Source organism: Bidens hawaiensis, unplaced genomic scaffold (genome assembly GCF_021521415.1).
Source record: "Bidens hawaiensis isolate Kalapana, Puna unplaced genomic scaffold, B.hawaiensis_p1.1 tig00039467_1, whole genome shotgun sequence".
NCBI classification, from domain to species: Eukaryota; Viridiplantae; Streptophyta; class Magnoliopsida; order Asterales; family Asteraceae; genus Bidens; species Bidens hawaiensis.
The window spans coordinates 993-73,081 of NW_027496934.1; positions in this window are offsets into that span (position 1 = coordinate 993).

Genomic DNA, 72,089 nt, shown 5'->3' on the forward strand with positions numbered 1-72,089 from the left:
CGTATCCTCCTTTCGATCAAAAGCCCTAAAACATTAGTTTGAAAAAAAGTATAACGCCGTTAAGTCATTTTTTACGGCAAACCATTGGGGGCAAACTTTATTAAATTTGGGACCGCCAGTGGTGATAAAATGAATAGGGATTATTATCGGCCAATACCAATGAATAGGAATTATTAAAAGGGATTACTCCATAGAATAGTAACCAGGTTTCTAAATTGTTCCAATCAAGTCACTCATAAAATTTTTTGTTCCAATCAAGTCACTAAAGTTTCATTTTTGTTCCAATCCTACATATTTTACCTGCAGCATGGTAGGTAATTTAGGTTTTTTTTCATTTTTAAATTAATTAAATAAATATAATATAGAAAAACTACTGTACATCAAGAATACTTACATCGTCGTCTTCAATACACGATTACAACTTCCCCTTCAAATCCTAACAAAACTGTAGCCATCGTCTTCTTCAAGCTACCATCTTCACATACATCAAGAATGTCGAATGAAGAACCAGATTTAACAACTAGTGTTGAGGAGGAAGTCGACATATCCATCAACGATCACAACATGGCTTCAGTAGCAATCGGTCAACAGGTGGGTTTATTTTACCTTTACTTCTTAATATGTGCACGCCAACTGCTCGATAAAATGCCTATTTGAGAATTGTGTGAAAAAAACAAGTATATTGGAAATTTATTTTAGTTGCTAAACTATATGCTGTTATGTTTTATGAAATTGAAAGGAGACTTTCTTAATATGTGATCATGTAACGTATACAGGTATGACTCGGACTGTCCTGGACCGGAACCGGAACCGGAACCGTTTACATGGAATTCTGAAACCAGGAACCGAACCATTTACAAATGGGCCGGCCCGGGTTTGAAACGGGTTCTACGAGACGAGTTGGCGGTTTTCACAGGTTTTACAAATCACAAAAAACCAGGTTTTAAATGGGATTTCTAGAATCGATTTACACCACAACCCATGTTGCATGCATTAATGGTTTATTACATAACAAAGGTATTATTAATAACAAAATGCAAACTGTATATACAATATGTTGGAAATTTTGGACTACATGATCCAAGCAAGTCAACAAAGTTGACAACAAGTAGTTTCGGGATCGGTACTTGCAGTTTTGAAATAATTAGTATTAGATCTTAATTACTTGCAGTTTTTGAAATAATTAGTATTAATGCAGTGCCATTTACACTCTATCAATATATATACATATATATGGCTTATAATATATGAAGAATTATTGTAAGTTACTGTGGTGGCTGACCAATCATTGCAGTGATGTTACAGTATTCTGGTGGTTATATTAGATAACATTAGGTATGATATTCAACCATTTCAAATCAGTGTGTAAACCACCATTTTGTAGGTAGTGGACTGCAGTTGACCCTGTTAACTCATATAATAGAGTGTAAATAGCACTACACTAATAACAGCCATTTTTTGGTTCAAACTTTGGAGAAAAAGGAACAAACTGAAAATAAGGATGAACCTCATGTACAAACAATCAAAACTGCAAGTGACTTTCTAACTTTAAATTTATTATTAGACTAGTGACAATGATGGTTATGAAATAATATTATTAGCTTTTCAGTGAATAATTCAGTCAACGTCTTCAATCATATTTTAATTTTCTTTGTGATTCAATTTTTGAATTTTGTTTAATGGTTATAGTTTAAAAAATCAATTAATTGATTTTTAATCTAAAGATAACAATTTTATATTAGTTGTTGAGATATTTAGGGAATATGATATTTTAAAAACTTGTTTCATTCTTTTAATAACCGTAAATTTACTTCGACAGGTGAACTTAGAAGATACTATATGTGATAATGATGATGATGTTGATGTTGATGTTGATGTTCATGATCCTTTCTTGGATTTACTTTGTGTTTGCCAACGATGATGGGGATGAAGTTGACCTTAGTTCTGTTGAAGATTGGAGTGGAAGTGAACAAGACTATGAAAAGGATGTTGAGGATGAAGATTATGAGGATGTAGATGTTGTGTATCCTTGTTATGTTCCTAATCTGGATTGGAAATTGGCAAAGCCTGTAGTGTCAATGAAATTTGAGAGTCCCATGCAACTGAAAGACATGCTAATTGATTATGGTGTTGCAAATGGTCACCAATTAGTGTTCACGCTAAAGGACCACAATAGGTTGTTAGTAAGACGCGGGACCAAAGAAATTGAAGACGATGTGAATGGGAGGAAAAAGAATGTGTGGAAGTGTCCATTTAGGCTTTGACCCATTTGGGCTTATCAGAATCGTTTGGATTTATTTTAGTTTATTTTGACATGCTAAGATTTTTGGTGTATTTTGATCGTTTGAGCATTTAAGATGTTTTTGTATACTTTGGTTTATTTTGACATGGTAAAGTTGAAATTTTATCATTGTTTAGTCATGTTCTTGGATAACAATATAATTAAAAGGTTCGTAATTATTCATATTTTTGTTAAAAATGTAGTATTGTTTATAAAAGGTTGTAATATTTATAGAGAAAGTGTTTTTTTTTTGCCATTAAAAAAATATTTTTTGAACATTTTCGCAATTTTTAAAAAATTTCTCAATCTATTGCAATATTTCGAAATATGTTTTGCAAAATTTCAGAATTTTAAAATTATTTTTCATAATTTTTACTAATTTTCGCAACCTTTAAAAGTTATTATGCAGGTCAAATTAATTTAAAAATGAAAAAAAAACCTAGATTACCTACTATGAAGGTAAAATATCTAGGATTGAAACAAAAATGAAACTTTAGTGACCTGATTGGAACAAAAGATTTTATGAGTGACTTGATTGAAACAATTTAGAAACCTGGTTACTATTCTATGAAGTAATCTATTATTAAAATCCAATAAACCTAATAATTTTTAACTAGCATTATCATTAATAAAATGTTGTGTAGAATAGGATGAAGAATCATCAGTATGATTGTTCGGAATCCACTCAAGAAATAGTTGGCTATGGTAGTTTGTAATTTAATCTAGAATTGCAATCAAAGCCTTATTTAGAATGTCTCGGTACATTTACACTGCATTCTTGAGTTTTTTATTTAAGGGTTTGGATAAGGGGAGAAAGGAAAAAAAATTATACACTTAAAAGGCATTTTCGAGTTAAAATAAAAGAAAAGAAAAAAAAGTGTTAATTACATTTTTGAGTTAGATAGGAAGGAAGAGATAGGAAAAAAAAATTGTAACTTTACAATTATACCCTCATTCTTGAGTTAGATAAGAAAGAAAAGATGGGTAAATTAGTAATATATAATCTTTTCTTCACAATCCGGCCATATTTGGCAGGAAAGTTTTGGAGAAAAAAAAGCCTAATTTTTCTTTCCATTCTCTTTCTTTTCTTTTAATAAAAAAAACTCAAGAATGAAACAAGAAAATTTTTTCTATCTTTTCTTTTCCAAACCCTTAAATAAAAAACTCAAGAATACAGTGTAAATGTACCGAGACATTCTAAAGAAGGCTTTGATTGCAATTCTAGATTAAATTACAAACTACCATAGCCAACTATTTCTTGAGTAGATTCCGAACAATCATACTGATGCGCCATTACAATCTACTCTAATTCACAGTAGTGAAGGGTCTACTTGTGAATTAGAGTAGATTGTAATGGATACCTAATGCGCCAATGAACAAAGCAAACGAAGTTAAGTAAACGACCATAAATGAACTAATATGACGTGTTCAAATTTGTCCATTTAACTAAATGAACATAGTTTTGTCCATTTTCGCTCGCTTATTAAGTAAACAAAGGTAAACAAGCTTCTTACGGACAGTTCATCAAAACTTTTGATTCATTTACAGGCTCTATACCATGTTAGTTCTGAAGACCACATTACATGTTCAAAATAGGGCGTCAGTGTCACCCCCTATAGATACAAGTTCATACTTCTTTTAAGTTTTTTTTTCTTCTAAGGACTCCATTTAAATTCAATAAAATTCGAAATTCTTTATTGGTACATGAAAGATTGTAAAACTAGGGTGAGCAAAAAACCTAAAAAATACTGTAATAACCTTGAATCCTTGATAATTACATTGATTGAGAAAGCGAAGGATTACATCAAAATAGAGTTGAGAACGCGAAGGTACATGAAAGAATGTAAAACTAGGGTGAGCAAAAGGCCTAAAAAAAATACTGAAATAACTTTGAAAATTACATCAAAATAGATGTATTGGTTGAGAAAGCGAAGGATGGTTATCATTTTAAAACAGTTTTTTTAGTTTTTAATTTTACAAATGCAACTATGTGGGCGGGTTTGTACTTCATGGATATAGCTCCTTGCCACTATCCCATGTATTTGTAAACAGTCTCTCTAAAACTTTTGGTATGAAATATTTTCTTGTGATTATGTCAAGAATGATACAGCCAATAAATACAAAGAATTACGACAATCACTCCACTAAAATAGCTCTATACAAGGAAGGAAGTAACTATCAATTAAAAGAGAATATTGACTAAATAATTGGTTCAAAAATGATGAGGTAAATTAGACGTTAATTTAGAGTCTCAACCAACACCAAAGACCGTAAAAGAAAATTTAACTACCGTAAAATTGTTTGATAAGCTTAGACCAGTACGGTGAAAGTTCTAATGCTCTTAAAATTGTCAAAAACATAGAACCATAAACACATTACAAACGATTATACAGTTGCGGAATCATGCATGCCATCATTGCAGATGGTGTAAGTCTTAATCAAACTCAATACATTTAATAAACCACGACTTAAGCGATGATCAAATTTAATGGCCTTGTTCAGACAATGTAATCATTTTAGAATAAACGGCCAACAATAAAACGTCCGGGGTGGACAAAAAAAGATAATCAAAGAGGCTCATATATGAAATTCAGGGGGGGGGGGGGACAAAAACCGGTTACGCCATGGCTGCACATACGTACGGTTGCGTATTAATATTATGCCATCCGGGGCTTGCCCCGCTAAGATATGACTAGGATCTTAAATGTCCCGGTCGGAATGAATACACCGATCGTCATAGCCTATGTAGAAACTACAGATAATATTAATCACCATCATCACCACCACCACCATCACCACCTTAGTATTATATGGCTGTTTAAAAAGCTCGCGGCTGTAAGCTCGGGCTTGTAGCTTGCTCGATAAAGCTTGAAAAAAACTAGATTAAAAGAAACTTGATTTGAAACGACCTGAGCTAAGTTGGCTTATTTTTGTAACCGAGCGGAGACCCAAGCTCAGCTCGTTGGCTCAATCCTAGGCTCGTTTAACTTCAAGAGTTGCCTCGTTTATTTTTCAGCTTGAGCTCGAACCCATCTGGCTCGACTCGTTAAGGCATTAAGTATGAAGAATAAGAGGAAGAAAAAGGGTTGTTAGGTTGATTATGGGTGAAATCATTGGCTCATATTGTGGCAAAGGAGGGCAACCACCCTTTTTGAAACTCCCAATTCTCTTTCGCTGGAGCCTCCTTCATTGTCATCTCCCCAATTTTGGTGTTTCTATACTTTATTGTAGGGGTGTTCAAAGTCGGATATCCGAACTTTGGATGTTGCTACGTTTCTGAAAAGAGTTCAGCAGGTCATGCACAGTAACTTATCGATGTCAAAGAACGATAACTTTGTATTTAGTAGGATCGGTTTTCTCATTCAAAAGGGGGGTGGCGGCGCAGCTTGTTGCCCGCTTACCTATCTCTCTATTATAATTGGATCATTTCATTATAAATGTGGGTTGTTTATTAAAAAAAAAACTTCAGATAACGGAACCTTTCGGATAGTGGATTTCATCGTCCGAATCAGTTCGAATATCTGAAATTGACATCCATTCGGACGGTAAACCAGATATCCGAATTTCAAATATCTAAAAAAGAAAAAACAAATAAATATAACTCTTTAATATCTTAAATTTAACAAAGAAATGTGCGATACACTACACAAATGATTTCATCTTCCATGCTGTAACATTTAATTAAAGTTCATTCATCCAACATCTTATCTCTTCACCATTGTCATTAACCACCACCAGCTACCAGACATCACCGCCATGAACTACCATTTCCACAACTCCTTCATCTTCCTCTCCTTAATATATGAGTTTCAATTGCAGATGGTTCATTTTTGGAAATCGTAACATGGATCTAGGTTGCGGTGGTGACCAGAGGTGCCAAGTGGTGCGACGGTGGCCGTAAGGGATCCGCAAGGGAGGTGGTGCGATGGTGGCCGGAAGGGGTGGAGAGGGAAATATAGAGAGCGACTAGGAGTGGATGGATGTAATTGTAGGGTTTCAAAAACATGAATTGCAGATTTTTTTTAATAGCATAACTACTACACTGCCAGTGCCGAGCCAGTATAGTCAGACACGTTCGTGCAGTTTCTGAGCATGATCGTGCACTTCCGAGAAAATGGAGTCAGTGCCGCCAGTGCACCAGCTAGTGCCGAGAGTTGACCCGGCATGACCGTGCACATTGCTGGGCACGACCGTGCTAGTTCCCCAAGACGAGCAGACCATGCATGATGGTGCATCAGACAGTGCCGACCTTGCACGACCGTGCACTTTAAGTGCATGACTGTGCCAAACATTCAGAGCAACTGCAAATCTGGTGAGGCGAAAATGAAACATTGACTTACTAAATCGGTGAACGACCGTGCACTTTGTCCGGACAGCTTACAAACATTAATTTCTCTTCATTTTCAGTGTGTGGAGCCTTGGTGATTCTCTTTCAATCTCTCCAAAATTTTTAGTGTGTTTTCAAGAGAGTTTAAAGGCTTCCACCATCCTTAAGATCCTTCATTCAAATCTTCAATCCTTGTTTGATTCTAGTTTGCATTCCTTTGTTCTTGAACATGTTTAGTAGGCTTACTTCTAGTTTCATTGTAGTTGTATCAAGCCTTATAGGCTAAATACTCTTGTTACTTAGATCTTGTTGAAGCTTTTACTTATGTGATAATTATCTATGCATGATTTTGACAATTTTGGTGTTCTAGTTTTTGATGAGTTCTTGAGTAGAGATTAATGGTTGAAATACTTATTATCTTTCAAAGTCTTGTTAATCTTATGGATACCTGACCATATTATGTTGGAAACCATGAGTTGAGTGCTTGTTTATAAACTTTTTTTTTTTTTTGGTATGCGTGCCTAGTTTATATCACTTTGTTAGGAATATCATTTTGTTAGGAATGACTAGTGGAAATTAACTTGGTTATGAGATTTTGCCAAGTATGAAAACCTAGCAAAGACCAACATATAACTCTGTTTAACCGACCATTCGGTTATGCTACCAATCTTCTATAACCAAAACTCGGCTATGGTTAAACCCCGTAACCGAATCGTATTGACTTTACACACCCCTGTGTCAAATATAACCCACTTTTATAGTAAATAACAACTCACTTCTCTCAATTATAGATATGTGTTCCTAACAACATATAATCAATACCCAGAAAACTTTTTTCATACAATAAATAAATACAAAAACCCATCAAAATAATCAAGATCATAAAAACATCCACGAAAATATTAAAAAAAAAACTCATCATTTAAAACAAAATCATATAACGTTGAAGGAACAGAGGCTCAGATCTGTTGTAATCGGGTCTGATAAACCAACTTTGACTTTCCTGTTGACCGTAACCAAACACTGGTTTAGGCCAAATAAAAAAACCGGTTTGTGCACCTCTACGTTAAAGTTAGTTTATTTATGATGCCCAGATCCGCCATGGCTGCAATGACAGTTGCAATAATAATAATAATTTAAAATTGCCATCTGGATTGCCCAGCCAAGATACAGATCGGGTCTTCATACTCCGATTTTGCTCAAAAACTAATTTCATCATCACAGCCTCATTCGAAAACATAGAACAAGATCAAGATCAAGATCAAGATCAAGATCAAGCAAATGCATATGTTTTGACTTTTGAGTGTGTATGCGTGTGTGTATGAATATAAAGAGACAGTCATACAGAAGCAGAGTAACCATGGTCATGTTAGAGCGTATCGGCATCGAAATCATCGACTCGTACTTGATCGGAAGGATCAACCGGCAATAGGCACTCGCACTCACCCTTGCCTGAGCCTCATTCGCTTGAGCAAATACCAACAACATTAATGCCTCATCTGCCTATATTCACCTAGGTTTTTGTCTACTTATAATATTTTACACCTTTTTTCTATTATTTATTTTTTAAGTTTTTAAGTGAGTTTTGAAACGGGCCAAACTATGGACTTGTGTTTTCATAAAAGGAGAAAAGTTTGTATGAAAAATTGTTGCTATATATCGCCAACTAGAGGTGCACAAAAAACTCGAATCCGGACCAGAAAAAAACACTCGAAACCGGTTTTTTGATACCCGAACCCGTACCCGTACCCGACTCTACCCGTAGGGTACGGATAGGGTATGCATTTCAGTACCAAAACTCGTACCCGGAGCCGGACCCAATTTATACCCGGTAATACCCGAAAACCGGAACTGGTTCCATACCCGGAATCGGGTTTCTCCAATACGCGAAACCGAGTTTTTCAAATACCCGATTTATATCCGAAATTATCCGAAAATACCTGAAAAATACCTAAAAATACCAAAAAAACCCTAAAAAGTGCAACCTCTTAAAAATCCAATCGATACCCGAAAAATATCCGGGAAAAACCCCGAAAAAACCCAAAAAAAAACCTGAAAATAGGGGTTATTCAATACCCGGAAATAGGGTATTCAAATACCTGGTTTTAGAATACCCGGTTCTATACCCGACTCGAACCCGATGCAGGGTATGGTTTTTAGATACAATACCCTGACCCGAACCCGACCCGGGTATTGCTAATACCCGATTTTCAATACACAGTCTTACCCAAACCCGGTTCCATACCTGAACCCGGGTATTTGAAAAACCCGATTTGTGCACCTATATCGCCAACTAGAGGCGCACAAAAAACCAGAACCGGACCTGAAAGAAAACCCGAAACTGATTTTTTACACCTGGGTTTTTAATACCCGAACTCGTACCTGACCCTACCCGTAGGGTACTGATAGGTTATGCATTTCAATACCAAAACCCGTACCCAAACCGGACCCGATTTGTACCCGGTAATACCCAAAAACCGGGTACAAATCCAATCTATACCCGAAAACAATTTTTCAAAAATACCCGAAAAAACCTGAAAAATTCCCAAAAAAGACCCCATAAATAGTGCAACCCCTTAAAAAATCCAATCTATATCCGTAAAAAAACCTGAAAAAACCCAAAAATAGGGTTTTTCAATACCCGTATATAGGGTATTTAGATACCCTGTTTTAAAATGCCAGGTTCTATACCCGACCCGGACCCGATACATAGAGTATGATTTTTAGAGAGGCAAATTCTCAAAATAGGCCAAATGAAGAGAGAGAAACTTATTTTAGTCCAAAATTCTAAAACTTTCAATAATGATCAATTGAAAACTCACGGAGTCGTGACATTTGGTTCGTGCCGTGAGTTTTCGCTAGCCACTAATATTATGCCACGTGTTATATGTTTGACCTCACCCGTGGGATTTCAAGTCAAATCCGTCTGGCCTGTGAGTTTTGATGCCAAAACAGTTTCCTTGCAAACCATTTCCTCCGTAATGTTTCACCATGCTTTTGTCTCCTCCGTGAGATTTGGAAAAAATTTGAATTCACCTCATTCCACCATTGATTCATCACCACCGCCACCTCTTGCCGGAAACCGGAGAAGACGACGAAGTTGATGCAGATATTAAGAGAATTAATAGCCTCGGTATCAAGAGCCCGAAAGGAAATCAAAGCGGGATATGGATCAAATCTCCCCCCTAAAAATGTATCAGACTCTGTTTGCACCCCTGAGTGGACGAGAAAGGAAGGATTTATCGAAGCAACCCCCCATGTTCAAAACCCAGGAGTCAACTTTCCCGTAGGTCGCCGGAAAATCGGTAGGAGACAAGGGGTGAAAACGAGTGGATCGGAACAAAGATGATTAACGCAAGTGAAACGAGTGAATATGAACAAAGAAGATGATGGTGGTTGGCAGGAAATGGAGGCTAGCACGAAGACAAAGGTGGCCGGATATGGTGATGTTGGATGGTGAAGGCGACGGTGGCTGGATATGGCGAATGCGACTGTGGTCGGAGATAGTGTAGCGGACGGTGGCCGAAGATGGTGACGAAGATTAATCAGGATTATTTCAAAGAAATGAGGTGGTGGTGGTGGTGAATCAATGGTGGAATAAGGTGGATTCAAACTTTTTCCAAATCTCGCGGAGGAGATAAAAGCATGGTGAAACATCACGGAAGAGATGGTTTAGTTTTAGCATCAAAACTCACGGGTCAGACGGATTTGGCTTGAAATATCATGGGTGGGGTCAAACATATAACACGTGGCATAATATTAGTGGCTAGCGAAAACTCATGGCACGAATCCAAATGTCACGGCTCCGTGAGTTTTCAATGGATCATTATTGGAAAGTTTTAGAAATTTGGAATAAAATAGGTTTCTCTCTCATCATTTGGCTTATTTTAGGAATTTTCCCTTTTTAGAGGCAATATCTGGAACCTAACCCGACCCGGGTATTGCCAATACCCGATTTTCCAATACTAGTCATACCCGAACCCGATTTCATACCCGGAACTGGGTATTTGGAAAACCCGATTTATGTACCTTTATCGCTAAGTGTAATTGTAAAAAGATTGATAGGGTCTAGGGCCGGCCTGTATGTATATGAAGTTAAAACTAGGGCTTTAGGTAAGAAAATTTTAAGGCCAAAATTTATAAAAGTACAAAAATGACAAAGTGATATATAATATGTATATAAGTTTTAAGTTGTTTTTGATAACAATGAAGGATGCTATGGTCTAGTGGTTGGGCCGTCACTGTTACGTCACTGTTAGGGTCATATTTTTTTATATATCAATTAGATAATTAAATGTGTTTATTTCTAATAATGTTGTTTGTTTTGTGTTTAGTGTTAATTAATGTTTTAGTAAGTTTTCCGGATTTGTCTTGAGTGTTAAACAAGGGTTAGAATGTGATATTCGTCATTTTCATTTTAATAAATGTATTTGCTTTATTACCCGTCTTGTAATCGGATCTTATTTATTACGTCAAAGTATTAATTATGTCACACGATTTTGTCTTTATTATGGTTTATGCGTTAACGTTTTCATATATCGTTAGAGTATCAAATAAATGCATTTTTGACCCTAAACTAAGGTTTAATCAGTTCCTGGACCCAACCCAAACCACAAGGACTAATTTTCAATTATTATTTTTTCCTTCCTCGTCAATCTCGCTGCCGGCTCCCCCTCCCTTACGTTTAGATTCCATAATCCTGTAAAACTTGATAAATTGATTAACCCGTAAGTTATGCAAATCGCAATCTCAATTTACATCGTGTAATAGTCTGTCAATTGAGTTATAATAATAAAAAATCGCAAGAACATAGGCCGCTGACGTTTTGATCGTGTTAGCCTATATATACCAATCAATAATCCAATTAAGGAACACCACACTGTCGCCTCATCATCTCGAAACTAAGCCCTATCAGTTGCATCTTTTTATCAGTTCTTGGACCTGTTTGAATTCTTCATCTAGCCGAAACCCTACTCTCTCAATCTCGTTCAATTCGTCATCATCAAAGGTAATAGTTATATGGTTTAGGATCGGTTTTTGATGCTCAATGAAAACCCTCTGTCAATTTTAATCGACAGAGGGTAAAGGGTCTTTGATTTGGGATTTGTATGAATTACGGTTTATGTTAATTGGGGAAAACTATGTACCATACTCAATATAAACAAACGAAATCAAACTTATAACAAATATCTGATTAGTTCAATTGGCCAGTGCATCGTGTTAAAACTCAACCGGGACAGGGGCGCTGGTTCGAACCTCCCCATGGTCCGGTTTGTCAGGACTGTGAGTCGGGTGAAACCTTCTAGAGGTTGACAAGAACACACCGACTCGATTACCCAAAAGGCCTGTTGAATATCCCGGCGGAATCAGGATATCCAACAAGTGGGAACGAAGGAGTGAAAGAATAACAAACACAAAACAGTAAAAAATGGTCAATAAACGCTCATTCAATAGACAAAGATTCACCGTAATAAATACATCATTAATGGAACAGTGAAAGGAATGTCTAAGGTTTTGTGTGACAGCGGCGGCGATTGTACGAGAAAACAAAGAGAATATTCTTTGGAATGTTTTTCGTATTTAGTGCGTGCCAGCCTGTATTCCGTCTGGAAATCCGTGTCTAAAAGGTATCCTAGGATCCCTATTTATAGACCCTGACATTCCTTCTAGAAGTTCCTAATCATTACATAATGAAATACAAAATAATACAAGTGTTGAGTCATCGAGCAAGATAACAATATTGCTCGAGCAAGCTCACTATGCTGGGTATGCTCGATGAGTATCCTCGAGCATACTTTACTTAGAATATATTCTCTTTCGGAGAATCTATTCTCTTCCAGTAGTCTTCATCCTTCTTGACTAGTCCAAGCTTTGCTCGAACTAATCCATTGAGCAAGCTCATTCTTCTTGATGTCTTCAGTTTTTCTTATTCAGCAATCTTTATCATGCTCGGATGTAAATCTTGCTCGGGAACTAAACTGTGCTCGAAGTCCTTGCTTTGATCACTTGACATCTTCTTATTGCATCCATGCTTTTCCCCATGTGCTCGATCATCCTGTGCTCATAACACTTGGTTAAAACTTGTATGATCAAGCTGTTTGCTCGATTGGCAATCCATGCTCGATAGAAGAATACTCTTGCTCGTTGAAGTGTAGCTTGCTCGAAGCCTTAACACTTAGAAGAATCAACCATTTAAGGTTCAGAAGACCTTGCTCGAAGTAGTAAAACCATGCTCGATCGTCTAGGCTTGCTTGAAGTCCATACTTAGCCGTTTTCTAAGGAGGTTGAGAAGATTCCAATCTTCCTTATCAAAAATCCGACCCAACAATCTCCCCCTAGATTGGAACAAGCTCAGATGCACCAAAACATACCTGCATAGAGTTACACATGTATCATACATATAATATATATCAATCAAGAACATGTCATTTCATTACATAATTAGGAATTCTGCCACTTGGGCATTACAAATTAAAGTTTTTACAAATTTAAACAAAAATACAAAGATAAACAAAAATAAAATCTATCATCCATTCGCTCCTTTCTGTTATCTTCTTCCTTTGCTTCTTGCATCAGATCTTTCTTTCAGTTTCTTGACATAAGCCCTTTGTTTTAGCATATCAAGCTCTGAGGAATCGGATGCATCACTTGGAAATCTTGCATCAATTAGATCTTGTAAGTCTTGGGGATGCATGAACTTGAGGTCTTCATCATATCGTATTACGGCAGTAGGAATTCCAGACATATTTCTCAGAGTAGTGAAATCATTAAGCTGATTGTACGTTATGTATGTGATTCTTCCAAGTTGTTGCACATCTGAGTTTGGTTCCTGCATGACTTCTCTCATTGCCAAGAACTCTTTCAAAATCTTCCTTTTGTGGTGAGAGCTGCTCGCTTGAGTTCTTTGTTTCTTCAATTCAAAGAGGGAAAGCTCAGATGTGTGTACCTCATTTATCCTCTTATTCCTCTTTTCCCTCTCAGTTTGACTCTTAATTTCTCTTTTCTTCTGCATCAGAAATGGGAATCCTCTTTCAGCTTGTTCTTTTAAGAATTTAGAGAGATCATTCCTTTGTTGACCAGATGGCTAACTTCTAATTTGATTGTCATACAAGGTCAGTTCAGCCATCCTGGTTAATTGTTCCTTTGTAAAATTTCTCAAATCATCCCTAAAGATGATGAGATGTTCTTGCTTGTGAGTAATGACTCTCAAGGTCTTTGATCGTCTATTGAAGAAGAGATGTGTGGGCAAATTTAAGTTTCATGGCGGTACAGGCCTCACACTCTCAGACCTTGAGGTTCTGCTCGAGCTCCCTATCTGAGTTGTCTTTTATCTTTCGAGCCCCTCTTCAACATACCATCTTCTTATTGTTTCGTTTGTTTGCACCAGTAGCTTTGACATTCTCACTCCTTTTTTTGTGCAGAGCACTCATCATTTCAGCTCTCACTTCTTCTTCGGCTCTCATCCTGTCCTCCTGCAGTTTTCTTTGTGTTTCAATGTACAGTTTCTGCTCTCTATTATATATTTCCATTAATTGTTCAAGAGGCATGTTTTGAAACTATTCTTCTGTCATTCCTTTCTCCATCACAATTGTCTTTAGCATTTCTACACTATGAGGGTCCTCAAACCACTTCTTCAATTCTTGATTTTTCTTTTCTGCTTCCTCTCTTTCCCTCTGTAACCTCATCTTTAGCTCCTGTTCTCTCTCATATCTTTCTCGACTTGCTTGATCTTTGTAAGAGTCCTTTATCTGTTGTATTTTTCTTTTCAATTCTTCAGGAGAAAGATTTATCAAATGATTATACTTGTAACCATACAATTGGAGAAATTTGATATCTTTATGTTTAGACTTCAATGATTCATGTTCTTCTTCATCCCTTGCTTTATTCTCAGCCCTCTTTTTACTACTATCAGATTCTTTCAAAACCTTTTCACTTTCTTCTTTCTTCTTTGATACTTTCTTCACATAATCAGATATATCATCTAAAAGAGCTCTCTTGTACATTCGGTAATTTTATCAAATGGTTGAAGGTTAAGGAATGCACTTTTGTGACCAGCCTTCATTAATAGTTCTCTTTTTGCTTTCCTTGTTCTCCACCCCTCAGCTTTTGCTGCTATATCTTCTTTTGATAGTCTTTGGAGATATAGTGGATCATATCCCAAGCTGATCAGATACTCATTATCTTCATTTACTTGCTCAGTTTCCTTCACTCCTTCCTCATCTTCATTCTCAACATCTAAGTCAACCACTTCTTCAAGGTTATGAAGAGCCTCAATCATTGGTTCATCATTTCGTGTAGATTGAGCTCTTCTTATTTCTTCAAGCTTGTCTCTCCTCATCTTACACCATTTTCTTAACAGATTTTTGTTTTTTTGGGCTTTGGTGTCTCAATTTCAGTTGTGTCCTTCCTTTTCAGACTTGATTTAGTTGGAGTGGATGTATCAGGTTACTCTACTTCTGTTTCTGGTTCTTCAATGATTATTTCCTCATCCACTGACTTAGATTCTTCAATAACAGCTTTATCTATATGAGTCTCTTCAGTTTCTTCAGTAACTTCTTGAATAATGGGCTCACTTGGTTCAACATGTTCTTCAAATCTTGGTTCTCCTTTACTCAAGTTAATAAAGTCTTGTTGAGCCTTTCTTGCTGCTATTACAATCTCTGGGTGATGTCTTTTTGGATTATTCAGAATCAGTGTAAGATCCTTCATAATGATCAATTTAACCATAGTACTTGCTGAGAGTTTAATAGTTTCATCCTCTTCATGGATAACACGACCCAAACCAGGTTCATCTTCTTTGTTTGTTTGTTTGTCAGGTTCCTCATTCTCAGGCTCAGATATGACTGGCTCAGATGGTTTGGGCTCTTGTTCAGAATGCATAGGCTCAGTTTGTAAAGGCTCTTGTGTATCATCATCTTGTCTAGCATTCAGAGCCTCCATTGTAGCTTTTATAGCATCATCTGCTTCTTTTAATCTCCTTTCATCTGCCTCTTCCTTTTCTTTCATGTTTATCAAAGCTTCTATGACTTCTTGAGGAATTTCCTCCTCCTCTTCATTCATCTCTTCTCTTTCTAGGGCTTCCAACTCTTCATTCGTTAACTTGATTACAGTTTTTACTGATTCAGCTTCTGCTACATCTGGATCAACTATATTTTCTTTGAACAGTATATCTTCAGATTGAACAGGATGCTGGGGCAGGGGGTGTAATTCATCATCAGTAAGTGCAACACCCTTTCCCTTTTGTCTTCTCTTCAATTTCTCTTCTTCCGTTTCTTCTTCCACCTTATTCTCCCTCCCATCCTCTGAATCTCCATCATCATATACTTGATTTATCATGTTTAAGGCATAAGATGGTCCCACTTCCACTTTCTCTTCCTCCAAACTCTCATACATTTCCCCAATCACCTTTAAGCTCTCTATTCCTTCAGGTTTCTCCCCCTGTTTTGGTGCATCTGAGGTCTTCTCAACCTCAGACTGCCCCTCAAGGGTTCGAATTTTCAATAACGCTTCATTCAGAGCAGCCTCCAAAGCCGAGTTCCTTGTAACCAAAATGGCATTCTGTTCTCTCAACATAATGTTCTCAAACTCAAGCCTGACATTTTCACAAAGAACATCATAAAGGTTAGGACTTGATGGTGGGGTTTCAAGAGTAGGCTTTGGAGCGGGTTCAGAAAAAGGTTCAGATTCTTCTGTTTCTGGAGATGGAATTGTATATGGTTCAGCAGATGGGGTTTGATTTGGTAGTGGGGAGGTTTCAGTGGCAGGTTGGTCTTGAATGGGTTGGGTTGATTGTAATGGAGCTTGTAGTGGAGATCTAGGTGGTGTAGGAACAGGAATATCATCAGTTTGTTCGGCATCGGACAGAACAGGTTCGGTAGGGGATGGTGAAGAGGTAACATTGTCATCATCAGCCTCTGTTGCAACAGACTCTGTGTTATCATTGTGAGCTGCAGGTGGAGGTGAGTCTGGTGGAGTTATCTTGTGCACGGTGTCTGCAACATCTGATACAACTTGAGCGACAAACACGTCCTCATCCATCGGCTCAATTGTCTCCTCCTGTACATCAACCTCTGCAATGACTTCCTCATGTGCAGCCTGTTCAATTAAAGGCACTTCTACTTCAATTGCCTCTTGTGCCGTATCATCATTACCTATCATCATGTCATTTCCTCCCTCATCACCATCATCATTATTATTATTATTATTATTATTATCATTACCATCATCATCCGTACCATCACTATCTTCCTCATCACTGTTTCCACACATCAATGGCATCTACTGCTGGCACGAGCAACCACGGAAGGACATCCCAGTCATCATTTTCAACAAACTTGCTCTGAGCATCCTTCATTCTCTTGCAAATGTTAGGATCCTGAAGCCTCAACACCTTACTAGTTCGTTGCAGATCAGGCAAAAACCTGTTAATTAAAATCTGCAGAAACCGCGGATACATGAGAAATCGTTGTCCTTCAGCCTTCTCCGCGTTTGTAACTAACCCTTGAAAGATAAGACGTGAGTCATTAAAGGGTTTCCTGAAGAGTGTTGCTACAGTGAGTGTACCAAGCTCTCTGCTTAATAAAGTCCGTGTCCCTCTCCGAGGAGATAAGGACTGGATCACATGGTGAATCAAAAATCTGTAGATCAATGGAAAGCTTCTTTTTTGAAACTGCCCTTCTTTTACTCCGCCCTGATACCCCATAGTCTCTTGAAAGACTCTCAATAGCCTTGGGACTGAGTAAGACGGCTGAGCCCCAAAATTGTCATTTAAGTGTAGTGCAACTCGGATTGAAACTTCTGTTATCTCAATGTCGTGGTTTAGAACCGAAGCCTCAATTCTTTCTCCATTGACATCGTTGACATATGCTGCGGAGCCCCAAAAAATCTGAAATATGATTTCTGTATATCGTGGGGTTTGCTGTCAATGCCACTCTCAGATTAGAGTTGGTTAGGAAATTTATCATTGGCTCCAACTCGCGATTTTCATCGTCTATCTCCAGTTGCACACACATATTGTGCCGTTTTTCGAACTTAAGCGCCATCAGTTCTGCAAAAATAAGAGAATGTCAGTACACTAAGTTGCAAAACTGGTATATGAGGAAGGATAGATGAGTAATGGTGTCTTCGATTAACCTGTTCCGTAGTAATATGTGTACCTGTCAGAACAAGTAAACAGTTAGTCAATTAGTTCAATTAGTAACCCTTATTTCGAAATCGGTGCGACGATTATCGAATAACGATGACTTACCGAGGTCAAAACAGAGCTAATGGCTATAATCAAAGTGAAGTTAAGCAAGTAATAGAACAGCGAGCAAGAGGGCGATAGCACGAGCAAGAGGGCTTTTGTTCAGGTTTAACAGAGAGAAATGTGAGAAAAACTTTCTAAGTCCTCCTTTTATACCTAACGTTTGGGTGGTATAGTACCTTGGTTTGTTGTCTAGCACATGACAGTTGTCATTTAATTTCAAATTTAATTGTACCTCCCTTGCTCGAGCATACAGCCAAAGTAAAAGCTGGCTCCCCCTGTACACGAGTACATGGTACAACTCTTGCTCGATGTACTTGGAATATTCTGTCCTTTCTCGAGTACATGGTACAACCCTTTGAGACAAAACAATATTCCTCTAGACTTGTGCTCGATTACTAATTTACTGAAGAGCATTGAGTCATACTCGAGGTGTAGTGTGCTCGAATGTACTTGTTAAAATTCATTCAATATTCAATCCTGAGTCACACTAGTAATCTTACCTTACTCGAATATGCATCATGCTCGAGTGTACTTAGAAATTTATCATCACTACTCTATCTCGAGATGTATTCCAGTGTTAGAAACTTTGCTCGACTCTATAGTTCTATGTGCTCGACGTACTTCTAAGCTCGAAATCCTTAGCAGATTAAATTTTTCCTATTCATGTACTTGAACTCACAGCTTAAGTGTCTAGCTCTTAAGTTTGCTCGAACTATTTCACAAAATGATCAAGTTCCTCAGCTCGAATGCTTATACCTAAGTATCTAGCACACAACGATGCTCGAAACACAAATGTCTCCTTTCAGGTCATTGTGCTCGAAAACTTAGATCATAGCTAGTTACCATGCAATCATGCTCGAAACACATAACACCAATTTTCATGACATAGCAGGTGCTCGAAGATAAGATGCATGCTCGAAACACTTAACAGCAAAACGTCTCATGTCATACTCGAAACAGATAGTCAATTCACACATCTCATAGTATACTCGAAGCAGCAATGCATACGCGGGTATAGTTTCCTTGCTCGAAATACTTAACTTAAATTTCAAGTCAGTTTGAGAACCACAATTTTTATGCCACTAATTCAAGACATGAATAATCATGTCTTGTGCTCAAAATTTTAACTTTTACCAAAGAATAATCATTCCATAACAGTTAATCAAATGAGCAATTAGTTTAAGGTGACATAAGAGATCAAAATCCAGTTCAAAAATAAAATTCATTTTAAGTCAATTGGAAAGATCTCAACATGGGATCAGACTATTTAAAACAACGATCACACCACTTCATGGTCAGTGTTATTATGACTCAAGTCAGGTTGACAACAGGTATACTTAGCATAATGGTCATTGCTTTCTATGATACATTTAGGATTTAATTAGTGCATAAATAGGAATGGTTATCACTATAGCTTCAGGTTGCCTCTAATCTCTTCTCAAAGCGTATTTAGCTTTCTCCAAATCACCCCGAATTGACTCCGACCCCCTGATGCCCTGGTCAAAATTGATTTTTTGTATACTAGAGCAGCTATTTATTTATATTTTGACTTTGATAACAGACTGTAAGGTTGAACGTTGGACTTACATGCCATCTGGACTTACATGCCTTACATTCAGGGTGTTTAGGACTTACTTGTATGCCCCACCGTTCTCTTAGTGCCCCTTAAGTCATGAAATCAGCTAACTTATTTATATATTTATAGATATTATACTTTTGATCTTTTTATACTTTTCAATCTTTTTCTCTGTCTTTTCTTTTGAGAGGTTTTCCATATATCAATAATTTATATCTACTCAAATACTTAATAGATTTTTGTAGACCAGAAACACCAACGAGCTCGTGTATGATTGGATAATGACATTTCTGCCTATCATTCGGAGAGATGTGCTAGAGAACATACCTTATTTTCCAATGTTTCACCACATCATACTTCAGCCAGTTTAAGTGTATATCACATATTGCAACTACAGACTATGGAAAGCTACCATACTTTGCCAATGACTGTACTCACAGCCTTTTGAACTTACAATCCATGGGTTAGTTATCTTAAACAATTTTCTATCATTTCCCAATTTAGGTTGGATTCAATTTCCCAGAAATCAGTTTCTTGCTTCTTTGAAGCTGGGAACTTGGATAATATTATCATTTCTCTTATTTATTCTCACCGAAAACAGTGTTGTTTAATCAAAAACTTTTACCATTTAAAAACCATTTTCCTTTTAAAATTCAATTGAAGAACAGGATTTTAAAGATGGTGTTGTCATTTAAGCATTTGTATTTAAGCACACACTTTCACAGAATCAAAACACAAACTTTTAGATAGCATAGAAACAACAAAGTATCACTTAAGTCTGTCGAGCATGCTCAGAACTTCATCGAGCATGCTCGAAAATCTATCGAGCAACCTTAGAAGTGAATCAGTTCAATGATTGTGCTCGAGAGATTTAACTTTGTGCTCGAGCAGTAATTTGCAAGGAATAAGCAGGTTATCCTGAACATATGTACATGCTCGACCACTGGTAACAACATTCATGCTCGAGTTACCTGAGAAAAACTTCCAAGTATGGATTGTTTGTGCTCAAAGAGCATTAAACACCCATCTTCCACAGAAGCATGCTCGAAACACTTGCAAAAGTTTTCAAGACTGCATTCTATGCTCGAGCAGTTGAGCAATGACATCTGTGCTCGAATGACTTAGAATAGTCTTTCAGAAGCCTATGCTTGTGCTCGAAGAGCAATAAGCACATCATCAAGCACAGATTCATGCTCGAAGTACTTAGAATCATAAAAATTCATCATGCAAGCACAAATTAAGGTACTTATAGCTGTAATTATCAAAGTTAACAGAAATTCCACACAAGAACAGTCACAAACATGATTCATGCAATTTGAGTAATCATTCAAGCATAGAAATGTTATCATGCAAACATTCAATGTGAGTAACATAGATCATCAGAAAGCACCTCACTCAAGCACACATCCTAAATTAAACCTCATCAGCATTTATCATTCCTAGGCATTTTAACAGAAAATGAAACCTGGTCTTATCTAAAGGTTTGGTAAACAAATCAGCCAAATTATCAGATATGTCTACCCTTTTCATTTTTATAAGCCCTTTTTCTTGACAATCCCTAATGAAATGATGTCTAATTTCAATGTTCTTAGTCTTAGAATGTTGGACTGGATTCTTAACAATAAACATAGCAGCAATATTATCAATTAAGATAGGAGTAAGTAAGAAATTCAGACCATAGTCCAGCAGTTGATTTTGAATCCACAAAACCTGTGCACAGCAAGCAGATGCAGCAATGTATTCAGCTTCAGCAGTTGAGATAGACACTGTAGTCTGTTTCTTGCATTGCCATGACAACAACCTGTTCCCTAAAAACTGGCAGCCTCCTGAGGTTGATTTCCTACTCATGTTGCAACCATCATAGTCACTGTCTATGTAGGCTATCAAATCAAAAGAGAGGTTCTTTGGATACCAAATCCCCAAATCTGGTTTTCCCTTTAGGTATCTGAATATCCTCTTGACTGCTAGCATGTGTGAAACCTTGGGGTTAGCTTGAAATCTTGCACAGACACACACAACAAACATAATATCTGGCCTAGATGCTGTAAGATACATCAGTGATCCTATCTTGGCCCTATACTCATGCTGGTCCACTGGCTCCCCCTTTTTATCAGGTACCATTTTCTCATGTGTATCCATTGGTGTGGACACTGTCTTGAAGTCTTGGCACTTGAATTTGTTAAGAATCTCTTGTACATATTTGGATTGATTTATGAAGATGCCATCAGCCTTTTGTTGCACTTGAAGTTCAAGGAAGAAATTCATTTCTCCCATTGAGCTCATCTTGTACTTGGATTTCATTACTTGTTCAAACTCTTTGCACATTTGTTCGTTTGTAGAGCCAAAGATAATGTCATCCACGTACACTTGCAGCAGCAGCAGGTCTTTGTTCCTTCTTTTGTAGAAAAGAGTCTTGTCAATTGCCCCTCTACAGAAACCATTTTCCAACAAATGATTTGACAGCTCATCATACCAAGCTCTTGGTGCTTGATGTAATCCATACAGTGCCTTGCTGAGCTTGTAAACTTTGTTGGGGTGCATTGGATCTTCAAATCCAGGAGGTTGAGTGACATAGACTTCTTCATCAATTCTCCCATTCAAAAATGCAGACTTTACATCGAATTGATATAACTTTATATTCATGGATGCTGCATATGCCAGAAAGATTCTGGTTGCTTCTAGTCTTGTAACTGGAGCAAAAACTTCTTCAAAGTCCACTCCTTCCTCTTGTAAGCATCCTAGAGCTACCAGTCTTGCTTTGTTCTTAATAACAATTCCTCTTTCGTCCTTCTTGTTTCTAAAATCCCACTTGGTGCCAATAGCATCCTTTGCCTCTGGGTTTGTCAACCAAATCCCATACATGTAAGTCTCTTAATTGGACCAATTCTTCCTGCATAGCTTCTACCCAGCTATTGTCTTTCAAGGCTTGATTAATGTTCTTGGGGTTCAACTTGGGATAAGAAGAAGGCATACATGCAGATGTTTGCCCTCTCAAAAGAACTTCTTGTCACTCTTTCATGCAAGTCTCCTATTATGTTTTCTGCTGGGTGATTTCTTTCAACAGAAGTGGTTTGCACAACTTGTTGTGCAGATACTTCTGTTTCAAGATTTGTCATATTTAACACAGAAGAATCATCTTTAATTCTCATTTGGGATTATTCATTTGCTTGAACTTGATTTATCTCTGATGAAGATGCTTCGTTTGACCCAAATTGCAGAGAGTCAAACAAAGACTGGAATCTTTCTTCAAACTGGTTTATCCTTTCAGTCTGATCAGGTTGCTGACTTTGAATTGGATCACTTTCAACTTCACTTGGCCCTTCATTGGAAACTTCCACTGCATCATCTTGTCCATTTATATCAACTTCAGCAGCTTGAAGGTTGTTTCTTTCAAAGTTAAAGCCATTAGACTCAGGAGCAACAGATGACCATAGCTTGTCTAGATCAACTTGTTTTTGCTTTTCTTTCTCTTCAAAGCTGGTTCTGTACATGCTGTCATCCATATCTTCACTGTAGATTTTGAATGATTTGATCATCTTTTCTAAGTCAAACAGCCACTTGGGTCCTTCAACATTATTGAAATGGTTTTCATTGAAAATTATATCAGAAGATTCAATCACCACCATGTGCTTATTCACATAGACTCTGTAAGCCTTTGAATGAGATGAATAACCTACAAAGAAGCATTCCAGAGATTTGGATTGGAATTTGTTCAAATAGTCCTTTGTATTCAGGAGTGAGCATCTGCATCCAAAAGGCTTTAAGAACTTTACATAAGGCTTTCTTTTAAAGATAACCTCATATGGAGTCTTATTTTGAGCCTTGTTCAAAAGAACCCTGTTCTGCACATAACATGCAGTGTTGATTGCTTCTGCCCAGAAGGTGACTGGTAAATTTGCATTAGCAATCATAGTCATTGCAGCTTCAATTAAAGTTCTGTTTCTTCTTTCTGCAACACCATTTTGTTCAGGAGCTCTGGGAGCACTGTATTGTTGAAAGATACCCTTAGAAGTGCAGAATTCATCCATAATTCCATTCTTGAACTCTGTCCCATTGTCACTTCTAATGACCTTCACCTTCCTCTCAAGCTGATTTTCCATTTTTAGCACATATGTTCTGATCAACTCTGCAGTTTCATCTTTGCTACCCATAAAGTATACCCAAGTAAACCTTGAATAGTCATCAGTAATTACCAAGCAGTATCTTTTCTTGCCAATACTTGGAACACTTACAGGACCAAAAAGATCCAAGTTGTGAAGGATGGGGCAGAACTATCATTTTGCTTTTATGTGAGGATTTTTGCTGTTTCCCTTTCAGGCAGGATGTGTATTTTTCTTCCAATTTGAACTCTCTTGTGGGAAGGCCAACAACATGTTCACCTTTTACAAGTTTGTTCATGTTCTTTAAATTCACATGACACATCTTCCTATGCCATAGCTTAGTTTCATTTTCAGTTGCTTTTGACACAAATCATGAACCACCTCTTGAAGTTGCAGCATTCATTCTCAGTTCATAGAGGTTGCCATTTCTTGGAGCCATCATCATAATCATGTCAGTTGGAATAACAAATTCAGGCTTCAAGATCAGGTAGTGTTCATCATTGAAAGCCACTTTGTATCCTTTATCACAGACTTGAGAAATGCTGAGCAAGTTGTATTGTAGTTCTTCAACATGCAGCACATTCTCAAAGGATACTTTGCCATTTGTGAGTGTTCCTCTTCCAACAATCTTTCCTCCAAATTCATCACTCCCAAAGGCAACTGGCCCTTCATATTTCTTTTCATAGTTTATTAACACACCCTTATCACAGGTCATGTGCCTGGAACATCCACTGTCCATATACCATGAGTCATTTTTGTTCAAGGACTGTTCCTGCACATACACATAAAACAGAATTAGTTTGAATCTGATTTACAAACTGCATCAGTTTGTAATTCAGTGTCCGTGGAAGATTCATCAGGAGTTGGAGTTGGAACTGGAGGTGGGTCTTCATACACAATTTCACTATCTTCTTCTGTGTCAGAATCTGCCCCATCCTTCACAACTTGTGTTTTGAATACTTCTTCTGTCTGCTCAATCACATAGTTCTTCTTTTCAGTCACCTCCTTCTTAGTCTTCCATTGGAACCCTCTTGGTTCAAAGCCCTGCTTCATCAGAAATTTCTCATCTCCATTAAGAACACCAGGTCTAATTTTCTCTTTTCCTTTGTCACTTGACCTTTTGTTCTTTGCAGGTTTGCTAGACACACTTGGTTCATCTTTGATCTTTAAGACTTGTTTCAGTCTCTTTTCAAGCACTGACATTTTCTTTTCATCATCTGAACTGCCTTTTTCTTCATTTAAATATCTTTGATACATTTTCTTGTATCCTTTCATATCAAACCCAAAAACCACATCAGGAACTTCAAATTCTTCCTCTTCAAACCAACAAGAGTCAGTGTGATGACCATATGCATCACATTTCTTGCACCAGATCTTTGCATAGCTTCCCATGTCTTCAAGCAATTGCTTGTCTTTAATTTTGTCACTGGGTTTGGGAAAATCAAAGCCTAGGGAGGTTTTAGGACATAGTGAATTGCTGACGTCCATCCTAATTGGTTTGTTCAGATCAGGCTCCAGATGATATTTTTCTTTGACAAATACAACAGGCTTGAACTTGGAATGGGTTCTTAAACTGCTTCATTTTTCATTTCCAACAGATCTTCTCATTTGAACATATTCCACATCTCCAATGTCAAAAAGTTCATGGTTTGAGAAGACTGGATAGATTGGAGGATGCGACTGATCATAGGAAGATTTCACATTTTCTTCTGTTCTTATCTTGATTTCAGTCTGCGGTCTTGCACAGATGTCAAACACCACATGTTCTCTTCTAATCTTCTCATAATGCCTTTTCATCTTTGGAGTCATTTTTGGCAGAAGAGGAATCTTTTCACTTTTGTTTTTGCTTGATCCTTTTCTCTTCTTGCCCTTAGATGACTTTGAGCTTCCACAGATGCAGTTACTATCTTCACTGGAGTACTCACTCCACTTCTTTTTCTCACCTTCCTTGTTTTTAGTCTTCTCAGTCTCTAGTTCCTCAATCTGCTTTACTGCAAACTCTCCATTCTGGTCTACATACACATCAACATATTGCTTTACAAACTCTTCTTTATCATCAAAAACATTCTTGAACTGCTTAAGGTATTCACTTCTACTCTCCTTGTCTACTTTCAGTGGGTAGCTGTCGCAAAAAGGCGGTGGTACATTTTTGTACTTCTATTCTTCAGTCATTTTATCAACATATCCCACAATATTGCCAGTAGAAACAAGGTTCTTCAAGAAATCCATTTGAATTAGCAATTCAGCATTCTTCATCTTTTCTTCTGCATACATCTTTTTCAACCCTTCAATTTCAATGGTCATTCTTGATTGGGTCTGGTATGCCATCATCCAGTCATCCTCAAGTCCTTTGATTTGCCTTTCATAGGTTGCCTCACTTGTTTCATACACATTCAAAAAGGCTTCCTTCCTCCCACACTCAATTTTCCATTTTCCAATCTCCTGATTAAGTTGATCAATAGTAATAAGAAGATAAGAAATTGAGATATCAGTTTGTACCTGAGTATTCGAAGAATCAGCCTGGTTATGCACCTTTGCCATAAATGCAACATTTTCCCTCTCAATTTCAGCAGCATGATTGCTCCAATCAAATTCCCCATCATGTGGCACCCTGGTAACAGCAACATTTCCTTGGTCTCTCTGCTGGTTCACATTGTTCTGATTTGATCTGTTCTGGTTTGTGTGAGCCTGCAAATGATTGTTTCTTTAAGGTTGAAATGTTTGCTGTTGGGGTCTGTTCGGATTTTGGTAGGGGTTCTGGTTGGTAATCTGATTTCTTTGCTGCTGAAAATTTTGATTCTGGTTTTGGTAGAATTGATTTTGATTCAATTGATTTCCAGCTTTCCTTGGCATGTTACATTCTCTTGCAAAGTGTCCAGGTTGTTGACAGTTATAACAGATGGCCTTTGATTTGTCAAATCCAATTCTTTCAGTTGGACCATTGAAGCTTGTTCTACCTGTCCTGTTGTACAATCTTTTGCTCCTCATTGCTAGCATAGCTGCTTACCATTTAATGTCTATATCTTCTAAATCATCAGCATCTATTTGTTCTAGGTCTTTTTGCACAATGCTTGTATTTATCAGATTCTTGGCCACAAAGGCATGGTATGACTCAGTGAACATGGAGAACAAGGCCTGGTAGTCTGTTCCTTGAGTTGGGTTGTGATTCATGAAACTAGTTTGCCCATTTGCTGGAGATGGTGTCATCTTCAATAAGCTGAACATTAAATCTTGATTGACTACTGCAAGATGAGTTGGTTTCTGATGGTTCCTCAACAATCGGCTGTTGATTCTTGATTGAGAGGCTGCCCATGGGTGCCACAAGAGCATTGTTCATTTGAAAGCTTGGCTTGTCCTCTCGAATCATATGGTTTTCAATCATTTCATGTTCTGTAGCCTTGAGGAAGGCTATCACATCATCTAATTTGAAATTAGGAAAGCTGGTCTTCTCTTTGATGAACTTGCTGGCAGTGTACCACTCACCAGACAGAGATGATAGAAGTTTCTTGTTCAGGTCAAAATCAGATATCTGAAGGTCTGTTGTTCTAATTTCATTCACAATCATCATGAACCTTTGCAGCACTGACTTTAGTCTTTCTCCTTCCTTGGTGAATCTGTCAAGCTGCTGTTTCAATTTGTCTTTTTTGATGTCTCTCAATTCTGTATTCCCCTCAAACATTTCAATGACTGCATCATACATGCCCTTTGCAGTCTTGTGATGATTTACGGTTGTCAGAATTTCCCAAGAAAGCCCTAATTTCAGCATAGACAGAGCTTTATCATCCCTCTTCTTCATTTTCAGTTCAACAGTTGCGTTGTTGTTTGGAGCTGTTGAAGGAACGTAGTTTCCTTCAATGATAGACATCCACAGCTCTGGGTCATTGTAGTTCACAGCCGCTTCAAACAGCACTTTCCGTTTTATGAAGTTTTCTTGTCCGAGTAGCCTTGGAATCTTGTTTGTTGAAACGTCTTCCATATCATTTGATCTGGAGTTTGCAATAGTGAAGACGGAGTAAAGCTTCAAGCTTCTTCACAACCTTCTGTCCCATGGCCTTCTAGAGGTTGACAAGAACACACCGACTCGATTACCCAAAAGGCCTGTTGAATATCCCGGCGGAATCAGGATATCCAACAAGTGGGAACGAAGGAGTGAAAGAATAACAAACACAAAACAGTAAAAAATGGTCAATAAACGCTCATTCAATAGACAAAGATTCACTGTAATAAATACATCATTAATGGAACAGTTAAAGGAATGTCTAGGGTTTTGTGTGACGGTGGCGGCGATTGTACGAGAAAACAAAGAGAATATTCTTTGGAATGTTTTTCGTATTCAGTGCGTGCCAGCCTGTATTCCGTCTGGAAATCCGTGTCTAAAAGGTATCCTAGGACCCCTATTTATAGACCCTGATATTCCTTCTAGAAGTTCCTAATCATTACATAATGAAATAAAAAATAATACAAGTGTTGAGTCCTCGAGCAAAGATAACAATCTTGCTCGAGCAAGCTCACTATGCTTGGTATGCTCGATGAGTATCCTCGAGCATACTTTACTTAGAATATATTCTCTTTCAGAGAATCTATTCTCTTCCAGTAGTCTTCATCCTTCTTGACTAGTCCAAGCTTTGCTCGAACCAATCCATCGAGCAAGCTCATTCTTCTTGATGTCTTCAGTTTTTCTTATTCAGCAATCTTTATCATGCTCGGATGTAAATCTTGCTCGGGAACTGAACTATGCTCGAAGTCCTTGCTTCATCTTCTTATTGCATCCATACTTGTCCCCATGTGCTCGATCATCATGTGCTCGTAACACTTGGTTAAAACTTGTATGATCAAGCTATTTGCTCGATTGGCAATCCATGCTCGATAGAAGAATACTCTTGCTCGTTGAAGTGTAGCTTGCTCGAAGCCTTAACACTTAGAAGAATCAACCATTTAAGGTTCAGAAGACCTTGCTCAAAGTAGTAAAACCATGCTCGATCGTCTAGGCTTGCTCGAAGTCCATACTTAGCCGTTTTCTGAGGAGGTTGAGAAGATTCCAATCTTCCTTATCAAAAATCCGACCCAACACGGTTTTATTTATTTTTGTAGTTAATTTGTTTTTCTTGCTTTAATTAAAATTATTAACTAAATTATATGAAAACCCTATATTGTTTACACTCGTTAAAGCGAACCGAACCCTGATAAGTTTCTAAAATAAAATTTCAAATTCATATATATAAACATATATAATCTTTTATATCTATACCCTTTTTTACCTAAACAATAACAAAGATGATGATAATAATAATAATAATAATAATAATAATAATAATAATAACAACAACAACAATAAAGATTAATATGTTTCTTATCCTTTTCTTGTTTAATGGAACCTCGTTAAACTATTATAGAGCACATAAAACGTTTTCATAGAAAAGGCGGTATTTATATTTTAAACGTTTTTCTTTAATAAACAAGTATGCCTTTTTTTAATTATTTTTCTTTTCTCTAATTAATAAAATTTAATTACACCTTTATCAATATTCTTTGAACTACAACTAATACATAAACCCCAACACTGTTATAAACCCATCCCTTTGTGTCTTGCTCGTTACCTTAGTTTAAGTATTTATTTTATTTATGCCTTAATAATTAGGACAAATTGTTGGGAATTATCGCGGGACCAACTAGCTTACTCTAATCCTTATCGTCTTCTCATTACCGTATTTCTCATTCCAAGTGAGTTCTTCATAACCACATTTTAATGCTTTATAATATTTTGGGGGTAGCACGTCACAAGTTTTTCTTTCATTAGTTATGTGCTTGTTTACAAACCGATTCACTTATATCGTACATGTTAATATTATTCGTGCATATTGTTTATGATTATACGTGAACTTGCTTGCAACATGTTTATTGTTTTTATGGTGGAAGTTAAGCAAACGCAAACACATACACATAGTGGGAGGGTCCGACGGGACGTACCCACGCCGTCTAACGTTATGACTTCGGTCGTTTACGTAAGGTGGTTCTCATTTCCCCGACTTCAATGGCTTCGGCTAAATAAACGGGAGGACGACACTATTTGATTTCATTTACTTTACGCTTGAATACTTATTGCATGGCGATTGTTGAATCGCGAGTTTTCTATATATATGTATACGCAAAAACTTATGAAAACTCACCAACTTAATTGTTGACAAAATATATTATTTTCAACGTGCTATAGGTTGAATCGATGGTGTGCTAAGGACGAAGATCATTAGTATGCCTTAGGATATTGAAATAAAGAACTTGTTTACTTTTCGATGAAGTGTTTGTGTTTTCTTTTATTTATGAACAATTTGTGTACTTTTGATGATATGAAATGAATTAATTATAATTAATGTTGCTTTAATAGTGTTACGAGCTTATGAATAATTTGTACGTTACACCCTGGCCTATTCCGCTTAAAGCCGGGGTGTTATAGATTGGTATCAGAGCCGTAACTATAAGATAGGTTGTTAGACGTATCGGCCTAGTATAGTTATAGTTTATTTTAGGGCACAAACTGCATGAATACTCTATGTGCTATGTGCCCGCACTTATATTAAAGTTTCATTCATACGCTCGAATTTGTAACATTTTATAATGTCACAGGTACACATATTCACACACAATCTCCAAGGTTTAGGCCTAAAACAAATATTTTCAAAATATTTTTCAATCAATTTTATTTCGTTTTTCCGATATTTTTCTTCATAAAGACGGTTTTACGTGGCGGGTATGTAGTAACTATAGGGAGGACGTGCTTGTTTTCCGAACTCTTGGCACCAAGGTTATTGGAACCTTAGGATAAGCAATGCGTATATATCCAATCACACGCAGGACCCGGTTGCTTACCTGGAGAGTTCGAAAAGGGCATGAAACCCTAAGCCAAAGCGTACCACACCAAACGCCATACGAACCGCAACTTTGTGTTTTCAAATGTGATCATGTCCTCTTTGTGATAAGGATATGGTTACACTCCTTAGGATGTCATACAAGTCATGGTGATTCATGCGACGTGTGACTCCGACCCTCAATGTTTTACAGTGTTTTAACCGAAATTCTGTCAAGTCGTGGTGATACACGAATACCCAGCTCTTGGTTCGATTTAATTTTGAATTTTGATTTTTTTGCTGGAACATAAGAGTCCATGGTGGTTCATGAAAACTCTAAGTTCCACACAACGCTTATTTTATTTTTACAAGTTTTCATATTTAACCAACGTTAACAAGAACTCTTATGCCATACACGATTCCGAGACTCACGATTCTTATAACGGTTGTTCACAAAATGTCTTCCCGTTAACTTAATCGGCGTCCTTCTGGAGCCTCTAGCCGCAAGATGACAGCCCGGATCGCTAAGCAAATGGCTGCTGTGCTCCCGGAGATGGTGGCTCAAATGCACCAAACCATTGCTACCAATTCGAACGCGGCTGCTTCGGGTTCAAACTCCAACTCTTGTCGCTATAAGACCTTCATCGATGCGAAAGCTGATAAGTTCGATGGCTCTGAAGGTGCCACTGCCCTACTACAATGGTACCAAAGCATGGAGAGTACTTTCCTCCATATCGAATGTCCCAATGACAAAAAGACACGCTTTTCTTCGAGTGTCTTCGAGAAAAGAGCACTAACTTGGTGGGTGCAAGAAAAATCCACCCGTGGTGCTGATGTAGTCATGGCCTTGCCATGGGAAGAACTTAAGGAAATTATGACTGCTGAATTTTGTCCACCCAATGAACTTATGAACCTGGAAGTGGAATTTTGGAACCTCAAACAAGATGGTGGAGATAACGTTACCTACACCGCTTGCTTCAACGAGCTTAGCATTCTGGTGCCACATCTTGTCACTCCTCTCTCTCGTGGGATTGGCAAGTATATTCGGGGTCTGCCAAGGCAAATACAAGATTCAGTTCAAAGTAGTGCTCCTAAGACTCTTCCCGAGGCTATTGTTCTTGCTGCATCCTTGTCTGATAACCACGTCAAGGCAGGAACCCTCAAAATCAGCAAGTAGGTTACTGAGAAAACCGAGGTCGAACCTTCAAAAGAGGTCAAGGCTGAAGCCACACCTAAACCAAACCGCAACCACCATAACAACCACTCCAAGAAGCGAAAGCAAAACTATGCCTTAACCCAACCAAACCCACCACAACTCCAATATCCACAAACCCAAACCCAAACCCAAACCCAAAAACCTTCAAATTCCCCCTCCAAAGAAGCCTTACCATGATCCCCACCCATTTTGCCAAATTTGCGAACGACACCATCAATTCGACATCCCTTGTCGACAATGCACCCATTGTGGTCGTTATGGACACCTACTAGGCGCATGTTTTGAATTCATGCGTACCCAACCAACCCTCACAAAACCACCCCATACTCCCCAGGCCTTCAATCAAAACCGTGTCCTAACTCAATCTCAACCTATCTCTCAAGCTTACCCCACCCCCAAGCCTGCTTCAATTGTGGAGATCCTGGTCATTTCCGTAACGCATGTCCTCGACTCGCATATCAGGCCCAAATGGTTGCTCAGCATGTGCATCCTGCTCAAGCCTAGGAGGTTCAGGCTTATCAACCCCCGGTTCCATAGATCATGGCAATCAAGCTGTTCAACCGGTTCAAGCTAACCAAGCCACAACTTGTCAAGCTGCACCAGGCGTCCCTAATGCTTGTGGGAGGGCATTTGTGATCAATGCAATGATGTGGTGAACGGTATGTTCTTGGTTAATAACGTTTATGCAGCCATTTTATTTGATACCTGTGCCGATATGAGTTTTGTGTCGTTCGATTTTGAGCCTATGCTTTCTTCATCTCGTTCTAAGCTCAAAAATTCCTTTACGGTTGAAGTTTCAAACGGTAAAACTATCTCGATTGATTCAGTGATTCGCGGTTGCACCCTAAATCTTAATGACTATGATTTCTCCATCGACCTTATTCCAATGAAACTTGGGAGTTTCGATATCATAGTATGCATGGACTGGTTAGCGCAACACTGTGCCGAAATCATGTGTTTTGAAAAGTATATTCGGATTCCTCTTGAAGACGTTCGGATTTTGCGTATTTTTGGTGAGAAACCTTCCAAAGGGCTCAAACTTATGTCGTGTACCCAAGCCCAAAAATACTTACGTAAAAAGTATGTGCCTTTCCTTGCCAACGTTGGGGAATAGAAATCAGAAAAGAAGGCAATAAAAGACATCCCAGTGGTTCGTGATTTTCCTGATGTTTTCCCTGACGACGTTTCTGGTTTACCTCCTACTCGTGAAGTGGAGTTTCATATTGATCTCGTGCCTCGTGCGAATCCTGTCGCCAAAGCTCCCTATCTTCTCGCACCTTCGGAAATGCAAGAACTGGCGAGTCAACTTCAAGAACTCTCTAGCAAGAGTTTCATTCGCCCAAGTTCGTCAACTTGGGGCGCACCTGTTCTTTTCGTTAAAAAGAAGGATGGTTCTTTTCAAATTTGCATCGACTATCGTGAACTCAACAAACTTACAATTAAGAACCGTTACCCTTTGCCTAGAATTGACGACCTTTTTGATCAACTTCAAGGCGCATCTTGCTTTTCCAAAATCGATCTTCGCTCGGGTTATCACCAATTGCGCGTTCATGAGGATGATATACCAAAAACCACCTTTCAAAATTGCTACGGTCATTACGAGTTTATGGTTATGCCGTTCGGCTTGACCAATGCACCTGTGGTATTTATGGACCTCATGAACCGTGTGTGCAAGACTTATCTTGATAAGTTCGTCATCATGTTTATTGACGACATTCTCATTTACTCGAAATCTAAAGTTGAGCATGAAAATCATCTACATGATATCCTCGAATTATTGAAGAAAGATCAACTTTTTGCCAAGTTTTCTAAGTGCGAGTTTTGGTTAAACAAAGTCCAATTCCTTGGTCACATCGTTAACAAAAAAGGAATTCATGTCGACCCCGTTAAAATCGAAGCTGTTAAAAACTGGAAAACTTTGACTTCACCCACGGAAGTCCGATCCTTTCTTGGTCTTGCCGGTTATTACTGCCGTTTCATTTTGAACTTTTCCAAGATTGTTGTGCCTCTCACTGCCTTAACTCATAAGGGAAAACCTTATGAGTGGGGGGCTAAGCAAGATGAAGCGTTCCAAACCTTAAAACGTATGCTTTGCGACGCTCCTATCCTTGCCCTTCCCGAAAGAAACGAGGATTTTTTTTGTCTATTGTGATGCCTCAAATCAAGGTCTCGGTTGCGTTCTCATGCAACAAGGCAAGGTTATCGCCTATGCATCACGACAACTTAAGGTTCACAAGAAGAATTATACGACACACGACCTTGAGCTTGGTGCTGCTGTATTCGCGTTGAAAATACGGAGACACTATTTGTATGGAACGAAATGTGTGGTATTCACCGACCACAAGAGCCTCCAACACATTTTTGACCAAAAGGATTTAAATATGAGGCAAAGACGATGGGACGAACTCCTTAGCGACTATGATTGCGAAATATGTTACCACCCGGTAAAGCAAACGTAGTGGCTGATGCCCTTAGTCGCAAAACCCATGTTAAGAGCATTATTCTCCAAAGCGTTATTATTCCAACCGACCTTCAGCTACGTATCTTTGAAGCCCAACACATCTCAGTCACCGAAGGCAGTATGCACAAAGAGATGTCGTGTGGTGCTGAACTCCAACTCGAAACCAAGCGTGATGGTTTGCTTTACTTTCTTAATCATTTTTGGGTCTCGGATCGTGACAATCTTCGCACAGTTATCATGGATGAAGCTCACAAGTCACGATATTTTGTCCACCCCGGTGCAGATAAAATGTACTTCGACCTTCGAACTACTTTCTGGTGGTCCGATATGAACAAAGATATCCCTATCTATGTTGGGAAATGTATAACTTGTGCCAAAGTAAAAGTCGAGCATCAAAAGCCTTCTGGTTTGCTCGTGCAACCTATTATTCCGGTGTGGAAGTGGGAGAACATTACGATGGACTTCATCACAAAACTTCCAACCACAAAAAGGCAGCATGATAGCATTTGGGTAATCTTCGATCGGTTAACCAAATCAACCCATTTCATTCCCATTCGAGAGAAACTTCTAATCAATCAGCTCGCTCAAATCTATGTCAACAAGATTGTTTGTCGCCATGGTATACCATTGAGTATCATCTCTGATCGTGATGGTCGTTTTGTGTCCCACTTTTGGAAATCGCTTCAAACCGCTTTGGGAACCCGCCTAGATCTTAGCACCGCTTATCATCCTCAAATGGAAGGTCAATCCGAATGAACCATCCAAACCCTTGAGGATATGCTAAGAACTTGTGTACTTGACTTTGGTGGCAATTGGGACACTCATCTTCAATTGGTTGAGTTTTCATACAATAATAGTTACCACTCGAGCATAAAAATGGCTCCATTCGAAGCACTCCATGGCCGCAAATGGTGTTCTCCTATTTGTTGGAACGAGATCGGTGAATCCCAGCTCACTGGACCTGAAATGGTACAAGAGACCACTGACAAAATTGCTCAAATCCGTAATAACCCTTTCGCTGCTAGAAGTCACCAAAAGTCTTACGCTGATAAGTGACGATGACCCTTGGAATTCGAAGTTGGTGACATTGTCCTTCTCATGGTTTCAACTTGGAAATGAGTGGTCTGTTTCGGTATGAAGGGTAAACTAGCACCTCGTTTTGTTGGTCCATTTAAGATTCTTGAACGAATTGAAGACGTAGCCTATCGCCTCGAGCTTCCGCGAGAACTTCAAGGCATTCATCCCGTGTTTCATGTTTTAAACCTTCGAAAGTGTTTAGCCAATGAGAACCTTCATATTCCTCTCAAAGAAGTGCGTAGCGATAAGACAATGCAGTTTGTTGAGAGACCGGTGGAAATTATGGATCGAATGGATAAGGAAACCAAGCGTAGCCGAATCCCTTTTGTCAAGGTTCGTTGGGAATCTAAGCGTGGTGCCAAATTCACTCTTGTCAAGGTGGTTCTCATTTCCCCAACTTCAATGGCTTCAGCTAAATGAACGGGAGGACGACACTATTTGATTTCATTTACTTTACGCTTGAATACTTATTGCTTGACGATTGTTGAATCGCGAGTTTTCTATATATATGTATACGCAAAAACTTATGAAAACTCACCAACTTAATTGTTTACAAAATATATTATTTTCAACGTGCTAAAGGTTGAATCAATGGTGTGCTAAGGACGAAGATCATTAGTATGCCTTAGGATATTGAAATAAAGAACTTGTTTACATTTTCGATGAAGTGTTACTGTATTCTTTTATTTATGAACAATGTGTGTACTTTTGATGATATGAAATGAATTAATTATAATTAATATCGCTTTAATAGCGTTACGAGCTTATGAATGATCTGTACATTACACCCTGACGCATTCCGCTTAAAGCCGGGGTGTTACATAAAATAAATATGCTGGGTTGCCTGCTGATATGGGCTTTGTGGCATGTTGATATGTGTTACATGAGGACGAAAGCTGACTTGGTGGATTGTGGGTTGGCGTTTGAGCTCGTGCCACACACCTAATTGTTACCCAATTTTTTGGCCACAAGTTGGAGATTTGCTTACTGATGACGTGGATACCCCTATCCACTCACAAAGTAAATTTTACAAAATATGGTAGCATAGGAATAAAGAAGCAGCTAACACAAGCTGTCAGGCAGGAAAGCTAGTAGCTTCCCCCATAAGATTCCTAAGTTGACCAGGAAGCTCTCGCTATAGTAAATGGCAAAAAAAGTCATGGCTGCCAAAAGGCCGACACCTACCATAAATTAAAAGCAACTACAAGACAAACAAAAGTTGGATGAAGGTTGCACGGAAATGGCATGCACCCAGTCTTCAAGCTGAAAGAACAGCTGACTACTGCCCTTTAAGAAGCTTAAGCTTCCCCCAAAGAAGCTTACGACTACCTATAAAAGGAATATTTTAGCCAAAGGTATATTCATTTTCATTCACTCTATTTTCTCTAAACTCTCTCTTTATACTTCAAAAATCTTATTATGATATCATACCACTGATTCTCATGTCGGAGGTTGATCGTAGGAGACCCCCTCCTACGGTGAGACTAACCAATCGTGTTTTCTTGATTCTTAGCATGTAGAGAAGCTCTGTTAGGGATACACTCTTGGACCGTTATACTCATATTGTTAGCTATCTCGTTGTAGCAACACTTACTAGTTACTAATCTGGATGCTATTTAAAGAAGAGATGAGATTGGAGTCGTGATTCAGATCATGTTGATGAACCTGTTTTTGTTTTGAGTGTTGATTCATATTGTTCTTCATCTCATCGTGTTGATGATTTGATTCTTGCGAGTTATTAGTTGGTCTTGTTTTTAATGAAGATTTAACGATTAGTTTGTGATTAATAAAGATTTGAGGTGTCACACTCCAACCTTGCGGAAATGCCAGGGCGTGATCCGATTGCTCACAGCTCGAAGATACCATCATGAATATAAATGGCAGTATCTAATTAATTATTTTATTCAAAGAATGCACACAATATCCAAATATAACAAAATATTCCAAACAAACTTAAGCAATGATTTTCTTTGTTAACCCCTGAGATCTTGTCTAAGTGTCCAACTTCAATATTCAATGTAAAGAAACCTACATATGCGTAGAAAATAAAAGAGTTTGTCAACAATACATGTTGAGTGAGATGATCACCAGATTTTGACACCACAATAATATATATATATATATATATATATATATGATAGATAAATGATAACTAATTAGGGCTGTTCAAAAAGCTCGAGGCTCAAAGCTCGGGCTCATGGCTCGCTCGAAAAAAGCTCGATTAAAACTAGCTATAAAAAGTTGATTTCAAACATCCTGGGCTGATTTGGATCATTTTTGTAATTGAGCCAAAATCGACTCTGGCTCGGCTCGAGTCATGCCTCGGCTCATGGGCTCGATCTTAAGCTCGTTTAACTTCAAAATCAAGCTAGGGCCTAACTAAGTTACCCCGTTTAATTTCGAGCCCGAGCTGGAAAACACCCTGGCTCGACTCGGGCTCGACTCGTGAACAGCCCTATAACTGATAAATGTTAAATACGCAAACAAACATATGTGGTAATAATCAATCAAACCTTAACAAACCATATACACAACCAAAGACTTGCTAGTGTGCCAATGAATCGTTGCCAAACGAATCGGGCATTGATTATGATGACTAAAATTGTCGGTTTACCTTCGCCAAGCGAATCAGGCTCCGGTTACTAAGATGGTCGTATGATCATACTAATGAGCACCCTATACAAGGGAATACGGTGGACCTCTCCGACAATGATAGAATATACACATAAGCAAATAGCATTTAATTGATGCACACACAATGATTATGTTTGCGAGTTTATGTGTATATATATATATATATATATATATATATGATAGAAAAATATGATAAGTACGCATATGTACCCAAAATGTTAGAAAACAGCAGATAAAAAGGGGAATGATCAAACTCACTTAGATTAAAGGCAAGTGATTATAACTATGAATAAACAAGTTAACGAATAAACGAGACGTCTAATACGCGTCAAAAAAGATTAACAAGTCAGAACCTGAAACTTTAAGATATGATGATATAAGTAAAAACAAACTCGTTTCCGCTAGAATCAATCCAAACGGACGTTTAGAACTCAAGTTATGTTATATTTAAGATTTAAGCGAGCTGGTACTGACCAGAATCCGAACAGCGAGTCGGAAGTTGAGTTTTGGTCAGTGACCTTAAAATTTTGTTATGAGAATAAAAGTCTTCTGGGGCCGAACGTTGAATCCAACCAAAAGCATGAGAAAACATTAAGCCAAACTTGTTACTGATTTGCCATTTAACGAGTTTTAAACGATTTGACCAGTCAACACCCTTCAACCACCGAAATTGGTTGAAGTTTATTGACTAGGGAATATATTTGAGCGATTTCTATGTTTACAACTTACCCGGAAAGTGAAAGAATCAACCACAATGAAGAGTCAAAGGTCCACACTTAAGCAAAGTCAAACGAACAAGCATTGTATCTCCAACGAATAAGCAAAAACCGAAGGATTTGATGATGATCATAGGTTGGTGATGGCTGGGATTAGTGAGTTAGGGTATGAGGAAGTTTGTGGCAGGAGAATTATGATGTGTTTATATAAAGATTACAAAAACGAACCATATTCAGTATATTTACTCATTTAGGAAACCGAATCTAGTTTTATTGATCAAATCAATAGAATAACCGGAGGATTTCATTCTTGATCAAGGGGTTAAGTATATGGACATGTATTTTAGTTATATTAGTTTCCTTGGACCATAATTCACTCGATTTATGCCAAAAATAAGCGATTCACATGCTAAAAACGAACTAGGAAACGAAATAACTTGAACGATCTGTGTAGAGGCACCATAGCGCCGCACGGTGGGCCTAGGCCACCCCAACACGTGGTGCTCCGGCCAAAATGAGAGGGAATTTCATTTTGTACATGTTTAGTCCTTGCAGTTTGTTATTTGGTCAATATTTGAACATTTTATGATGTAAATAAGATTTAAACTATATATAGAACATGAAGGCCCTAAAGTGAATATAATTGAACTTAGATACTTATAAACATTTGATTTTTATTAATAATAATGCTCTAAAATATCCTCGGGTCGGGTTAAACACAAACGAATATGATTTTGAAAATCCGAAATGTTACATGAGGTATATTTTTTGACATTATAAACAAAGATAATGTCGTACCCCAATAAAGTGCATATCATTTGAATATGTTTTGTACTTTGATGAAATACTTAATTGACAATTATACAAGCATAGACAATACTGTCACACCACAAGGCAAGATAACAAGGAGCGTTTAGATGTAACTCATGCATGACAATCATAATCAAACATGGTGTGGTAGCTAAGGCACAATGTTCATTCTCAATACTAGAAATTGTCTATGGAATTCCAAGTAGTCAATTGAAGCCGATAGAAACAAAATAACCAAACATCGACATAAGCATGATTGCATGAATTAATTAGCAACAAGTGTTAGACCTTGTGACTTAGTATATAGGAACAATTTGAAAACTCTAGATATGAGGTGATTTTACTATTCATTAATAATGAAATAGCACAAAATATGAAGAAACATGGACTAACTTATTTGCTTTGTGAAAGTCCTAAATTTATTAGGGAAAATTCCTAGAATGCCTTATTCTAGGAGACAGATTTGCTCTAGGATCACTTCTGGTATAAGAGCCCTGTGCTCAAGTTTTTAAAATTAAATTTTAGAGTCTTGTGCTCAATAAAAATGAAAAATAAAAATTTTCTAGTCGAAGATGATTCTGAAGAATCATACCAACAAAACACTGAAGTTATCAACTTTAGTGAAAACAAAAGAGGTTTTCAGTCAGATTACATGATTAATTCGGAGCAATTAACAAAAATAAGCAAGCTTAAGTTCAAGTTTGATAATAGACAGGTTTTTAATCAGCCTAATAGTTTGCAAAGAATTTTCAGGAAAAAAATAAAATCCTTTACTGCTTTAATGCTGAAGAATTTTCAGTAGACATAAAGGATACATCGGAAAAAGTATTTTTGCCACTCTTAACAAGAGGAGAAATAGCAAAAAGACTTTTGACTATTAAACCCGAATTAAGAAAATCAATGAATATGGTGCATATAGGAGCAATAAAAATCCTTCTAAAGGTACAATTGAGAGATGGAATTAAATTTCCTATTAAAATGGCTATTGTCGATAATCGAATTATCAACAGACAAGATGCTCTTTGAGGAGCAGCACAAGGAAATTTAGCATATGGTAAATTTATATTTACCGTATATCCTAAATTTGCTTTACATCGAGATTCAAAAGACTTCGATAAAACTCATAGTTTCATACATCAGTGCGAAAGAACTGATCTTATGGAACCAGGAAATAAAGTATTTACGATTGATTATTTAATATCGTATGCTATAACCAATAGTACTCATTCGATAGTGTATAAAGAAAAAGAGAGTATAACAATCGAAGATATATTTTTAGCTATAGGAACAGTTGAGGAAAGTAAATTTACTGAACCCTCACAATTACTAGAAAATTGGGCAATTAACATAGCTCGAAATAAACAAATTCTAGAGCCTAAACCTAGACATAGCTTTTCTGGACATACTCTAAGAATTAGAGAACCCACTTCTACTACTACAAAAGCACAATTAATACGATCTATGCCGGAAAGAATAGATAAATATGGAGAAATTCTTAAAGATGTTATAGGAATATAATGTCTTTAAACCCAATTCTAGAAGCAGTTAAAGCTTTAGATGATGCAATCAATTTTGAAGAGGCTGAAATATTAATAAATATAGACAGATTAACCGAATAAGAGTTGATTTTATGCTAAAAGATAGCATAAAAGCTCAAAATATAAGATTCTTCAGACAAGAAATAGTTGCCGCTAGAAAGAAAATCTCTAGTCTCAAAACATGAAAAACTCTTATTACTATAACATGAGTTCTCTTGTTAAGTTAGAGGAATTAATTAGGGACCTAATTAATAAAGTAGAAAAATTATCTGCCAACGAAAATCTTGAGGCTATAGCCGCAAAGATCATTAAAGTGTCTCAGAAAAAATTGATAAAATAGAGGAAGTTAAACCTCAAAAGCTAGAACAGCATACTAAAATCTTCAACGAAAAAGATAGATTTCAAAAATACACCTGTCCTAACTTTAATGTAGGAAATCCGTCATTAGAAAATTCTAAATGTCCAAATGCGTTAAAATGGCCTTTCGGAGCTAAAGATTAATATAATGACAAAAATAAAGAACAACCTTTATATAGTTAAACAACTGACAAAATATGTCAAGCCTTTAAAAAAAAAAGATAACATGCACCCATGTGCAAGCCTTTAAAACCCATGTGCCATGTCTCAAAAGTAAAAAACTAAATAATGAGCACTATTGTTCAAAAATTGGAACAGATTTTTGATAATCAGCTAGAAACATACTCAGCTGAACAAATAAACGAACTAGTTCAATTAATGTCACTAAGTGATAAAGAATGTGAACAAAAGTTTTCTGAAAATAAAAGTCTTAAGAGACAAATATTTTCCAGAAATAAAAGAACAAGTTTTTACTATAAAAGAACCTAAAACTGAAGAAGAAAACACTTCAGAGCCCAAAGCTGAAGAAGATTCTTCAGAAGGAGAAACTCCTATTCATAATAATAGGACAAATCGGGCAATACTAGCTATACTAGCCACAAAAAGAAAAATACACATTTTTCTATGCCTTATCACAAAGGAAAACCAAATCCTAATAATGGAAGTTCAACCGCAATTGACACATTAAAATAGACTGTATCTTCGACCTTGAAAAAAGAAAAGAAGTTATAGATAAATGGTATACTGAGATTAGTCTCATTATCCAATCCAATCCAGAAGAGTTCTCTAATGCTAAGGCATTATTACTATTAATAGAACACAAATCTTCCGGAATTATCCAAGACTTCATTAAAGGAACAACCTGGAATGAAAACATGCATGGTATAGATCTCTTTTGAAATAATCAACAACATGTATATGATGTTCTTAGGTCTTGATTTTCTCACAAATAAAGACCAGGAAAATAAAAAATTGCTGGAAAAAGCAAAACAAAATCTTACAAAAGCACAATTATGTGATATATGTCTTTTAGACGATTTTGCTTGCTTATTTGAGCAAAAGTTATACAAGCTAAGTACGGGTGAATATCATTCTTGGATATAAGCCTACTTAATGAAAATCCCCGTTGTAGGAGAAAAAGTCAAAGAAAGATGGAATAAAGAAAAAAACAATTTAATTATGCATTCCCTCGGATTTGCTACCAGAATTGTTAAAGAAGAAATTGCAGTTTATTGTGATTTCTCCAACAAACAAAAACAGTTAAAAAGGTTTAGCAAAAAATGTTGCAGCACTTTAACTGAAACACTACAATTATCTTTTGGATGTGACCCACCCAAAAATAGAAAAATATTTCAAAAAGAAGTATAAAAGAAAGTACAAAACAAAAAGAAGGTTTTGGAAAGCCAAGAAAAGAAAATTTACCCCTGGTAAATATTTTTCGGAAGAAAAACCAAAGATTTGTCTGTAAGGAAAGAAAAAATGTAGATGTGGGATATGTTCTGAAGAAGGACATTATGCCAAAGAATGTCCTAACATATAAAAATTTCCAGGAAAAAACAAAGCTTATTCTAGAAGCAGAAAAAGAAGGATATTTTCCTTCTGAAAATATTTATGACGGATATACTCAGGTATATTCAGTAACAGTGAAATACGACACTTCTGACGATTCTACTTCAAATGACTCAGAATGACTACGACTCCTAAACGGGAAGAAAGTGAAGTAGGCAAATTGCATTTTTGTCAAAATATTTTAAAATAAGAAGAATTGGTTTATGCTAATATAACCAATCCCAACTCTATTTATATCAAAGAAAATTTTTTTCTAAAAGGATATAAAACAATAACTTTATATTGCTATGTTGACATAGGAGCAAGTCTCTGCTTAGCAAGTAAATATATTATCCCTGAAGAACCTTGGGAAAACACACCTAAAGGCATTAAAGTAGCAATTGATAATGAAGAAACAATTAAACTAAATAAGGTTTGTAGAAATCTTATAGTTTATTTTTATGGAGAACCATTCCCTATTCTTACCGTTTATCAACAGGAATCTGGAATAGATTTACTCATTGGAAATAATTTCTTTCAGTTATATGCACCCTTTACACAGTGGTTAAATAGAATATCTTTCCACCTTAATCAAGAAATTATTTTGATTAAGAAAATAACTAAAGCACTTAGGGTAGGGAAACCTGATTTTCTTGAATCAATGAAAAAGGATTCAAAAATAAAACAAATCCCTGGTACCAATATAACTCAAGAAGTTATAAAACCAGTGGAAAAGTATTTCCTTGAAATACAAAAATATCAAAAAAATTGAAGAATTACTTGAAAAAGTATACTCAGAGAATCCTATTGACCCAAAAAAAATCCTAAAATTGGATGAAGGTGTCAATAAAGTTAATAGATCCTAAGACAGTAATTAGGGTAAAACCAATGAAATACAGTCCACAAGATAGAAAAGAGTTTAGCAAACAAATTAAAGAATTACTTGAGCTAAAATTAATTGTCCCAAGTAAATCACCTCATATGTCACCAACTTTTCTAGTTGAAAATGAAGCTGAAAAAGAAGAGGAAAAAAGAGAATGGTCGTAAATTATAAAGCAGTTAATGCAACAACTATTGGAGATAGCCATAATCTTCCTTGCATGCAAGAACTGTTAACCCTCTTGAGAGGAAAAACCATATTTTCTAGTTTCGACTGCAAAAGCGGTTTCTGGCAGGTACTGTTAGATGAAGAATCTCAGCTATTAACTGCATTTGCATGTCCTGATGGTCATTACCAATGGAAGGTAGTTCCTTTCGGATTAACACAAGCAGCTAGCATATTTCAAAGACATATACAAAATGCTTTAAGGGGATTATAAGATTATTGTACCGTCTACGTAGACGATACTATGATATTCTCTAACTTTGAGGAACATCACTATTTTCATGTTTTATCAGTTTTAAAAACAATTGAAAAATATGAAATTATTTTGTCAAAAAAGAAAGCAAATCTTTTTAAAACAAAGATAAACTTTTTAGGTCTTGAAATAGATCAAGGAACTCATTGTCCACAAAAACATATTTTGGAAAATTTACATAAATTTCCAGATACTTTAGAAGATAAAAAAACATCTGCAGAGATTTCTGGGTGTTCTAACTTACGTAAAGTTACATTCCGAAGTTAGCGGAGCTCAGAAAACCGCTACAGGTAAAACTAAAAAAAGACTACTTATGGGACTGGAAAAAATCTGATACAGACTACATTAAAAAGATAAAGAAAAACTTAATAAGTTTTCCAAAACTTTATATCCAAAAGAAGAAGACTCATTTATAATTGAAACTGATGCCTCAAATGATTTTTGGGGAAGGGTCTTAAATGCAAAAACAGCTTATAGAGAGGAAATTTGTAAATACACCTCTGGAAGTTTCAAACCAGCTGAAAAGAATTACCACAGTAATGAAAAAGAATTACTGGCGGTAAAAAACACTATTTCAAAGTTTTCTATTTATCTAACCCTTGTAAAATTTTTGGTCAGTACAGATGATAAAAACTTCACTTATTTCCTAAAAACAAAAATTTCAGGAGATAACAAACAAGGACGCCTTGTCAAATGGAAAATGTGGTTTTCAAGATATTCCTTTAATATTGAATATCTTGAAGGACCAAAAAAATGTGCTAGCTGATAGCTTGACACGTGACTTTCAAACTGCGTAAGCAATGACGTAATCTTTTTCTATAAATAGGATACGTCTCTTTCACAAAATTCATCACAACTACATTCAGAAAAGAAATGTGATCGAAGAAGAGAAAGAAAAAATCAAGCCTCTACGCCTAAAAGAAAAAATTCTTTTAATAGAATTACAAGCTGTTCAACAGCAAATCGCGTTATACAATGAATTGCTTAACGCCAAAACTATAAATTCTGTACAGGAAGACGAAAGTCTAGAAACAGAAAAATCAAGTCCGTTGATCCCTGATACTTTGGGAAAAAGCATACATAAGGTAAAATATGATCCACAATCATCTTCTAGTCTGGAAGCAAACGGCTCCAATAAAAACGACTCAAAACCGTTCACAGCTGATAGTTTGCCAAAAACTATTAAAACCACCTATGGTCAAAGGGGAAATCTCCAGGAAATCAAAAGATGAGATTCTATTTCATTTTTTATGGAGACCAAAGAGGAATCTATGAAGACTGGGCTATTGTCTCAAAATACGTCCAGAATACATCAATTCCTTTCAAAAAATTCGGCTCTTTGTTACAAGCTCAACAAGAAGCTACAAGATACTCTGTAGAATTCGGAAGGAAGGAAATACCATTAAGGATTATTGTCTTTCCCGTGCCTATAGTAAAAACAAAGAAAACCTCAACGGTTAACTTTTCAAATTCACCATTTGAAAAAAGAACGGAGAAAATAATAGAAATCCAGAATGAAGAAATCGATCCAATTAGTTTAGACGAGTTCTGATCAGCTTGGTCGAAAGCTAGGGCCCTTAGTCCTGAATGTAACATCTCGGATTTTTCGAACTTGTATTCGTTTACACATAACCCGATCCAGAAACATTTTCGGATCTTTATTAGTAATAAAATTTAAACAATTTTAAGTAATTAAGATTTACATTTTCATTTTATTCCCTTTAAGTTCTTAAAAGTTGTTCATGTTTTGTTTAAACTTTAAAATAAACAAGGAATAACCACAGATCGTTAATATGTTTCCTAGTTCGTTTTTGGTATGCAATCGTTTATTTTTGGACCATATCGAGTGTTTTAAGCCCCAAGAAATCTAACATAGACTACATACGTGTCCACATACATTACCCCTTCCACAAGATTGATTTATGGCTGCATATTATATTCATTTGGTCATTAAAACTTAATTCGGTTTTCTAAACGAGTAAATTAACTAAATATGGTTCGATTTTGCTTATTCTATATAACACATCTAATTTCTGTTGCCACAAACTTCCCTAAACCCTAATTAATATTCCCCAGCCGTCACCAATCTTTAATCCTCATAAACTTCTTCGGTTTTGCCATAATACTCGAATAAACAAGCTTTATCGGTTGACTTTCCCTATACATCGACCTTTGACTCATCTTCTTGGTTGATCCTTTCACTTTTTGGGTAAGTTGTAAACTGTAAAATCGTTCATACATATTCCCTAGTCAATAACCTTCAATCAATTTCCATGGTTGAAGGATGTGACTGGTCAAAGGGCAAAACAGTCAGCAAGTTGACTATTTGTTTTCTCATACTTCTGATAAGAACCAACGTTCGGTCCAGAAGACTTTTATTCTCATGACGAAATTTTAAGGCTACTGACTAAAACCCGACTTCCGAATCACTGTTCGGATTCTGGTCAGTGCCGACTCGCTTAAATCTTTAATTTAACATAACCGGAGTTCAAAACATCCGTTTGGAATGATTCTAGTGGCAACGAGTTCGTTTTTACTCATATTTTCTTACTCCAAAGTTTTAGGTTCAGTTGTTTTATTTTGTTCAACGCAATAACGGACGACCCGTTCACTTCTTAACCGTTTATTATTGTTATTATTCGCTTGCCTACTAATCAAGGTGAGTTTTATCATTCCCCTATTTTACTAAATTTTCACAAGTTTTGGGGACATATGCATACATATTCGTATTATCTATATATCACAAAATAGCCAACGTGTAATTGTGTGTGATTGGTCAAATATACTTGTTACTTGCTTACTTGTTTATGTGCTAATATTCATTCATTCGCATTTCAGAGGGATCCAACATATTCTCATTTGTAGTGTGATCATACTATTGACCCACGCCAAAATTCGTTTGGCAACAGCCTTATTATTTGCTCATGGTTGATTTACCAACGCCCGATTCGCTTGGCAATGGTTAATTGACACCTTATTTGCTCACGGTTTGATTTATTTACCGCAATTTATTACGTTTTTCTTATTTCTTATATTATTATAATTATTGTTATAACATTGAAAAAACTGGTGATAAACTCACTCAACATGTGTTGTTGACAAACTCTATTTTCTACGCATATGCAGGTTGCCTTTGAATTGAAGTTTGATGTGAAAAGGGCATCTAGTAAAGACCGTAGGGAATTTAATGAAGATTATATTTATCTTGACTGGATTATTTATTTGTGTGATGGATATTTGTGCACTTTAAATGTAATAATTAACATAATAGTTATTGTCATTTTTATTTATGATAGTACCTTTGAGCTGTGAACAATCAGCTCACGCCCCGGCATTTCCGTCTTAGGTTGGGGTGTGACAGATTGGTATTAGAGACGAAGGCTATAAGATAGGTCGTTAGAAATTGTCCTAATCATATGCTTAGGACCCAATACGTGCTTATTTGAACTGCCTAATGTGCCATTTAAATTGTTTACATCTTAAATAGATGAATTATTTTATTTTATTATATTTATTTATTGTGCACACACACAAATTCCGAGGTAACGCCTCACTTTCAAAATATTTTCAAATCCTCTTATTTTTAGTAGATTGATATTTATTTTGGGAAATTCCTTAAGAATTCCCGTGTTTTGTTTTAACTCACTCTCCTTAGGGCATGGGAGTATGACATGTTTGGTAAGTAACCGCAGGGGGTGAGGGATTTGTGAGTCGTGCCTTGGCAAAACGGTTCCAAAAAACAAAGGTAAGACGCTATTCCTTACTTGGAGGATAACCTGACCACAATACTCAAGCCTCTAGACCAAAGTAGAACAAGATGCCATACGACTGGAACCCTAAGTTGTAACATTCGTTACTTTTCAAACCCGAAAACCCGACCCATTTCGAATTTTCAATTTTGTTTATAAATATATAAATATATATTTTGTAATATTCTCAAGTTTCGTTTATCACTCGTTCATTTCTAGTTCATTTTGTTCAAATAACGAATCTACAGGATTTAAAGTTTCTGTTTAAACGAGTCTCAATACTACATTAAATATCCAAATTATGACTTCTCATTACATTTCAAACACGTCTCAAAGTACAAGGACCAATTGGTAAGTTTATTTTAATTTCTGTTTTAATAAAGCTTCAAAGATCAAGGGCTAAAAGTGAAAATACATTTAAATTATATTATTAATATAATATAACTAATCAGCCATCTCCTTCATTCCATTTTTCCGATTTGGGTTTCCGGCAGCCGGAATCTGACACCGGCCACCTTAAAAAGCCTCCTTAAACGTGTATTTTAACCGGATATTAACATTGGTTTAAATTAAATTAATATTAACACACTTCCAGCTGCCCGCCCACCCCCTCGTCCCCACGTTTTTTCGGCAGAATGCCGGCGCGGCGGCGCACAGTACCGACGACCTTGCTTAGCCGTTAAACATGCTAATTAACCAAATTAATTATCCTTAACCGTCAATATTTTGATCTAATTAACATATTAATTTGAATATGGTAACCGATGATCGTCAAAGGAATCCCGTTAACATCGCCAGATTTTCGGCCAACGTATTAATCATGAATTAACTATGACACGCTCCTCTAACTAGTATAAATGCGAACCTAGCATCGAACTAAACTCGCTCACATCCTTCTTTCGTTCTAAATCACTCTCTTTTGGCCATAATAAGCTTGAAGTTTCTGTTTTCCCGGCAAGTCCTTTTCCGACGAATCAAGAACGAATCCAGGTAATATTTATACGAATAATGATATTTTTTCACAGTTAATCAAAGCCCCTAACTTGATTTATGCAAACACGGATTGATTTAAGCAATTGGATTTTAGGGTTTCCAATGAGGAAGCTGATGAATATTGATTAGAATACGTATATAATTATTTATGTCTTCTTAACAAATAAATGACTTGGTCTGTTGGTTAAACACATTTCTGTCTCTAGCTACTCATATTTGATTTGTTAATTCGATATTTAGTTAAATCGGTTAAAACGCCATGTAACGCTCATGGGCCGACCAACTCCATTGATTTGATAATTCATTAATTAGTTGGGTCAGTTAAATGCCATGTAATGCTCATGGGCTGACCAACTCAATTGTTTGTTACTCATTATTTTAATTAGGCCAATAAATTGCCATGGAATGCTCATGGGAGGCCCAATTCACAAAATTTATGTTGCTTTATTTAGTTGGGGCATTCAAATTGTCATGTAAAGCTCATGGAAGGCCAACTCATTGAACATGTTTCATTATTTAATTTGGGTTCACAAGCTACCATGGAAAGCTCAACCCAATACTATTTTACTTTCGGATTTTTATAAGCATTGTTTGTTTAATTAAATAACTCAAAAATTATTCACATTATTTTAAATCCCAACTCGTCCTCGAGTCATCACTAGCACGATTTTGTCTCATTTACACATCATCTCATATTGACTCATTTACACAAGTAACCCATCATCTCAAAAAATTTCATCTTTGGTCCTCGTAGAATGTCTTCCTTAAGAATTCATCGTCGTAATCAACGCCGTCCGTCAGCTGCTCATGATCGCTGTTTGGCTGCTAGAATCACTAAGGAATTTGCTGCTGCTATGCTTGGGATTACTACGGGTATGCCTTGGGAGGAACCCTAGGAAACTATTGCTCTTGCTACCTCACTTTCTGATGACCATGTTAGAGATGGAACCCTACCTCACTAGGACTCTAAACCTACCCTTGAAAACTCCAAAACCGAATCCTCAACCGATGCTAAGGCCGAACCCAAACCCATTCTCCACAATAGTAACCCTTCTCACCACAAACGTAAAACCAACCACCAAAACTATGCTTTTGACCAAACCAACCCTCAAACCCTCCAACCAAATTTCTCCTAACAAGAAACCCTATACCGGACCTTTCCCGTTATGCTCCGCCTGTAACTACCATCACCTGCCTCAATCTTCATGTCGCGTATGCACCAACTGTAACTGTTACGGTCACCTTGCTAACACTTTTCGTGCACCGCCCGGTACTCAAGCCGTCCCACAACGATTTGTTCAACCTGCCCCTAAAACCACTACTACCCCACATGCTCAAACCGGTGTTCCTAATACTCGTGCTTGCTACAATTGTGAAGATCCTAGTCATCTTCGCAATATATGCCCTCAACTCATCTATGTTCACCAAGCTCAAACGATAACTACACCCTATTACGCTATCAATGTTCCTCAAGTCCAAACCTATCAACCTTGCATTCTCTAAGCTCTTCCTGTAAACCAAGATCCTGTATACTTAGCTCAAATTCCGTACCCGCAAGCTCAAGTCTACCAAGCTTACACCACTCAAACTCCACCAGTGTCATCCGTTCGAGCTCAACCTACTCAAACTATTCCAAATCCATCCACCTCGACTGCTCAAGTTCTTATGGATCCAACTACCTCAAGTGCTCAAGTCAAGTTAATCAAGTCAACCGTAACTGAAGCTTCTTGAAGACCCAGAAGACTTTGTTGCCTTCGTTATTTCTATCTTAAGTTATCTTATCTTTTCTGTTTATGCATTGTATCGACTCTTTAGTTATTTGGGATATTGGATGATTTCAATTTGGACTATTTTGAGAGTTTCCTCTCATGAATAAATTTTCTTTCATCAAGGTTAATTTATTAGAATCTTGTACCTCTATCATGTCTCCTTATCCTTGATTATCACGATTCATAACAACGTCTGCTTCAAGAAACTGTTTCCTTTCAATTTTCAAAATTCTACTTTTATAAGCAAAAGAAATTTTAGAAATTACATTATTTTGTCAATTAAAATCGAACATTTATTTTTAGAAGTGGTTTCATACCATGATTATCTTTTGGATTTATATATAAAATTATCAAAACGTTTGTTCTTAAAATTTTGTTTTTAATATTTTATAAAACACATGATGGAACGGATTATGCAGACCATCTAACGATCTAAATAATTATGGGTCGACATGTAATTATCAGAATCCTCACACGGAAATCATAATACATAAAATTGTGTGTTATAATCTAGAACCTAAAGTAGTTTGAGAAATGGTAAAAATGTTAAGATGATAAGGACATGGTGGATACGCCGCTAATACATCCTATATATAAGTGCCCTTATAGGATTGTCATTTGGAGCGTTGATTCGATTATTAGAAGATGTAGGTTATAATATTTTCCTTAAAAGTTTAATTATTTTTAAAACGATTGCGTTTTGGTTTCCTTAATTTCGGGAAGAAATCCCCTACAGTAGGGGAGGCTGTAACATCTCGAATTTTCAAACTCGTATTCGTTTACACATAACCCGATCCGGGATCATTTTCGGATCTTTATTAGTAATCAAATTTAAACAATTTTAAGTAATTAAGATTTACATTTTCATTTTATACTCCTTAAGTTCTTAAAGTTCTTCATGTTTTGTTTAAACTTTAAAATAAACAAGAAATAACCATTTATGAAAGTATAAGGACCTAATTTGACAAAAATCAAACTTTTCCCTCTTTACCCCGGAGCACCGCGCAGCCACTCACCTCCTTTTCCGTCGCACGTCGTGGCCCCACTATACAGATCGTTAATATGTTTCCTAGTTCGTTTTTTGTACAAAATCGTTTATTTTTGGACCACATCGAGTGTTTAAGCCCCAAGAAATCTAGCATAGACTACATACTTGTTCACATACATTACCCCTTCCACAAGATTGATTTATGGCTGCATATTATATTGATTTGATCATTAAAACTTGATTCAGTTTTCTAAACGAGTAAATTAACTAAATATGGTTCATTTTTGCTTATTCTGTATAAACACATCTTATTTCTCCTGCCACAAACTTCCATAAACCTTAATTAATATTCTCCATCCATCACCTACCTTTAATCCTCATAAACGTCTTCGGTTTTGCCATAATACTCGAATAAACAAGCTTTATCGGTTGACTTTGCTTATACATCGACCTTTGACTCATCTTCTTGGTTGATCCTTTCACTTTCCGGGTAAGTTATAAACTGTAAAATCGTTCACACCTATTTCCTAGTCAATAACCTTCAATTAATTTCCATGGTTGAAAGGTGTTGACTGGTCAATTTGATTAAAACCCGCTAATGGACAAAATAATCAACAAGTTTGACTATCCGTTTTCTCGTACTTCTGGTCAGAACCAATGTTCGGTCCAGAAGAATTTTATTCTCTTGACAAAATTTTAAGGCTATTGACCACAACCCAACTTCCAACTCGCTGTTCGGATTCTTGTCAGTACCGACTCGCTTAAATCTTTAATTTAACATAACCGGAGTTCTAAACATCCGTTTGGAATGATTCCAGCGACAATGAGTTCGTTTTTACTCATAATTTCTTACCCCAAAGTTTTAGGTTCATTTGGTTAATTTTGTTCGATGCGATAACAGACGATCCATTTACTTCTTAACTGTTAATTATTGTTATTATTCGCTTGCCAACGAATCATGGTGAGTTTTATCATTCCCCTATTTTACTAAATTTTCACAAGTTTTGGGGACATATGCCTACTTATTCATATTTTGTATTATCTATATATCAAAAAATATCAAATGTGTAATTGTGTGTGATTAGTCAAATATGCTTGTTACTTGCTTACTTGCTTATGTGCTAATATTCATTCATTCGTATTTCGGAGGGGTCCAACATATTCTCATTTATAGTGTGATCATACTATTGACCCACGCTCAATTCGCTTGGTAACAGTCTTATTATTTGCTCATGGTTGATTTACCAACGCCCGATTCGCTTGGCAATGGTTAATTGACACCTTATTATTATTGTTATTGTTATAACATTGCAAAATCTGGTGATAAGCACACTCAACATGTGTTGTTGACAAACTCTATTTTCTACGCATATGCAGGTTGCCTTTGAGTTGAAGTTTGATGTGAAAAGGACATCTACTAAAGACCATAGGGAATTTAATGAAGATTATATTTATCTTGATTGGATTATTTGTATTAAATTATTTATTTATGTGATGGATATTTGTGCACTTTAAATGATAGAGAATGGATCTTGCAAGAAGTGATATTATAGCGAGAAGTGCGAGAAGTCGATTTCAACCATTGATGTTACTAATCAATGGTCATTAACAAAAGTGGCATTTTTGCAATTAATAAGAATTTATTATAAGATTATTTTAATTAAAAAGGGTAATGTGATAACTTGTTTAACAACATTAAAATAAAAGATGAGTATAACTCCTAATGTTCCTTGTTAAAAGCTTCAACCTTTAATTTTCATGGATTGATAATTAATTGAATTCAATTCATTTGTGATTTATTTAATTTTCTTTTATTTCATCTATTATTATGATAGTCTCTTTTCTTGTTTTTTTAGTGTTTTTTTTCAGACTAGCTTGCATATTGCATACACGTACAGTGTTTGTGATATAAAAATTTATGTAGGATCCATATATTGTTTTTTAATGTATTAAAAAAAAGTTTATTTTGTAGTATGTTGTTTCATATATGTACTGTGTAGGTGGTATTTTAATTGTGTATGTCTAATTTGTATCATGTGTAGGTTCATTTAGGTACTATGCACTGTGTAAGTTCGTATATGTACTGTATAGGTTCGTATATGTACTGTGTATATGGTGTTTCAAATTGTGTATGTATAAATTTTTATCATCTGTAGGTTCATTTATGTACTGTGTAGGTTTATATATGTACTGTGTATGTGTAATTTTTTTTGTCGTATGTAGGTTCATTTATGTACTGCGTACGTTCATATATATACTTTGTCGTGGTATTTCTAATTGTGTGTGTGCATTTATAATCAGGTGTAGGTTCATTTATGTACTATGTAGGTTCATTTAAGTACTCTGTGTAATTATCAGCGCTGTTGAATTTTGGAACTATTATCTGGACAAATATATGAAATTCAAATTAGGAGAATAAAAAAAATAATATGGATTAATCGACAACATTGAATTTGACTAAAAAAATCAAGAATTCAACATTGGTTGATTTAACTATATATTAAAAAATATAAAAAAAATTGTAACTTCCCCATAAATTATGACCTACCAAATATGAAAAAACACATGATCTTTTACTATAACACCCTGCCATTAAATAAATGATAAAGTAAAAGAAAAAAATGTGATTGGTCGAATTCATTTCTCGCACTTCTCGCAATAAAAAGCACTTCTAAAATGAACCTAATCCTTAAATGAAATAATTAACTTAATAGTTATTGTCATTTTTATATGATAGTACCTCAGCATTTCCGCCTTAGGTTATGGTGTGACACTAAAGACTTTGAAGTCGAACATGTATTCACAGAAGACAAGACGACAAAGAGTCAATACAACTTCTGTTCAGGAGCAGATCCCCATTTAGTCTCTATAGCATTTTCTGCTGAATTAACTAAAAATATTTATCCTTCAGCAAACTTACAAGAAATCAACTTGTTTACAAGGAATGAAGAAGGCTATAAAAATCTTCAGAAAGAAATTAGTAGCAGCTAAAGATGCCAACATATACATAGAATGCACCTATGCATTACCAGATTGGTATCAAGGAAAAAGCTTTCCTGCCTTGCATCTTTTTGAAGTCGGAATAGCCAAAACAAGAAATTTCCAACCTTCCAAAATAATGGAAGAACGAGAAGACGTTAGCAATTTGGTCTCCATTAGAGTTAATAGGTATATAAAAATTTTAAAAACTCTTCAACAAATTACGGTTGGAAGTTTCACGAAAATTAATTACTTCAGCCAAAACTGCGTAATCATTAGTTACAGTAGAACCCCCTACCTGTGCATGAAAAGCATGCAATAGAAACCATTAGCAGCGAATTATCCTCAAAAAGCTCGATGTAGGCCCTGCCACCAAAAAATTATTGTGCCAAGAACAAACACGCACAATAGAAAACCATGCATGTGAAGAATGCGGACAAAGCGACATCCTCTCAGATGCTTATTTTAATGAAACGAACTGTTTTCAAGTTTAAGTATTCTTACAAGTGTTTTGTATGAATACCAACTGTAGGATTCCCAGGACTCGGGGTCTTACAAGTTGGTATCAGAGCCATGGTTCGAGGGATCCGAGCATCCCCGAATGCTTGGACTCGAACTGTAAGGGAAAAGACTAGTATGCCCACCGCGAGTAGCTGCACGCCAAGAGGTAACTTTAAATTGTTTAGTCATTCCTTTGAATTTTAAAGTTCAAGTATGTGATTAATTGTTTAAGTGTTAGATAGAATGCTAATTTGGTTAGGGGCAGGGGGTGCTTAGGACGGGCCGGTGAAGTAAACAACTAATAACACTTGATCAACGTTATTAACAGTTTACCTTTACTTTCCATGTTCTAAATACCACTTGTGTCTGACTATGTTAGGGTTCCGTCTTTATAGGGATAGGATTTGGCTAACTCTCGAGTCGTTAGAGTTAAAATTCATCTTATTCCCTAAATTCTCATGTTCGTTTCCCATCCTCTCGAACGCTTTGCACGTAATTGTTTAGCTGAGGCGTAGCATGCTGTCACCCTGGGTTCCTTGGTACTTGACCGCTTAAATTCCTCGCTCCTTCAAGAGTGTATGTGCAACTGTTTAGCTAAGTAGGAGCGTAATGTTATCCCAGATACCTTTTTACTTTATGAATTACAGGCGTCAGTCTTATTTGATTAAGGCGCCAGTAGAAGTTTTGTGTCTACCGCTTTCTGTTCCTCGTTGAATAAATCACCCGAGCGCGTAGTCGATGTGTTTGAGGTTGAGGTCGCCGTAGGAAAATCCGTTTCCGTGTCTAGGGCTATTCAGGGTTGTTCCATCGAGTTGTCTGGGTATAGATTTCCGGTGCGGTTGTATTTGATGCCACTTGGTTGTTTCGATGTGGTGCTCGGGATGGATTGGCTCGCGAGTGTTGATGCTCAGATAATCTGTGGTCAGAAACTCGTTCGTCTGAGGGCCCCGGATGGGACCCAAATTACAGTCTACGGTGACCGGAATTGTGCGACACCACTTATCATATCCATGCTTAAGGCGAAAAGGTTGATGCAGCGGGGTTGCGGGGCGTATCTAGCGTATGCTATAAGTATGAAAACCGAGGTGGCTACCGTCGGTGATGTTCCTATCGTTCGGGATTTCCCGGATGTATTTCCAGATGACCTGTCAGATGTGCCGCCGGACCGCGAGGTCGAGTTCCAGATAGACCTTGTGCCGGGCGCAAAACCCGTTGCTCGAGCCCCTTATCGTCTAGCACCGAATGATATGAAAGAACTTATGGCTCAGTTGGAAGACTTGCTCGACAAGGGATTCATTCGACCGAGCATCTCACCTTGGGGTGCCCCGGTCCTGTTCGTTAAGAAGAAGGACGGTAGCATGCGGATGTGCATTGACTACCGTGAATTGAATAAGCTCACTGTTAAAAATCGGTACCCTCTTCCAAGGATCGACGATTTATTTGATCAGCTCCAAGGAGCTAGTTGGTTCTCGAAGATCGACCTTAGGTCCGGGTATCATCAGCTGAAGATTCGGGAGGAAGATATCCCTAAGACTGCCTTCCGCACTCGTTATGGGCATTATGAGTTCCTTGTGATGTCTTTCAGTTTGACCAACGCACCGCCTGCATTCATGGATCTTATGAACCGGGTGTGAAGACCGATGCTCGATCGTTTGGTTATTGTGTTCATCAAAGACATTCTTGTATATTCCAAAAGCAAATCCGATCAAGCCGGTCATCTCTCAGAAGTTTTGGAAGCTCTACGAAAGAACAAGTTGTATGCAAAATTTTCTAAGTGTTCATTTTGGCTACGCGAGGTTCAGTTCTTGGGTCATGTTATTAACCTGAGTAGTATTTTCATTGACCCTGCAAAGGTGGAAGCCGTAAACGAATGGGAATCTCCTAAGTCTCCATCCGAAATTCGTAGTTTTCTGGGCTTGGCGGGTTATTACCGTCGCTTCGTTCCCGACTTTTCGAAAATTGCTTCGTCATTGACCAAGTTGACCAAGAAGAGTGTTAAGTTTGATTGGGGTACTGAGCAGGAGGAGGCTTTTCTTGAGTTGAAGAAAAGGTTGACGCATGCCCCGATTCTAGCCTTACCCGATGGCACCGATGATTTAGTGGTTTATTCCGATGCCTCTTACCAGGGGCTTGGGTGTGTTCTGATGCAGCGAGGTTGAGTCATCGCTTATGCCTCACGGCAGTTGAAGCCTCATGAGGCGAATTACCCTACTCACGATTTAGAGCTGGCAGCAGTTGTGTTTGCGCTTAAGTTGTGGCGGCATTATTTGTACGGTGTTCCTTGCGTTATCTATACCGATCATAAGAGCTTAAAGTATTTCTTCGAACAAAAGGAACTGAATATGCATCAGCGTCGATGGTTGGAGTTGATTAAGGATTATGATCTGGAGATTATGTACCATCCCAGTAAGGCTAACATGGTAGCCGATGCGTTGAGCTGGAAGGAGAGACCGAAACCTATTCGTGAGAAATCTTATTAGCTTATTCTTAAACCCGATATTTTGAAACAAATAGCCAACGTTCAGAACGAAGCTTTACAGGTGGACTGGATTATGTCGGAGCATATTTGGGGTCTTATCCTTGGGATGGCCCGTTTGAGGTGTCGTAGGGTAGGAGGTGTAGTGTCACACCCCGACTAGCACAATGCGGAAGCATAAAACGGGAATGTAACAGACACCTCTGGTATCAACACATTGTTTATAAAGAAACATTACAAACTAATTTACCATATATTACATTTCCTTGTTTTGTCATCGTTTTACAGTCTAGGGGATACAAACCAAACTAGTTCGTTAACTATACGATCTTACTACTAACTTCCTTGCTTCTATTCACATAGCATCAACCACACACCTTGGGCAAGTAACAGATCACCAAATCATTCTGATTTAGGTACACTTGAAAAGCAATTTAAAACAGGTCAACTACTAGAGTTGGTGAGTTTCACGAGTTTCAAGAAAACAATTATGAGTATTCACAAGTTAACACTTGTAATCATGATATAAGTATGTATGTATGTAAATGATGTAATTATGCTAAGCTACAGTGAAGCCTTGACTGTATGTGCTGCGTGCATCCATTTCCCACGCTCAATCAACCACTGTGGCTCCCCTTCCGCCCACAACATGCCCCGGTAACACTACATAGCCTGTTTGTATAAATATGGTCATGTGCAAACGGCGCTATGTGACACGGCAACCAGACCGATTCCGTTTGGGTTTGTCAAACCAATAGTACTATTCACAAGCCACCGGCTCTAAGTTAATCACTGTGATCGTGGGGACTTTCGTGTTTTACCACTTAGATAATTCACATCAATACATGTTTCAGGTATGTATATGTAATCAAACATGCTTTTCACCCCAAAAGTTCGTAAAACTGTTTAAAGAGTGGGGTCATGAAACTCACTGTTTAGTAAATAATCAGTAGCACCTCAGTTCGAGGTTTGTGTAACTTGAAATCATGGTTTCCTATAATCAATATTATTATAATCTCAATACTAAACTGGGCTGTATAACTAATCTGGGTATAGCTGGAACGCCCAGAAAGTGGCAATAGGCTTAGGTTGTGATGTTGTTCAATGTCTAATACTTAAAACCGAACTTGGCTCAGATTCCTGTTTTCCCAGCTGGGCCAAGTTGTTCGTTTACACGTTCAGAAAACAGTTATGGGATAATAAGCTTGGGTAAATGTATTGGTTAATAAAATGATTAAGTTATAAAGAAGGATCACATACTGGGGTCCCGGATTAGCCACGGGGCCCGTTTCCGTTTATTCAGTTTGATTTAAGAAGAAACGTGCACAATCTATCCGGATTGTCCATGTTTCTCATAGAAAAGTTTGTTTTTATTTAAATCCAAAAATATTATTTTTGATCACTCTTGGTGTTTTGATATTCCCGAAGGTTCATTAATCGCGAACTTGCCGGTTTTTATAAAAACTGAATTTGTTTAATATTTAAATTAGCATAATTAATTAACCGTTAATTATTAAATTATGAAAATTTAGCCACTTATCAATTAAAATATATAGATATTTATAAAAATATTTCTGGAATTATTTACTGATTTATTAATTTATAAAAATTCATTTTATCAGCTATATTTCGCCTGAAAATCGTCCGTTTATCTCAAAAAATTCCAAAAATTCCACCAAAATTCCTGAATACTCAAATTATGTCCCAAAACAACCTATATCAATTCTAGATTGTAAAAAGCTCGTGCAATATTCTTTTGGGCCCAAATTCGGCTATAAAAATTCACACGAACGCATATACATAAAACACCTTTAGACTTCTCCAAATGATCCCAAAATTCATATGTGATAAAAATACATCAAATTTGAGTTTCCAGAAAAATTTCATAATTTTTTAAGTATTTTAGCTATTTTTCCCAATTAAACGTCCCAATTCGGTAATAAATTCGCCAAATATTCTCGGATGGTCGAAAAATTACCAAATTTGAACAGGGACTCAATGACATGGTCCTTGATGTCTCTTCAAAATTTCAAGCCTAACAATATTCACATCACAACCTTAACCTACACAGCCCGTAAGCGAGTGTTTCGGCATTACCTTAGCGGTTTTGGTTCGTTTTCGACTTTCTAATCAACTTTTCAAGCTCTTGTGCTCCTATTTAGGCTAGATAAAAGTCCTATATCACAAACCAAGAAAGTTTCATCAACAAAACAGCCCCTTAACTTAGGCTTTCGGTTAGGGTATAAAACCGAACTTTTGAACCGTAAAAACGCCGTTTAAACCCTCTAATCCGTGTTTATGGCCAAAAAAACTAACAAATCAGGTTCCTAACCAGGTAAAAGATCAATTTGACCATTTTTAAGGTATTTGCATGGTTAGGAATGATTTTTGGTAATCAAACTAAGTTTTTATGATATTAAATATGATTAAACAAAGTTTAAATAATCAAATTAAGTATAATTACCTTAGTTTTTTTTTTGTTGGTGTGTGAAATATCTGCACGGAAGGCTCTTCAGGTTCTGGAAGTTGTTAACAAATTATCTAGTTTGCTTCAAGATAAGAATACCAAAACAATAATATAGAAAGGGGGTGGCGGCCGCAATCTTCATGAGCCACCCCCTTGGCCCAATTTTGGCCCAATAAATCATTTAGCGTGCCAGGAAGCGAAATCCCGAGTCCAAATTTATTTCGGGTTCGGTTTTTGGCGTGAAAAACATATCGGGTGCGTCAAACAGTGCGAAAACGAGTGTTTTTCGGCTAGTTTTGTGCAAAATTATAAAAGCATAATATTTGTTTGTAAAAATCGAAAATATTACACGGATCACTTAAAACATTTCAAATAAGTGTTTGGTAAGTCTTTTTCAGATTAACGGATGATACAATGCTTGGTTTGTAACTATCTTTCGCGTCTGCGGGTAGTTAAATGAGCATGTTTTCATTTAACTTGTTTGCTATCAAACTAAGGCCATATTACTAATATTTTAGCTTGTATTAAACGTATATCACTTATAGACGCCCCCCCGGAATATCTGGGTCATAACCCGACCCGTTCGGTTAATCGTTCGTTTGTTACGCAAAAAGCGTTTATTTGCTTAATCGGTAAATACGTGCTGAGGTGTACCTTGTTTTGGCTCAAATGTCACATGTAGGACTCCAATCTGTTGGGGTTCCATTGGTCAGAAACAGCTGGATAGTTTGGAGGTGGTTGAGGCTACGGCTGAGAAGCTCGATAAGATTAAGGCTTTTATGAACGCCGCTCAGGATCGTCAAAAGTCCTATGCGGACAAAAGACGGAGGCCTATTGTGTTTGAGGCTGGTGATCGGGTTATGTTGAAAGTTTCTCCTTGGAAGGGTATTATTTGTTTTCGTAAGAGAGGGGAAGCTTAGTTCCAGGTTCATCGGTCTGTTTCGTATATTGTCCCGTGTTGGTGAGTTAGCGTATAGACTGGAGTTGCCCGATGAGCTCGTGGGATTCATCCTACTTTTCACGTGTCCCATTTGAAGAAATGTTTAGCGAATGAGGAGGCCCATGTGCCTCTCGATTATATTGAGCTTGATAGTAAGCTGAACTACGTTGAGGAACCTATTGTTATACTTGACCGTCAGGAAAGGCGTCTAAGAAATAAAGTGGTTAGGCAGGTGAAGGTGCAGTGGAGGCACCGTAGGGGTTTTGAGGCTACTTGGGAGTCCGAAGACGATATGATGAATCTCTATCCTTAGTTGTTCCTGTCGCATCGGGATTCGAGGACGAATCCCACTGTAAGGGGGGTGGACTTGTAACGCCCGCTAATTTTTCGGTTTAAGGATTTTCAGCATGTAGAGTATGTATGTTTCTCGGGAGTTATCCGGTATCTTTCGTTGACCCGACCATCTTCTTGTTACGTTAAGTTATCTAATATTTCCTTCCAAGTTTCCATATCCCTTAAACTTGAAGGGCGAGTGTGTAACATATTATTTATATCATAAAAAAATAGAAAATCCTAACCCTAGCCCCCATTCAACTCCGATCGGCCAAGGGAACCCCCCCCCCCTTGCGATGTTCTTCTGTGCAGCCAAGATTAAGCCATAAAACTTCAATTCAAGGTTAGTCTAACGTCCATGCAAGTCTTTTTCACCATTAAACCCGTTATCGAACACGTTAGGGTTGAGTTTTGATGATAACAGTTTCCTGACAGATTCGTATACGTTTATTGTAGGGTCTGTAATGCGATGATAATCCATAGATTTTGATCGATACTTGTTTCTATGATGTTCTACTTTGAGTCTAGTTTCCAGAAAGGTATATAATATGTAATTTTTGGACGAGATTTGAATGGTTTTTATGAATTTATAAGATCGAGTGTCAAAGCTGATGCGGGATGACGGATTCTGGTCTGTCTTCCCGACATCATAACTCTTTTTCAACAAGTCCAAATCAGTTGGTTCCACTTTTATAACTTAATATTTTGAGTTAAGAATCAAACTCAATTGGAATCGTTTAACTTGGTTTGGTAATGAATTTTATAAAAATAAAGCCATTTTGTTGCGCACTGAAATAGCTGCATGTACCTTGCTGTGTTGGAGGAATTTTTATAATTTTTGTGTCCACTAGAAAAAAATAATAAAAATATTTTTATAAACCTAAAACATTTATCAAAGTCTGGTAAAAATTTAATAGTTTATTTCAAAGGTTATCCTATGTAATTAAATGCATCTTCGCATGCTAAAATCTGCACGTTTTACTTGTTATTGATCGATAAGTTCGTTTTAGGCTTAACCGGTGGATGTTCAATTGTGTTCTTGTCGGAGCTGTTTGAAGCAAGTTTTTGCACCACAATATTCCTAGGTATGTCCCGTATATCATACTTAAGTATCGTGTTCATTGGTGTTCGTTAGATTAGTCAACTAGTTATCGTTTGAAAGATTGTGTTCGGTTGACTAGAATTGTAGTTGGATGCGTTTAACGCGGGGGTTGAAGTGATTAACGACCAATTCAGCTCGGGGACACTTGGTTTGATGTATGGGCTGTTGAAAAATCATTTTTATAAGTTATGGGGATGAATTGGTTGTCGGTTACTCCAACGGGTCGGTACAACGCGCAATTTCGTTTATTGAGTAGTTGGTGCGTTGTACTTGCGAATTACCGACCCATTTGACTCGTGTAGCGTCGTGTGGACTTGTTGGATGTGATTTTATCATGTTGGGTCCACACGGGGCTGAGTTGGATGTTAATGGCCTAATCGACTCTTAAACGCGCGTATTGGCATCACCTAGTGCTTCCGGGGGTAATTTGGGAATTCTTTATTCCCAAGAGTGTCTAAGGGTTGTTTTGGTGAATGTGAGGCCTCGGGGGCTGTTGTGATTTAGTTTGATGAGGTCGAGGCTTTAGGTGACCCGAACCCCGTTAGAACGTCTCGTAGGGTAAACGAGTCATCTTGATGTCATTAGTATTGATTGAATGTAAACCGACAGGTGTTTGAGTCTTGGGATTACTTAGGGATCATTTGGCTTGTGGTGAATACGTGTCTTGTGTCAGGTGAGTTCATGATGCCCCTTTTTAACTCTTTTTAAGTTTTGGGCTAGCATGCACACCTAAGTGATTTTACTTGATGAAACGTTTAAACTATTTTATATAGGCTTGCTAGTATATGGCAGGCCTTGGGATGTTATAGTATGTGTGTGTGTGTGTGTGTATATATATATTATTGTATGGCCTATATTTGGCAATGTTGTAGTCGTATCGACTACGGATGTTGCGTATGCCTACTTTGTGTTTGCATACGTTGATGAGATGTTACGTGTTTGGGTTGTACGTTTGTTCGACCCTGATGTTACGTGTTTGGGTTGTACGTTTGCTCGACCCTGATGTTACGTGTTTGGGTTGTACGTTTGCTCGACCCTGATGTTACGTGTTTGGGTTGTACGTTTGCTCGACCCTGATGTTACGTGTTTGGGTTGTACGTTTGCTCGACCCTGATATTATTACTTGGATGTTATATATATATATATATGTATGTATGTATATATATATATGTATGTATATATATATATGTATGTATATATATATATGTATGTATATATATATATGTATGTATATATATATATATGTATGTATATATATATATATGTATATATATATATGTATATATATATATATATATTTATATATATATAGGGATGCACTTATAAAGATGTTTATATGTAGGTTTATATATGTATATATACATAAGGATGATTATTTATCGAAGATGATGGCCTAACTGATGTATCCCTTTTATAGTTTAAAACCTTTGAGAATGACTATTATGATTGATGTTATTTATTAAAACTTGAACTCACTCAGCTTATGCTGACTTTGTGTGCATGTTAGTGTGAGTTTAAGGTTAGGATGTGGATGCATTGCCGCTTGGACATGCACGAAGCTACTTGGACGGTGGAGGGCATGCTTAGTCGGATGTTTCAATAATAATAAACGTTTTCTTTTTAACATCTATTTAAATAAATTTAAATTGGTTTTGGGCATAACTCCCGGGTTTTTGGAACTTATTTTATTATTTAGGTTTTCCGCTGAATAATACTCTGAGATGCTTATTTTAATGGAACGAACTGTTTTCAAGTTTAAGTATTTTTACAAGTGTTTTGTATGAATACCAACTGTAGGATTCCCGGGACTCGGGGTCTTACACGTTCCATTTTTCTTATATATATTGTAACAAGTGTAAGGGAAAGATCATCGAATCCTCTCCCAAAAAATTTTAATTTTAATCTTAGGTAATGTGTGAATAAGCTCCCCCATAGGGGAAAATGATGTAAATATCCAGAAGTTCTTCCTCTGGGAAGAACAGTGACGAAATAAAATGTTTCCTTTTATCAACATCTATGAGTCTTGTTATGAAACCTGGAGTCCTAGAGTCGTTTTAATTCCGTCAAGGCAGGAGGCCATAGGAAAGTAATGATTGGATTAGTCACTCGTCACTAAGGTTCAGAGACAATAGAGATCTAAGGTATATCTATCTCATAACTGTTATACTTCATAGATATTTTATTCATTTTTCCTTAAACTTCAAAAATTATAAACAATAAATAATCAAATTATAGAAATCATGAAAAGATATCCGCACTTCTGATAGAGATCATAGTAGTCAAACACACTCGCTCCTAGTAGTTGCATCCCAACTTAAAAAACAACACTACTAATATTTTTTAATATATATTTTGATTTTAATACACAAAAAAAATAATATATATTTTTAACAAATCAAACTTAAAATTATATAGTTTAATTTAGTATTTTTATAACTTAGTTTTACATATTCTTATTTTTTTAAACCTAATAATTAATTAACTTATTAATGATCATATATTCAATTTATTTGCTTTTTTTAGGGAAGCGACTTTATTCTTTTGTGTTTAGGCCACTAAACCATTCAACTTTGAGAGCCACATTACCCACTCTAGTCAGAGAATGTTGTCTTAACCAGGCCCACGCTGGCTTCAGAGTTTGTCTTGGACGTTCCCCAGGAAAACCATACCCTCGACTACAACTTGACAGTCGCTGTTCCTGCAACAAGAGCAGAGAGTTAGGACTCTCTAGTGTGACACACGGTGGGACGAAAATTCAAGGGATCTCAGGATCCGAACAGAGAACCTCACAAGGTGTAGCTCAAATTCTTCATTGTAAATTAATAAAATGGAAACCATAGTAGTGCAAATGCATAGATTATTCCCTAGTTAAATATAAAATATTAGGCCAAAACTAGTTGGCAATGTAATTATTTAACCAACGTTTGTAATGAAAATATGGCATGGGATTGTGATCATTCTTTCATGGCATGACCATCCCGGTAACCGGTTATGGCCACCAAACTTTACCCTCGCCTACCCCCCCCCCCCCCCACTTTAATTAAACCATGTCCTTTATGCACCAAAATTAATCAAAAACCTTATCTCTGTTCGTCTGCTAGTTATAGACAATTGAATTACAATAGAATTTCACCCTTTTGGTATTCTTGTAAAAGATTACAAGACTAGGTTCCCTATTTTCCGGTGCAACAGCAGCGGTGATCTTTACCCACTTTTACCATCACTCATCTCCGAGCTCAAATCACCTTCCACGTTTGTTGCTATCTCTCAAGAACTTTGGTGTAACATTTCGGAATTTCCAAACCTGTATTCATGTACATTTAACCCGATCGAAACATTTTTAGATCTTTGTTGATAATCAAAAATCAAATAATTATAAATATCTAAGTTTCTAATGTTCACCTTTGACCCCTCATACTCTATATAAATGTCCATTCCTTAAATATAACATAAAAGATTCAATACTTGTCCAATTCTCAAACAACAAGGACCTATTTTATCAAAATTAAAACTTGTAATCCTTGGAGGCCGGAGCGCCGCACGACCAGGCCCTCCTCTTTCCATCGCGCGCCGCTATGGGCTAACTAGTCAGATCGCTTAAGTTTGCTTACTTCCTAGTTCGTTTTAGCATGTAAATCGCTTATTTTAGGACATAATCGAGTGAATTATGGTCCAAGAAAAGGATAATAACTAAAATACAAGTCTTAATTCATTTCTTATAACCCAAGATCAAATCTTACTGATTATTTCATTGATTCTCTCATTAAAACCATATTTACTTGCCTAAACGAGTTATATGTCCAAATATAGTTCTTTCTTGCTATTCCTATATAAACACATCATAATTCCCTGCTGTAAACTTTAATCTAACCCTAATACACCTCCTTCAGCCGTCCCCTACCACTGGTCATCCCCAAACCCTTCGGTTTTTGCATGTTCGTTGAAGATACAAGACTTGTTCGTTGACTTTGCTTGCTTTAGGACCTTTGACTTCAGTTTCTCATCAATCCTTTCACTTTCCGAGTAAGTTGTAAACTGTAAAATCGTTCATACATATTCCCTTTCAATCAATTCTGAGATTGAAGGGTATTGACTGGTCAATTGCTTTAAAACCGATAAAGGGTAAAACAGTCAACAACTTTGACTAATCGTTTTCTCATACTTCTGGTCGGATTCAACGTTTGGTCCAGAAGACTTTTATTCTCGAAACAAAATTTTAAGGCTACTGACCAAAACCTGACTTCCGACTCACTTATTAATGGTTTAGTCGACAACTTTTTTGCTTATGATTTGATTTCATTACCGCATTTATTACGTTTTGCTTATTTATTATATTAACATTATTTTTGGTGTCAAAAATTGGTGATAAACTCACTCAACATGTTTGTTGATAAAACTCCATTTTCTATGCATATGCAGGTTGCTTGTATTGAAGACTGAAGTTTGGACATTTAGAAAGATCTTAGGGTTATAAAGAAGAAAAATATGGGATTTAAACTTGTTATATTTGTTTATTTGAATTGTTTTGTTATATTTGGATATTGTGTGTATTATTTGAACAAATAATTAATTAGATATTGACATTTATATTTATGATAGTATCTTCGAGCTATGAGCAATCGTATCACGCCCCAGCATTTCCGCCTTAGGTTGGGATGTGACAAATTGGTATCAAAGCCGAAGGTTATAAGATAGGTCGTTAGAAATTGTCCTAGACATATGTTAGGAACCTTATACGTGCTTATCTGGACTACCTTATGTGCTATTTAATATATTGTTTACAGCTTACTTAGATTAATTATTTTATTGTATTTATCTTATTTATGTATTGCACACACACATGAATTCCGAGGTTACGCCTCACTTTCAAAATATTTTTAAATCCTCTTATTTTTGGTAGATTGTCTTTTATTGTGGGAAATTCCTTAAGAATTCTCGTGTTTTGTTTTGCTCATTCACCTTGAAGCATGGGAGTATGACAAATGTCGTACAACCATAATTTTAAGTGGTACCCGTAATCGGCTAAACGGTTGTGTGGTAACATAACCGGCTAAACGGTTATACTTCCAAATTGTGTTCTAAATTATTTTAAATGCTTAGTTGGGTGAAAAATCCATGGAAATCCATGGGCACTCCTACTATTCATTTCTTAAACCATTTTCGATTTGATTTTTGGTTGGAAGGTGTCGTCCGGGGTGGTTCCCGAGATACACCAACTACTTATATTTGATTCGTTGATTCGATATTTAGTTGGGTCGGTTAAATATCATGTAACGCTCATGGTCTGAATAACTCCATTGATTCGATAATTCGTTAATTAGTTGGGTCAGTTAAATGCCATGTACACACTCATGGGCTGACCAACTCAATTGTTTATTACTCGTTATTTGAATTGAGCCATCAAATTACCATGGAGCGCTCATGGGAGGTCAATTCACAAACTTTATATTGCTTTATTAAGTTGGGCCATTCAAATTGTGTAACACCCCGGCTTAAGCGGAAACGCCCGAGTGTAACATACAGATTGTCCAAACACACGTAGCACTATTAGGTGACCATAATAACATTAATTCATTAAATTGCCAAGTACACAAGTTCAAATAAGAATACAAATTGAAACCAAATCATAATAAAAAAAAACCAATGTCTCGTTTATTAAATAACCTAGTTATCTAAGTGTCTTCAATACTTCAACCTCTAATCATGGTACCTGTAAATACGTATTTAAAAACCATACAATTCATAGACATGTGATAAACAAGCAAGTAAGTCATTTCCAGTTGGTACAACCAACGTACTTGGATAATCGTGCAAGTAAGGTCCTTTCCAATTGGTAACAACCAACGTACTTGGATAATGAGGCCCTTTTCCACTTGATACAAATGGATCGGAGTGCAAAGGGGGGCGTATGATCATACTTAATGAGGCTTCCCAATCGTGCAAGTAATATTCGTGCAAGTAATACAAGTAGCACACAAGTCCATATACGAATTGTAGTTTTGTAATAGAAGAAACAATGCTTGAATTTTTATAAGGATACATATGCTACCCCAAAACATTAAAACATTAAAAAGGGGTGGTGAAAAACTCACCTTATGAATAAGGCAATAAAAGAGGCTTATAAGCGTCGAGGAATGCAACAACCGAACACGTCACGAAAGCCGAAGCGTGTGATCAATACCAACTAAAATAGATAAGAACAAGACTTAATCGATAACCTTACGGGATTGTATTTTTATTGGATATTTCATGTTATTATTTTATTATAATTTATTACTAATTCTACGGCTCATTGATTATTGTATTATTATTTATGTTTAACGGTAACTTGTTTATTAATAAGATTTAAGTATTTTAGTGTCGGAAATATGGAGTTTATAATTTCAAAATACTTGAACTATTGTTTATAAGTCGAAAATAAAGTTATTGATTTAACGAAACGATTTTTAGAAATTTAAAGTTTACGCTACGATTAGTAAACGATTTTTAGTTACGGCTTACGAAAACGTGAAACTTGGTTTTTAAGTGTGAAACCGTGAGATATCATTTATAATTAATTTACATAATTTTTATTTAATTTAAAAAGGTTTTTATAAATTTATTTTGATTTTTAATTGATTAAAAATGATTAAAAAAATGGTTCAAAAATTAATTAAACAAAACGGTTGTCACTCGGGTTCGAACCCGGGTCTCCGCGTTATAAGTGTCATGTGTTACCAGTTTCTCTAGGGGGGAAACATCCAGTTATGCATGGTTTTCATTGTTTATATTTATTAACAATTCCAGTTTAATAATAATAATAATAATAATAATAATGTATGCATGCAGCTCAAAAAAAAGAACAAGATATGCGTGACCCGGGTTTCAAACCCGGGTCTGTTCTGTGTAAATCAGTGAACTAACCAACTGAGCTATGTGTTACATTCATTTTAGTTATGAAATACATTATATATATATATATATATATATATATATATATATATATATATATATATTAACAGAATTCATCTTCTTCATCTTATAAGAACATAAACCCTAATTTTCCAATTGGGGTTTCTGTTCCATGTTTGTTACAATTAGATTAGGGGTTTTGTTTATTGGTGTAACGACATTAACAAGCATATAACAATTACCTCTTAATGTTTTGTTTTGACCGAAACCCAGTTGCCGGAAAAGAATTTATAAGAATTCCCAATTACAGATTACTCAGTGTATTAGAGGGGGATTGAGAGGAATGAACGAGTTGTAATGAAGCTTGGGCATCTATTTATACTACGGGGTGGAGCGTATACGCGATATTTACATTAATGGTGAATCCTGTAAATTCCGGCGACGATTTCGGGTCAATCTGCGGTGAATAAACGCAATTAATTAGTTGGTTAATGTTTTATGTCAACGGAGAAACGTTTTTATACAATTATTTTGTAAAAAAAATATGTTTTAAGGTGGTTTGGACGTCGCTGGCGCCGACACCGGCGGGTGGCCGAAAAAACGGGGCAAAGGAGGGGCTGTGTAGGGTTTTGCTTATTTTAATAATAAAATTTTGAATATTTTACAAAACAGCCCCTGAGCTTCTAGTTCCTTTTAAACTTTGATTTACAAGTTTAAAGATTATAAACTTTACACTTTTAACACCTAACTTTGTAAATAATTTATATTGTTTTCGATTTTTGGGATGTTTACGTGTTTAACTAGGTTATCAATAGGACTTGGGATTTCGCAACGAACAACAAATAATGAACATTAAATGTCATGAATCACTTTTATTAATGATAAATAACACAACGAAACGACCCAACGGGTCGGGTTAACAAATACAAATACGAATCGAAAATTGACGAATGTCACAAATTGCCATGGAAAGCTCATGGGAGGTCAACTAGTTTAATATGCTTGATTATGTTATTCTTGGAAAATCTTATAAAAACATTGTTCCTTTACTTATATGCTTCAAACTCATGATGCTAGATTGTCGCTATCTAGTCAAAAACTATTAAATCAGTGTTCTAATCACCTAAGCAAGCTAGGGTAAGTAGGGTGTCAATCCACGAGGAGTATGTGGTCAGTGTGCAGTGAAACTGATTCCTAACATTATGAAGTAGTTCAAGTAAAGTGCTGATCACACTAGCAAACAGTTTGGGTTTAATATTAATCAACAAGTAAACACAGTTTCAATCAATTAACAAAGACAAATCACACCCGGGAATCCAAGTACGTAACCTAACAATAAACTCATGCAACTTAACAGATAAACTATTCTGTGTCAACTACAGACTGACTAACCGGTTAAACCTTAGGCATCCACGCTCGCTAACACACGGCACTGGTTATCAAACGGTCCCTGCCAGTGTGACTCAACTAAGGGCAAACGTATGCTTTCTTGCAATTATCAGGTCAAAACAATCCTACAAGCAATTATCATAACAACTGGCACACTAATCGTTCTGATCGAAATAAACCTAAACTTACGTTGTGCACAATCATACTAGACATAAATACTCATAGATTAACATCAACGATAGCTACAATCAATTCGTTCTTAATACATGAGAAAAACTGAAAGATACAATACTCTACATCCCGGGTATGACTCGAAAGGATTAGTCGCGATTCGTCATCTCTCGGTCTTCAATCTTGATGTTATAGATCATATAAGTGAAGTAGAGATGATTGGAATTGATGGTTTTGTCATTTTCTTCTCTCCAAATGGTCTGGTAACTGCTTCCAAAAAGATCACCTCTCAAACCCTAACTTTTTCCTTATATAGGGTTTTAAATTTGCGATCACATTGTTTTATTTGGTCTAGCATATGGTGCTCTAGTTTCAGCAAATGGTACTCTGGCTTAGCAAATGGTACTCTAACTTTAGAGTATGATACTCTAAATCAACAAACCATACTTTAAAACTTCCTGATATGCGTCCCTTCCCTACATAGCATAAGATACTCTGATTTCAGCAAATGATATGCTAAGCCAACTTTTACCCAGATTCTTCAGTTTTGATCATACACTATCACACATCATCCGGGTCTTCATTCCATGCTCGTACAGGTCCAAATTAAGCGCGTTAAGTACCTGTGACCTGAAACACAATAAACATGTATGAAGTACCAAAGTTCCTAAACTAAACGAGTAAAACGACTAAGTTAACAGAACATCAACTGATACATATTATTTTAAATCCCGACTCGTCCTCGAGTCTTCACTAGTACTAATTCATATACATATATATATACATATACATACGCATCCCCATTATTTCATATCAACTCATTTCCACAACTTACCCATCATCTTATAGGGTTTCATCTTTGGTCCTCATAGAATGTCTTTCCCTAAGAATCCATCGTCATAATCAACGTCGTTCATTTGCTTCTCACGCTCGCCGTTCGACTACTAGAATCAACAAGGAGTTGCTATTGTATACCATTAACCGACCAAACGACCGTCAACCTCAACAAAACTAAAATACACCGAACAAGAAATCTTATACTAACTCATATCCGTTAAAATATTAGTTAAATTATATTTTCTTATTTATATCCATATCCTCAAACTATAAATTTCTAAGTACATTTAAAACCTTATCCTCAACTTTAAACTATAAATATTTTATTATTTCTTGTTTTTCCACATGTTACTTTTCACAACTTACTTTCCATAAGTCTTTATTATTAAAATTCAAATATTACAAATTTTATCGA